Below are 72089 nucleotides of genomic sequence, written 5' to 3' on the forward strand. Positions count from 1 at the left end.
AATAAAATGGCAGCAGTAAGACACAAATCAACAACATAAGAGCCTCACCTACTAATGAGAAAAACTCCACCAAATAGAGTAGTCAAATATGCATTATCTTTGAAATAAGATACAATATTTCACACACATTCATTCTCATCTTTGCCTCCGACATGGCAACACCTATGTACATGTGAACAATCTCCTTATGCATCCACGTCCTTGTTCTTGAAAAGTAACTATACATTCAACAATTCTACACATTTTCTACATCCAAAAAGTTGTTTATACAAACATGACTAGAACTCTAAAACATCAAAAAAGGCATCCCAAGCACATTGTTTATTCCAATTGTCCCCAACTCTTGGATTGCCTCCATGAAATGTGAAGACACTAATTTTGGCTCCAATACTAAAAAATGGTAGAAATGCAACATATGCACTTTTCACCATCATATTTTGTCTCCACTTGTGTGTGCATGTGAATCTATACAAGTAAGCATAGCAAAGTAGAGAAAATAAATAGAAAAGCACAACTAGAAGGAGAATAGCTAGAGCAATGAGCTAAAGTCAACCTGTGAAGTATGCATAAACTTTAAGAATGATTAATAATAATATGTCCTCTCTTAATTTTGTGTGTGATCCTCAAGGTGTACATACAAACTAAAGAAGAGAAAAATTGGATAAAAACTAACCACGATAACATGGTAACACATAATAATGTCTATGTGATCTAGAGACAACGTGCTATTTTGGAAAATTTTGATTTGATCTGTTGCGATGCCACCTATTGTTGCCCTAAGGCTGACTGTTGTTGTCGTCCAGCCTCCTGTTCGATCGGCTGCTATTGTCGTCCAGCCTCCTCTTCACTGCTGCATCCCCCGGCGTGGCTGTTGTGTGTGCTACGAATGGGGCCTTTGCGGAGGTTTCTGTTTGTGCCTTGGCGAGGGGTCTAGGGGGTTCTTCGCCTCTCACCTCAGTTGCTCGAATACAATCTTTTGTGCGGGCATTACCCTCTTCGGGGGTGAGTGTTGGGTCTGCTCCGCCTCCTATGGGTACCCTTCCTAGTGTGAAGCTGAAGGTTGCTACTGTGGCTATTTCTTGCAGGCCCAAGATCGATCATGTACCTGTTGATAATATGGAGGACGGCGATCCGATGCATTCGACGCCCTCTGATATAGATCGGGTTGCTCGTGGCTTGGGGCCTGTGGCTGTTACCGTGTGCAAACCCTTGGCTTTCAGGGTGTCTGCTAATACTGAAAAGGAGATCATCCACAACTCCTCTGTGTTTGAATCTCATGGTCTGATTTGTAGGTTTCAAGGCTTTTGGCCAAGCCTTCCTCAACTGCACACTTGGATTTCCCAAAGGTGGGAATCGATCTTAAAAGGTTCAGTTAACATTTTTCCTTCAGCGAAGGGTTTTTTCATTGCTAAATTTGAATATGCAGAGGATAGATCAAAAAAATTATGTATTAATCCTTTCAGCTGGGAGGACAAACTTGTTTTGATGGTTAAACCCTAGTTCTCGGGTTTTAACCCATCTACTGATTCATTTAATGAGATTCCTATTTGGGTTAGGCACCCTAACCTTCCCCTTCATCTATGGATGGACTCTCTGCTAGAGGAAGTGGGGGAGGCTTTAGGCGAATTCCTAATGATTGATAAGGATTCTTACCAAATTTATCATTCTACTTATGCTCGAATTTTGGTTAACATTGATGTTTCTAAAGGGCTTCCAGCTGCCGCTCAACTTTGAGGGTATCCCCTTTAGATGTCGAAAGTGCTTCTAGATTGGACATGTTGTTGCACGGTGTGAAATAGATAAAAAGAAAAAAAGATTTGCTTCTTGGTAGAAGGGTGCCTCCTCTGAACACTATTTTGTTAAAAAGAAAAGCTTCTCCCAGGTGGTTGCGCAAGTTCCTCAGGCTAATGGTATTGCACCTCTGGTTGTTGCCTATGTTTCTGGTGTAGCTTTGCCTCAGAAGTGTGTGGATGCTTGCGATGGCATCCCGACTGATCGTTTGAAAAATACTGGATCTTCTTCTTCGGTGGATGGCCTTCCCGCTTCCCAGATTGTTGCTGGATCTTTGTCTGATTCTCCGATTTTTGTTGTCCCTGCCTCTCTGGATGTTGGCTTTGTTCCTCCTGGTGATGGGAGGTCCTCTATTCTGGACCCATCCTCTTGGCAAAAGGATGTTGCTAGGGTTGAGGAGGGGTGGATTATTGTTAAAAGTAAAAAATCTAAATTGTCCCAGTCCTCTTTTGATATGACCCTTCGATCCCACAAGGGTAGGTCAAATTCTTGATCCATCCTAGTTGGGTTGGGGTTGTTGGTCTTTTGCAGCCCATTGATTTTTGTTGGGGGTCCTTCTTGTGTTGTTCCCCATCTTTTGTTTGGTTGTGTCGAGTCTCATTTGTGTTCTGTTTCTTTGAGTGGACTTTCAAGTTTATCTTTTGGTTCGAGTTGCAGGTCCTTCTAAAACTTATCTTGTATAGGGTTTATGGTCTCTTAAAAACTTGTTTTCCTTAATAAAAAAACATGGTAACACATAAAATTGAATCAGATTTATGAGACAAAATGAGCATGTAGCATAAGTATGAGAAATTTGCATATGAAAAAAAAAAGATAAAATTAGCGAAAAAATAAATACATAAATGATTTACATACTTTTTATGTATAAATTATGAAAGATAGAAGATGTCCCCACTTGTTTTCTTCAATTGAGAATTTTTTAGTACATGTAACTTGAAAATTTTAATAACCTTTCCTCCTAGTGGCAAGACCAAGTGAAAATCATAGAACATAAAACAACATGTGGAAAACAAAAACAAAAACAAAAAGTGAAGAAATCTAATCTTAAAATGGGACAACATGATGTATCCCTTGAATTATTGCCCCAACTAAACCTTTTCTCGTAGCATCATAATATATAAATGAAATATACTACTAATTTTTTTATCGACAAAGGTATCGTGTAATGATGGAATATTCCAAGAAATCAAAACACGTGGAAAGAAAAAAAATGGAAAAAAAAAGCAATCTTAAAATGGAACCACAAGACATATCACTTGAATTATTGTCCCAACAAAACCTTTTCCCATAGCATCATAATATATAAATGAAATATACTACTAATCATTTTTTATCAACAAAGATGTCATGTAATGATGGAATATGCTAAGAACTCAAAACACGTGGAAAGAAGAAATAAATAAATAAAATTTTTAAAAAAAAATCTAATCTTAAAATGGATCCACAAGATTTATCACTTGAATTATTGCCCTAGTGGAACCTTTTTCCCATAGCATCATGATATATAAATGAAATATAGTTTACTAATTTTTTTTATGAACAAAGGTGTCATGTAATGGAATTTATTTCAAGAACTCACATTTTATTTTCCTATGATGTATCTTTTTTAACCTTTACGTCACTTGGATTCCCATGCTAAAAGTATACTAGACATATATTGTTCCATTGATGTGTATTTGGATGTAGTTTTTGTCTTTATCTTCATGAGGTGTGAGATGATGTGCTAGATGTGGATGTCTTGTCAGTAAATCTTTGGAAGAATCCTATCTATTATGATTAGGTGCGAAAGATAATTTTGCATCATGTCCAACTAACTTGATAAACCTTTTTTGTTAATTGAATCTTGAATTTTGTGTTTAAATGTCACACATTTACCCATAGTATTTTCATATGCTTGATAGGCACAAAAGTAACAGCTAGTTTACTTCTTTAGCATGGGTTAACATGGACTGATTACCTTAATGAGAGACAACTTGATAAGGATAAAGTCTTAGAATTGTGTCATACTTTTTATAAGGGAAATAGCCAACACATGCAAATTTCTAATTGGACCACCATAAAGTGACATTTATGTTTTAAATTTTGAAATAAGATAAACTAATGAAATGTAAAACTCTTAACCTAATTTATGTTTATAAGTTTAAAAAAATTAAAAAATTAATTGGATATATTATTATGAAATTATTTTAACTATTGAATTTTTTAAAACAAGTCTAATGTATCTTGTTAAAAGTATACCACCATATATTATTCCATTACTATGTATTTGTGTCATGCCTATAAAATTTCCACTAAGAAAATACATTTTTTAAATAGTTTATGAAACATTAACAACAAACATAAATTATCTTGCACACATCAAGCAATAGAATTCATTGTTTAAGAACAACTTAAATCATATCTAGATGTTGTACCTCGTTGGCTTATATGTGGAAATGATTTTAGGGGAGAGGCCATACCAGATGAATAGAAACTAACTCCATATTTCACATGTGATAAGGTTACACATATATATAAGTAAAAAAAAATTATGTTGTTGATTTGTGTTTCACATAAAAGCCATTAATAGTCATACTTGAGTTGAGAATAAAGAAAATAATTTAGTATGTGTTATTCTAAGACCATTTTCATACACATATGAATATAATTATTCACAACCTTTTGCATGGAATTGCAACTTCAATGTCGTCTTTAAGAGTCCAATGGGCAAAGGAAAATGCCAAAGAAATATGTTTGCTCTTTTATTTACATAATAAAATTGCCAAACTTTACAATATGAATAACCCTTATTTAACTGTTTCAAATGTCACCATAATATCCTTATTAGAGTTATATTAATGAGAAAGAGCACCCATGGGTTTTACTCTTACATACAAGTATAAAATCTACATAACCTTTCCTTAAACTATCTTTTTCAAAACATCATATGATTTTCATTAGAGGTAAAACAAAATTAAAAAAACAATTCAAGGCTTGCTCTCCACCCTACCATATCAACATCATGGAGCATCATTGGCTCTAGCCAAAATCCCAAGCAAGAAGATACATTATACACCATTGTGATTAATGGTGAGAACTTAGTTTCATAGCACACACACTTATTATACAATACATCACTCTAGTGTTTCTCTTAAACAATCCTAGTTGAGACTCAGTGGATAGAACAAGCAACCTTCATTGAAACCATACATAAGAAAGGGAAAATAAATGACTAATCTCTCTACAAGTTCCATTTTCGACCTCCATCTCCATGTGCAAGATCTCCTTTTTTTTTATCAATTTCCTCTTATTTCCTTCACTTCACAAGTTCCTCAAAAGGAGAAGTGGACAATGCTCAACTACTCATTGTTCATGAGATATATAGGGATTCAAAACCAACTCTTCCTCTCCCCCACAAATGTTCACAAATATGTGAGCCTTGTTGCCAAAGTCAAAGTTCGTTAATGAACCTTGGGAGTGGAAGTGTGGAAGTGACATGTCATTCAACCAAGGTTGGCATTAATAGTATTGAGAAATATACAAGCTCTAATACCAAGTATTGGGAAATTCAATCTCTATACAAAAAAGTCCTCAAGGGATGAACAGCTACAATGTGATATGAAATTAAGTAGTCTTAGTATGGAATTACAATGATTAGATCCTTCTTTATGATGCTAAAAATCATCTTTTATATCATGATCATTAACACTACCTTACCTGAACTTATAATATCAATAAATAACGAATGGCATCACCATTATATGGTAGCAATGAAATACAAATCAACAACATAAAAGCGTCACACACTTGCAAGAAAAAATCCACCAAAAAGAGAGGTCAAATATGCATTATCTTTGAAATAAGAACACACATTCAGTGTCATCTTTGGCTTCAACATGGCAGCACCTATGTACATGCGAACAACCTCCTTATGCACCCACGTCCTTGTTATTGAAAAGTAACTATACATTCAACTATTCCACACATTTTTTACATCCAAAAAGTTGTTTATATAAACAGGACTAGAACTCTAAAACATCAAAAAAGGCATCCAAAGGACACTCTTCGTTTCAAATGTCTCAACCCTTAGATTGCCTCCACAAAATGTGAAGACATTGATTTTGGCTCCAATACTTTCCCTCCAACTTGGGTGGCCAAACATGAAAGATAAGCATTGCCTCTTCCAAGTACCCACTTGAAGAGCCCAAAAATCACACATTTTTCATCTTCCCATATCATTAATTATGTCATTCTAGATGTCCACGTGTGAAAAACAATATTAAATAATTGTGTACACAATCCACCTTTACCACTACTAATGGAACCCATCACCCTTTATGAATATATACAAGCAATAGTAAGAATATTATTACAAAATATTTTTTTTATACACCCTAAGTGTTTTAGGAAACTCTCCAAAGATGTTGGAACCATAATATAGAACTTACAAGGCATACGATACCTTAATCCTAACAAATAGAAGGTTGCAGCAACATATTTTTGTCAACTCTTGTCCCATCATTCATATTATAGATCAACTGAACACACTTGAAGTGCAAGCTCAGATTCAAGAAGCAAACAAGTCCACAAAAAGCCCACTAAACTAGGGCTTATGCAACCTACACCTGCTATTTATTTCTAAATGTCTTAAGTTGGCCCAACCCTAAAAAGTTGTGCACCCTATTTTTTTGGGCATACAAGTCAATTTCAAATAAGGCTCTCATAAATTGCAATTTTATAATAAATAAAAAATATGTTAGTCATTCCACGTAAAGAATAAGAATGTCAAAGCACATCCAAAATGAAGGAGAGCAATGTATGGTTTCATATTTGTACAATTCATTTATATCATTTTATTTTTTTTGTTTGGGATTAAATGAAGTCACAAATACAATGGCAATAAGCATAGAGATTCCATCAAAGTGTTGTAATTCAATTGGTTCAACACAGTTGATGAGAATGTTAGTATGTTCCTTGATTACAACATTCACCAATATTCAAACCCCTGGAGGTATGATATAAAATATAAGATGTTCCTACTTAAGACCAAAATATATATAGACTCGTGCTCCAGAGACATCTTTGGGAGAAAGGATATCCCTATTGCCGATCAGAAAAGTATCAAAATAAACTCGTGCTCCCATATCATTTAACAAGAACGCTGGGGGGTTGTTGTCAGATGAGTAGCTGTTGAATCGCATCGCTTAACATTAAAAATAACGAAATTTTTAACCATCCTCTGGATGAGCATTAAACAAATGAGAAAAAAATGTTCCCTAAACAAGCCTACATGTGATCTCTGATGTGCAAAACTAAGCAACGTTTAAAGCCATGTGAAGCATTTGTGAGGAGAAATCTGCAATAAGAAACATGTAGTTAATATTTCCAACAGAAATGCTATATTGCACACAAGTCAAATCCCAGACATTAAAATTATCTTAGATGCCTTTCATACTTAATATAAAACATAATTGAACTGTAATTAATCCCACAGTAGCAAAACTCTAACGAGGATAATTTTATAAAGAAACCAAAACCCTTTATAAATAGGAAAGGACATTTCAGGGTAAAAAATCCATTGCAGTAAACTGCATGCAACATTATTCCCCTTTCTAATAAAATTTATTAAAGGATAACTTGTGTACAAAATCTCTTGCCTCATAATTTTCCCCCTTTCTAATAAATGCTTAAAGTTCCTGATTGGTGATTCAACTGATGCCCTAAAGGCCACCCACCGCAGATGGAGGTTAAGAAATGAATTTTTCTAACGTCTCTATACATGGTATTTTTGTTATAAGTTTCAGAAAATAATTATCTTTGATCGATTCGCATGAAAAGCATATGAAAATTCAAAACCATTATAGGTGATGCATGATAAGAATACATTTGTCATATTTATAGGGAAGCATTAGCAAGCTGAATGTCCATGGTGGCGTGTTTACTATTTTATTTAATTTGACATAATTTAGTCAACTTTTAAATTAGCCTCTATTATACACCAAAGAAAATGAACCACTCAATTCTGTTGAATGACAAACCATTTAAATGGTATATTCTATCTATAGCCTGATTCCAAAATCCAATTTGATATGCTACATAAATTAGCCTTCAAAATGTTTTTTTGACCACATTGTTTAACAAGCCAAAAGTTCATACCCCAATCCCATTTTAAAAGTAGGCACATGAATTGGTAAGAGATACAAGGACCTAAATATTAAGAGAGTTAAAACAGCTCAAACCAGCTTCGGTATGAGTGACCTTCAAGACTATCTCAACTGCGTCTCTTATGCACAGATATTTTAGTTTGTGGTACAAATATAACAATGAAGCATCATTGCCAAGGTCAAAATTATTCCATCCGTGTCACTCTTTAAATGAGATGTCCACTATGAGGCAGTGAATCTTTTGCTCCCAATGACCTGGCAATGAGTAGCCTTAACTCAAGTTCGCTTGGAAACTTATTCTCTCTCAGCTTAGAAAACACCTGCAAGGGAACAAGGGCAAAGACTATTATAAACAAATTTCATTTTTTTAAAAAAGCACAGTTAAATAGGAATTACTCAAAAAGCCAGCTGATGAAGAGTTACTTAAACTTAAAAACAAAATGTGTTATTTTACTCGTACAGAGAGGGATTTCATTTGTGTTGTTTTACTAGGCTGTAAACAATGAAAACAACTTGATAGCCAACTAGAACAAAATGTAGTATGGAACTTAATATTGCATCAAACAAAATCAACTTTAGGCAGTCTAGAAAACGTAATTAAGGCAATCTCCAAAACCATGTGGAAGCAATCCCTTTGCGTCATAGATTTCCCCCAATTCCTTAGAGTCATCATCGTGTGAATTTGATAAATTTTAGTTTGAATTAAAACATCTTTTTAACAAGCAGCTGGTTGAACCATTTTAAGGGCAAATCTTAGACATATTTTGCGGAAGTTCAAGGACAGAATAAGGCATTTTCGCGATTGCTGTGAAATAGCAACCAGTGCCAAGAAATTAAATTGGTCTTTCTGAGCTATATTCCAAACATTATATCTGAATTGAGAATAAACCGTTAAAACTTCAATTTCTGGGTTGATTTCATATTTATGCTAAATGTACGAACTATTATAATTGAGAACTAGAGTTTTTTATATTTCAAAATAAAAAATCAGGATATTACAAAAATTTTGGAGTTGTAAGCAGACATTTGGTAGTATAACCACAAAAGCAAGAGAGATTAGTTAGGGTGCTTCTTTGAAGCAAAATAAATAACAGATTAGTAAAAGCATACAAATCTCAATTCATTTATCAACCTAACCATAGGCTAATAAGTAATAACTGTACTAATTGATAATACATCAAATATGAGCAGCGTAATGAATTACACTATCACAAGAACAGATAAAAGATAATGCAGAAAAGATTTTACAAAACCATATTTTACAACAAATAATGCAGAGAAGATTAAAAAAAATTGCTATTACAAGAACTCTTTACAATAATATCATAAGAGAATCTTATCTTAAACCCAGTAAAATGCGTCTATGTTGAATGAATTTCATATTTGCTAATATAATAAACCTTTTATCAACATTTGCACTAATTACAAAATGCATGTAATGCAATTTGCACAAAGGCAAACATCAAGATTTCATGGAAACCATGCAATAACCCAGAATATATTAAGCCAAACTAATAACATATGTTACAATTTTTATCTAACAATCTAAGGTTTCGTGTAGAAATGGCCACACAAAGTTGTAAGAGAATACCTTCTTCCTTGTCACATTCAATCTGTGATCTTAAGTTTCAATAAGTTTTCAGCATTTGCAGCTTAAAAATGCCTCAATAAAGTTTTGCTGTAATCAAGGCCACAAACATGACACTAGTTTCTTCTGATCAAGCTACAAATTCAGCTAATAGGTCCTTCTAGGTATATTATTTTTCTTAAGTTAGTTCTTGTCCTTTTTCTATATATATTTATAGAGCTAGTCTATAAAGACACATGTAAATGATTTAGACCAGTCAGGTGCTCCTAGTCCTTGTTCTATGAGAATGAAATACATGTCTCATCATATGATGACCCCTGTTTTCATCCTAAAATATTTATGAATAATTAGGAATTTTGGCTACTCTATTTTTTTTTCAAATTTTATGTGCTTCTAGAAGAATTAAGGGCAAGGAGATGGGTAAAATCATTTCAAGTGGTCTTTAAAAATCCACTCTGTGGGCTCATGTTCAAATTTTTCAAAGTAAAAATTAATTATTTTGGAGTAGAAAGGCATTGCTAGTTTACTTCATATGTTCTCTAATAATTTTATCAATACATAATGTTTGTGCATTCATGAAACATTTTACACATAATTCTCCATTGAGCTTGTTTGTAAACGCTTCAAAGAATGGCCTCTAGAGAAAAACAGTCTTCATTATGGAAGTTTAAACTGAACTCTTACTTAAAAACACATTCATTTTTCATGAACTAAGAATAAACTTGTGAAAGAGCAAAATCCCGCACATCCATTGTAATTCTTAAATTGTTCTTTCCAGCTGAATGGCACGGAAATTTACTTACCAGTTCACCATTGCATTCTACTTCAAAAGCTCCAGTGTTTTGAAGAAACGACTGCAGTGCATTTCCAAGAAGCCAGGTGGTTGCAATTACTCCAAATCTTTTCTGTTTCAAAGTATAGTACCAAGGAGGTGGTACCATATATCCCAATCTTGGGAAAATATGATCCCCTGCAACAACAAACACAATACTACCAATTTGTAGCCCAGGCACTAACTTGCTGAGCATGCGTTTTGGTAGTGGTGGGGGATAATTTGAAAGTACCACATCAACACCAGGAAATGCAATCTCTAACATTTTCTTCATTGTTAAGGCTGTGCTCCTGCAAATGAAAAAAAATATAATAAGGAAAAATCCTGAAGAAAAGTGCACTGAAAAGTAACTGAAAATAAACAATCTCACTTAATGGAAAACATGAGGTAAGAAACTAAAAATATGTGCTAGTCAACTCAATATATTTTGGAACATATTCTAAGTTAGATGGACATGAGTACTGTTGAAAAACAAAAAACAATGAGAAGGTTCCGAGTAAGAAAATAAATCGTTACAATAAGTTGATAAATCCCCTAGTAAAAAGTAGCGCTATAAGAACTAGCTTATATTTTCTATTGTGTTGCCATACTGAGTAAAATGAAGGCATAACTCTATTTCCTGATATTCTCTTTTTTTACTGCAAGATTCTCCCATGACCATAGAAGGTTTAGGGTTATCTTAGTCTTTGTCAAGAGAGAACCCAAAAGATATTGGGATTCAACAAAGGTATTTTTAAAGGTAGTTCATGATAGTGATTATCTCCACAAAATCGTATTTAATAGCTGCTCACCACTGTGAGCAATCCAACTTGAGATCTGATAGCTAATTCTTTTCCAACCAAGGGACACAAATTCTGAGGCAAATTTGAATTATGGATTTATGCCATTGACGCATGACTGTTTTGAAGGTTTGGAACTTCGTTAAAAGCAATACATTATGAGAAATAGGCCGAGGCAGGTTAATCCTCCAACGACTTCAGATGAAATGGTGGAATGGGTGGTTCCCGAGCATGGTTGAATCAAGTTCAATTTTGAAGAAGCTTCGCAAGGGAACCCTGGTCCCTCTGAAGCTAGTTGTGTTGCTGGAGATTGAAAGGGTCGAACGTTAGCATGGAGTAAGCATAGGCTCGGCTTAGTTATGAACAATGTAGTGGAAGCAAAGGTGGCCCTTCTCGCAATTAACTTAGCGAAGAAACTTTCGGCCTCATGACCCCAATTGGAGGGGAATTCGCAGATTATAACTAATGCAATTATTAAGGGTGGCTCAGAAAATTGGAAAATTGACAAGGAGGTGAAAGCTGTTAGGGAGCATTTATTATCCTTTGGAGAGTTAAAATCTCACGTTCGGTGGTTGGGCAATATGGAGGCAACTGTCCTGTCGAAGCAGGTGGTGGAATTAAATTCTGAGATTGATGAGAAGATTTGGGAAGACTGTCAAAGAGGTGAAGAGGATGAAGGGGCGGCTTCATTGGACGGTACGTGGGGCGTACTATTAGCATTAAATGGCTCGTGGTGGATTGTCGCCGTTGTGCATTTAGGCAGTGTTTGTAGTCAACTCGTTTGAAGTAATTAAGCCGAGCATTTATTTGGCTTTCTGCTCAAGTTTGTTTTGCCTTGCATTTCAATTGTCAGGGAGTTGGGTTGCAGAGCCAAACATCGTTGAATAGAGATGCAAGCAAACTTCTCGTTGCAAATGCTGAAGCCCATGGTGGCATTTTGCGGAAAAATCTCAGTCGAACAGCTCAAGTGAGTCTTTAAGTTCAAGGATGATGAATTCATCCATAAGGTGTCTGTGGTTTCCAGAAAATCCTTCCTAAAGGCAGTGTACAGTTACAGAACAAACGCAGACATCACTTCTTTATTCATGGGTTGGTGTCTCGAGCTGTGCTCTAAGGAGGAGGCTTTTTGGATTGTCACACAATGCATTAGGGAGGAGTGGTGTTGGGGAATAGCGTTGTTCAGGGGGATTGCACGAACAAGAGAAGGCTTTGTGGTGCCAGGTGGAGATTGGTTGCATGTTAGTGAAGTTACTCCCCCTCTGCGCCCCTTCATTTGTGGTGCTGACCAAGATAAGGAAGTTAGTTGTGTTGCAGCCCAAATTGGGATGGGAGAAATTAAGAATTGGAGGCAGCTTCGCGGAGTGTGGAAGGGCAGCAGGAAGAGCCGAAGCGGAAGAGGGGATGTCCTCCAGGTTCAAAGAGTGCTAAGAGGTCAAGGATGTCAGAGGTGGCGGGCACTTCTTCCAGCTGTGGGAAAAGGGTGGTGGGCAATACTTCCTCAGTGCGGGTGGCATAAGTTTTCCTTTGGAAGTTTTATATGCATCGTGGTCCACAAGGGCAGTTGCAGCTCGTCATTTTTGTTGGGTATCCCAGCTTGTGCTTCTCTGTTGTAACTAGTTGTTTGAGTCTGGGTGGGCGAGTTACTGTTTGTAATCGTCTTTCTTGGTTGTGTTCTTGTGCAGCAGGGGTGGTACTGCTATGTCTTTCATTTTCACCTGCAGGTGGTAGTGATCTTTTGGGTCGGTGTTGTTTTATATTTTCGATGGACTTCTGTTGTACATTTGATGCTTATAATATTAATAATAAACTAAATCTTTTACCTATCAAAAACAAATATGAGAAATGGCATGCACCATGAAAGTTCACGTGGCCTCAAAGGGCTTAAGTTGAGCCAGGTGGGGGATTCACCCCTATACCCTGTTCTGTATCACAACAGGGAATGTGCAAGAAGAACTGCAGCCTTGTGGACCCCACAAGGGGCACTGTATTCCAGGCCCACTGGTGGCTGCCACCCCAAAGCCCCGGCCCTGATTTTAAAAGACAAACAATAAAACAGTGATTTGGACTGCACAGGTTAAGAAACCTGTATTTTTTATATCCAGAGTTTTTTCCAGCTAAATACCAGGTAGTTGAATTACGATCACAAGTAATTCGTTTGACAAGTTAATCACAATCTCGATGAATGCTAATATGGTTTATCATTTACCTCAACTTGGCTTGTCACATTTGTCCAAGTATTTTTTCCTGGTTTTTCCTCTATGTTCCATATTTTCACTTTGCCAGATTAATAAATGTATTATCTTTGAAAAGGTGAGATAGTTGTCAAGAAAAATGTCGACCAAGAGTATCAATTTAAGTGATTAATTTGGGATTTTGCAGACTTCTTGGGCCAATGGTTATCAGGCGTATGGTCCTTTGAAGAAACAAGAATCTTGGTAAGTTTGGTTGTAATTTGGCTAAGTTACCGGTTCCGGTTCGGATTCGGGTATGGATTCGCGGATTCAACAAAAAAAAATAAAAATTTGGGTACGGGTACGGGTTCGTCCGTATATATATATATATATATATATATATATATATATATATATATTTAATTTTTTTTAATATATATATATATGTTCAAACTTCAAACATCAAAATTATATATGTTCACAGTTCAAACATACAAATATGAAACATACAATGTAACTTTCCCATACAATGATACATAAATGATAACAGATAAATCATAAATCATAAATCCATAATTGCCAATGCCAATAAATATTCTGATATTGATATATCATAAATCATCAAAAATGCAAGTAGAATAGGTTGAATGCATGTTTTGATGCATGAAATGCATCATAGAGGGGCAGATTAGGGTTTAGATGTTAAAAAAAAATTAAAAAATAGTTTTTTAATTGTTTTTAATTGCTTTCTAACCCGTGGGCCCCGTTTTTGGGAACCCACGGGCTTGGGTTCACCCGGGTCCTCTTGGGTTCACCCGGGTCCTCCTGGGTTCGCCCTGGGTCCCACCCGGGTCCTACCCAGGCGGCTGGGTTCCCTGTGGGTCCTGTCACGCAGGACCCACAGGGAACCCAGCCGCCTGGGCAGGACTCGGGTGGGACCCAGGGTGAACTAGGCTGGGACCAAGACCGGGCAGGGACCGGGACCAGGACCCAGCCAGTTTAGGCAAGAACCAGTAACTGAGTAATTTGGAGGAATTGATTATGTGTTGCATTGATGTCTGTCATTGATGTCAACACTAGCTGTTTTGTTGTCTACCGGCTTCCAGTAGAGTGGTTGGATTATCATGTTGCGGTAGAGTGGTTGGATTATCATGTTGATCTGGAAATTTGTCTCTGGGTTTGGTCCGACTATTGGAATTGGTTTGGATTGGTTATTCATGTGTTCCTGATGTGTATCACATTCAGTTGGTTTGAGATTTGATGATCCAGATGCTATCATATGTTCTAGTAAGCCTTTTGGTTACCGGTAAGGGTTTTACCGGCAGCGCTTTGATGAAAATCTTTTGGTGAATCCGATAAGTGGTGTTGGTGCGGATTCTAGAAGGTTCTCACGTCCTGACGGTTATCATGTTCGTGTTCTAGTTGTTCATGGTGTTTCATTTGGCTTATGGCAACCTATTTTGGATCCAGTGTTATTCTGTTAGATTATGGACCGGTTTATGTAACGTGTTGGTTGATGCTCCCGATGCGTCACCAGTTGGATTTATTGTTTGGTTTATGTTGTTTCGATCTTAGGACGACTTGGTTTATCATTGGTTTGCGGGATTATGTAACGGATCTATTGTATTATCTTTTAGCTGGCCAACCTAATTGTTTAGGTCCCGAGTTGGTATAAATATGAAGTAAAATCTCTTTGTAGATCATGGTATGGTATGTGGTTATAGGATTAGCTATGTGGGAATAAAATTGTAATCATATGCAAAAGTTTTGGTCGATCATAGGTGATCGAATTGGGTTTGTAAGAGAGGTTTAAGACCTTCGGTATTGAGCTTAACCGGAATTGCACTCATGCAAGAACTACAACCTTGTGGACCCCACAAGGGGCACTGTATTCCAGGCCCACTGGTGACTGCCACCCCAAAGCCCCGGCCCTGGTCTTAAAAGATAAAAAATAAAACATTGATTTGGACTACACAGGTTAAGAAACCTGTATTTTATATATCCAGAGTTTTTTCCAGCTAAATACAAGTAATTGAATTACGATCACAAGTAATTTGTTTGCCAAGTTAATCACAATCTTGATGAATGCTAATATGGTTTATCATTTACCTCAACTTGGCTTGTCACGTTTGTTCAAGTATTTTTTCCTGGTTTTTCCTCTATGTTCCATATTCTCACTTTACCAGATTTATAAATGTATTTTATCTTTGTAAAGGTGAGATAGTTGTCAAGAAAAATGTTGACCAAGAGTATCAATTTAAGTGATTAATTTGGGATTTTGCAGACTTCTTGGGCCAATGGTTATCAGGCGTATAGTCCTTGAAGAAACAAGAGTCCTGGTAAGTTTGTTGGTAATTTGGAGGAATTGATTATGTGTTGCATTGATGTTTGTCATTGATGTCAACACTAGCTGTTTTGTTGTCTACTGGCTTCCGGTAGAGTGGTTGGATTATAACGTTGATCTGGAAATTTGTCTCCGAGTTTGGTCTGGCTATTGGAATTGGTTTCGATTGGTTATTCATGTGTTCCTGATGTGTATCACATTCAGTTGGTTTGGGATTTGATGATCCGGATGCTATCATATGTTATAGTAAGCCTTTTGGTTACCAGTAAGGGTTTTACCGGCAACGCTTTGATGAAGATCTTTTGGTGAATCCGATAGTGTTAGTGCAGCTTCTAGAAGGTTATCACGATGCTAATGGTTATCATGTTCGTGTTCCAGCTATTCGTGGTGTTTCATTTGGCTTATGGCGACCTATTTTGGGTCCGGTGTTATTTTGTTAGATTGTGGACCGGTTTTATAACGTGTTGGTTGATGCTCCTGATGCGTCACCGGTTGGATTTGTTATTTGGTTTATGTTGTTTTGGTCTTAGGCCGACTTGGTTTATCATTAGTTTGCGGGATTATGTAACGGATCTATTGTATTATCTTTTAGGTGGCCGACCTAATTGTTTTGGTTCTAGGTTGGTATAAATATGATGTAAAATTTCTTTGTAGATCATAGTATTGTATGTGGTTATAGGATTATCTGCGTACGAATAAAGTTGTAATCATATGCAGAGGTTTTGGTAGATCATAGGTGATCGAATTGGGTTTGTAAATGAGGTTTAAGACCTCTAGTATTGAGCTTAACTGGAACTGTACTCAGGCATAGGAGATGTTATTCTCGCAGTTCATTCATCTTTTCGAATTGTAGTCTAGATTTATTTTGTAGTCAGAGAGGCTCCTTTTGTGATGAGCAGTGCGCTCTAGGTTGTTGGTCTTCCTGCATGTGCAAGCCCCTTATATTGTAATCACATACTTGCTGCAAAAGTATTATCTGACTGTGGGTAGTGTTGATGTGTTTTTTACGCACATGTGAACACAAAATAAAATACCAAGGTATCTTATCCTCTCTTGAACAAAGTTATTTAAATGCTGAAGATTTGCCTACGGATCAATCGAAATAACTCCAACGTTCTGGTATGTAGGGTCTCTACGTGTGGATAAGCTTTGTTGGTATGATGTGATTATGCTGGATTCACAAAGGGACTTACGTTTGATTGCCTAAACGCTTAATTTGCTGGAACTTGAGTCCTATCTACTAGCTAGGAGATAAAGAAAAGGCAAAAGATACGGGGTTTAGAGAGTCTACTCTAAGACCTAGAATGTAAGAAAATAGATGAACGACTAGGTGGAGTTTTACTGGGCTAGGTCTCACTATCAGACTGAACAATTCGACACTAGCTCAGTTCAATCTTCTAAGGGACGTTTTGGATATGTTCAAATCATTTCCATCAAACACTAATCACCATCCAAGTTAATGCATCAACAATGGACGTATAACAATTTGAAATTAAGATCTTTAATGCCAATTGACCACGCAGGGCACACTTACAATCAGTAAGAGGCTAGTGGTATGGACTAAAGGATTCCCCACAAATGCATTCAACCAATTCCTCCATTCAATCTAATTATCTACCATCTAATATGAAGATCCAACAAGAAACCATGCATATTGCAAGAAACAACACATTTCACCATAACTTAATGAAAAATGAAGTTTATTTAAAATTTTGGGCAACAATCTCTTGCCTTCTCCTACTCTACTCTAATTGCTATTTTATTCAGTATTCTTCTGCTACTGACTATTAACTATTGACTATTAGCTATTAACCAACTATTAACCCTTTACAAAAGAAGAGTTTGAGCTTTTTATAGTGCTCTCAATACAATTCAACGACTCAGATCAATTTGAGATCAATGACCAGGATTTTACAATGAAAACCCTAATTAGGGTTTGTTACAACAAACTCTCCTTAGCCAATGAGAAAATTACATTCCATGAATGTGGACCAATAGATGTCAGGGGTAGGGTACATCAGAGTTTGTGCCATTCCTCGTGAGTCAAGTACATTGAATCAAGACATGCAGAGGTAGACCTTCCCTGATTGGTGAGTGGTGACTGGGATGAAGACTAGGACGCTGCATCAACTTGCACTTGTAGAGTTGACTTGTCACCATGAAGGGATGTTGAGAGATATCTCTTCATCCTCAACATTATCTAGCTCGCTTAAAGTAGTGGTGTTGGGAAGTATTGATGTAGCTAAGTCTTTATTCCATCCTAACTTGTGTTTCTTGGAGTGATTGTGTGTCTTCTCCTCAACGTTCCTTTGAACTCATCATGCCTCCAAGGTGTGGTGAGGATACTTGAGATTCTTCCATCCTAAATACCTTTGTGTTTGATGAAGCTTCCTCTTGATCTTACATAATGGTGATAGGAAGTGTTTGTCATGATCGAGTCATCCCTCCATCCTTGCTTGTGCCTCTTGCCTTAGGGTGGTTGCATGATCTTTCCTTCCATATCTGCAAAACAAAGCAAGTATAATATCAAACTCATATGATTTCTTAATTTTGACACAATCTCTGATTTTGAATAATTGCAATCAATAAGTTCATTGGGTAGTTTGAATATCCTAGAGCAAATCTACGCTCTCTAAAGATGAATTTGCTGGTTCATAGGCTTCTTAGCTGAGCAAATTCGCTTTTCCTCAATACTTAAATGATAAATTTGCTTTCTCAATACATCAGACTTGCATCCTCAATAATGAATTTCACCTATATGCTGGATGAAATTCACAAATATGCTGATGAAATTCGTAGTCCTGTTGGAATAATTCGTTGCATGTCCTTGCTAGGGACAAGACCTGTATGGGAAAGTTTGCTCACCGTCCTTGGTAAGGACAGGTCAAGTTGTGAAATTCGCTCTTTGTACTTTCTAAGGACGGGTCCTATGTCAACATTTTCACTTCAAAACCTTTACAAGGTACGCTCTTATTGACTTGTTTCAATTTACTTGGGGATCAAGACAAAGAGTTCGCTCTACGTACAATCTAAGGACAGGACCTAAGACAAATACTTCGCTCACCGACCTTCCCAAAGACAAGCTCAAATCATCTTATAGCCAGCCCAAGGACAAGCTTCAAATGAGGAACTCGCTCTATGTCCTTCGGAAGGACAAGCTTCAAAACATAGTGCACTCAATGTCCTTGATGAGGACAAGATCAAGATAGGCAAAATTCACTCTATGACCCCTCTACAAGGTACCTCCTCTCAATGAAATTCGCTCTGGACCCTCTGCAAGGTACGGGAGCGATTTTGGAGAAATAGACTTAAGCCTTGATAAGACCCTCACTTGCCTTCCTTGTTCATGTTATTTTAACTGCAAATCATCTTGAGAAAGCACCTTAAGGTAATTTAGCTTGAAATTGGAAGGAAAATAGATGTTTTTGAGAAAATCACTCCTGTCCCTTGGAGAGGTACAAGAGTGACATGCTTATTCTCCTTGTTCAATCCACTTATTACCTTCTCCTCATCGTTGTAGCCTTAGATTGGATTCTTCTCATGTGAAGGTATCATCATTTTGACCTCTAAAAAGACTCAAGGCTAATTTTGTTTGGGTACCTTAGCACGGTACATGGCCTCTAAGAAATTCGCTCCTATCCCTGGCCTCTAAGAAATTCGCTCCTGTCCCTTGGAGAGGAACAGGAGCGACTACTCAAATTTTTTATCCTTGTACGTCTTCAAAGGCATGAACAAGTTAATTTCTCCTCATACAAAACTTAGAGCAAGAATTCCCTCCAAAGGAGAGGCAAAATACAAGTCCTAGAGGAATTTGCTCCTATGCCTTGGCAAGGTACAAGAGAGAAAATCACATTTCACTTCAATCTTAATGCAAAGGACCTGAATCTAATGAAATTCGGTCAAGATTTGAAGCAAATGTCAATCTTCGATGAGAATTCACTCAAAAATGGGAGCACGGGTCAGTCTTTTGAAGGAGGCTTTGCCCTCAAAGATTAGGCGGATAATGAAGATATCTTTGCCACTTTAACGCCAGATCAGATTTTGAAGACCCCTTTGCCATGTTTGCATCAAGTTGGGATTTTTAAAGACCATTGCCATTATGATTGGTGTTTTGACTTCCCTTAGACATCAATTTGGATTTTGTCATGACCTTATTTTACTCTGCGCATGCAGATATGGGCTTAATTATACACAGTTTTCAATCTGAAAGTGTCTCCAAAATCCAAATGAGGATCTTCAAATCGACTCCTTATGAATATGCTTGATCAATGAAATGATCAAGACCTGCTGTTAAAATCGTGCTTTCAGGGATGAAAATCTGAATGTTGAACTTTAAATCGATTTCTTCCTTCTTGCAAGTGAGTGTTTGATCGATGAAATGATCACAATAGCCACTGTAGAGAGAATTCGCCCTTCCTGATTACTGAATCTGCACCTTACTGTGACTGAGCTTGTCTTAGAAGTGATTGAAATTCAGCCTATTGATAATTGATTGCCAAAGAATTCGCCTTGATTGCTAATTGAAACTCACTGATGTATGAAGAACTTGCTTTGATTTGATGATTAAATGATTGCTTTAAGCTTCCTTGTATAGGCATCAAATATTAAGGGTCTTATTACTCTATCCTTACCAAAGCGACACATCTGCACTCAAAGGCCAATTCCTTATCCTTTTATTGCCACACCTTGCCTCATAATTTAATGTGGATTAAAGGGGCTTAGGCATGTGCAGGGGATGGTGAGGTGGATGCCTTCAGAAACTTTTTCTTAACTCCAAAATTTTGGTGGGGCCATACAATGCCAAAGACCCGAATTTTTATTTTTTACATTTTCTGCTAATGGTTGGTCGGTCCCAGCAATGATGCGGCAAAGACATGTGAAAACTTTTCAATTTTCATCTCTGATTTTGTGGGGGCCACTAGGAGAGTCCTTAAAAGACTCACTCAATTCCCTATTTTCAGTTTAAAGTGGGGCCCGATATGTGATGTGGTAAGGAAGATTCAATTGCATTTGTTTTCCGGAGAGGAACCCCTAAGCTTGATTCGACAAATTACAGGGTATGGAAGATTCGGATGGAAACTCATTTGAGATGTATTGGGAAAGAGATTTAAGAGGTCATGGAGAAAGGCTATACTCCTCAATCCGGCATCTGGCAATCCTCCTCCGGCAACCTTGGATAAGGACATTGAGAATGATTGTAGAGCTTGAGAAGCACTCTTAAGTGCACTTTCTGATCAGCAAATTGTGAGATTAACTGATCAATCATTTGCGAGGGCTATATGGGATAAGTTGGAGGCTCTGAATGAAGGTGACCCTATTGTTAAAATTTCTAAACTTGATGGTTACCGGGTTGAGGTATGAGAATCTGAAGATGGAAGGATTACTGCTTTTATGGAAAGAGTTAATGAAATTGTTATTGGAATTCAGTGTTGTGGTGGATCTCTGAGCGAAGATGAGATTGTTTCTAAAGTATTGAGAGTTTTGCCACCGGCTTACAAGATGAAGGCTACTGCAATTAATGAGCTGAGAACAATGGCTAACACTTTTGTTAACAAGGATACTTTGGTTGGAAAATTATCTACTTTTGAGCTTGAAGAATTTGGTCCTCAAGGAGCTACAAAGACTGAATCTGCTTTTCACACATCTGCATCATCAACCAGCAAGAGTGATTAGAAAGCTTTATATGCAAAGGAATTGGAGGAAATGAAGAAAGAAGATGATGTTAGGATTCCCAAAAATAGTGAGAGGGGGGGTGAATCAGTATCTAACCGGTTAACAGATTTTCTAACCTTATTAAATATTTTGCATTCCAAAACAATGTACCAGTAAACAAGAATTAATGCAGTAAATATGAACAACAAACACAGCATAGAAAGCACACCATAACACAAGATGTTTAACCAGGAAACCCGGTGTGGGAAAAACCTCGGTGGGATTTGTGACCCACAATATTCACTCACTAGCCAATGAATGGATATTACTTACAATAGGGGTCTACACATGCAGAAAGGCCAACTACCTAAAGCTCAATGCTCAAATACAAAAGGAAGTCTCACTGACTTACAAAATGGATTATGAAAATCCAATATAGTGTACTGATACAAAACAGCATCTGCAATGTCAGATTCAGTATTGGTGTAAGCTCATACAATAACCATAAACCCTTCTACAAAATCTGCCTTAATATTCGCTCTACATATCCATCATATCTATCCTCTATGTTGTCGCACAAAATGATCTACAAGATCTCATACTTATATATGAGTCTTATTACAATATGCCATGTCGGCTTACAAAAAGATATTACAATTAAATACAAAATACAATAATCAAAATCATGTCGGCTAGGATGTCGGTAAACATTATTGTCGCTGCCGGTGAACTATCTGCCGCTGTAGAATCTGTCAGTGCCGATGCCATAAAATTGCAAGGTTGCCATCAATGACAATACCTTCAATCACCTACAATTCTCATTGGAGTGTGTAATGCCAACAGATGATGAGTTTGAACAACTTGAAGCCCTATTTGCTAGAAGAGTACCTAAAGGTCCGGCAAGAAGTAAGTATGAAGGAAAACCACCTTTTAAATGTTTTCCATGTAATAAGATAGGTCATTTCGCATCTAGATGTCCTGCAAGGAATTCAAGATTTGAAGAAAAAGTTAGAAGATCTTTTAGGCCTAACCATGATTATCAAAACAAGCATAAATACAGGAGAAACAAAGACAAATCGTGTTACTATGCAGATGAGGAAGGTGTGACTAATTCTGATGATGAACTGGCACAAGATTCGGCTAGTGGATCCGGCAGTGAAAAGGAATGGGTATTTTTAACTATCAAGGAAGATGCTCCGGCACCTATTGTTCAAAATGAGGAAAAGGCCTTTGCTGCTAAAATTAAAGACAAGGATGAATGGGTGATAAACAGTGGATGTTCACATCATATGACTAGAGATAAAAGGAAGTTTTTATCTTTGTAAGAATTTGATGGTGGACTGGTTAGATTTGGAGATGACAAAACATGTGTGATCAGAGGAAGAGGAACTATATCATTGGATGGTAAGCATAACACTGATAATGTTTATTATGTTGAAGGCTTAAGGCATAATCTTTTGAGTGTAGGACAGTTGGTGGACAAGAGATTTCAATTACAGTGCAAGGATGGAAAATGCAAAATCATTAACAGATCTGGATTGGAGATTGCAACCAGTACACAGACTAAAGGTAACATCTTTCATTTGAACTCCGGTGAGAAGACATGTTTGATTGCACAAGTTGATGAGAGTTGGTTATGGCATAAGAGGTTGTGTCATGTGAATTTTGATTGCATTGTAAATATCAGTTCAACTAAGGCTGTAAGAGATATACCTAAGATTGTGAAGCCCTATAATCCGGTATGTAAGGAATGTCAAATGGGAAAGCAAATCAGAACTTCTTTTAAGAGTATACAAGACAAATCTAATGGTGTTCTTGATCTTATTCATACTAATTTGTGTGGTCCTACTAGAATAAAGAGTTTTCAGGGTGATAGATATTTCATGCTAATCATTGATGACTATTCTAGAATGATGTGGGTTACTTTTCTAAGGGAGAAATCTAAAGATTTAGATAAGTTTAAGATCTTTAAAGCTAAAGTTGAGACAGAGACAGGGTTGAAGATTAAATGCTTAAGGTCAGATCAGGGTGGTGAATTCACATCCAATGAATTTAACAGTTATTGTGAGAAGCATGGGATAAGGAGACAGTTGTCTGCTCCTCGGACACCTCAGCAGAATGGTGTTGTGGAAAGAAAGAACAAAACTATCTTGGATGCGGTTAGAACTATGATGATGGAAGCTAATTTGTCTCATATCTATTGGGGAGAAGTTGTGAGCACGACAGTATACACATTTAACAGCATTCATATCAAAGGAGACACTAGTAAGACACCTTATGAGTTATGGTTTGGTCATACACCTACAGTTAAGTAATTCAGAATCTTCGGTAGTAAATGTTATATTAAAAGAGATGATTCCATTGGAAAGTTTAATCCTAGATGTGATGAAGGGATATTTCTTGGTTATTCTAATGAAAGCAAAGCATATAGATGTCATAAAAAAAGATTGCAGAGAATTGTGGAAAGTGCTAATGTCAAGGTGGATGAGTTGTACAAAAATCAAATTAGATCTTATGAGAGAGAACCGGAAGTGGAGATGATCATAACTAAACTGGTAGCACCTGTACGAAATTGAATGTTGAACCAGTTACCCCGACAGTATCAAAAAATTCATCAGTAACTGAAGATCAGAGCAGAGGAACAGAAAGTCAGAAGACTCCTAGGTATGTAAGGTTAAATCATTCAGAAGATTAGATCAATGGAGACAAGAACAAAAGAGTAATGACAAGAAGAAGGTTGGCAGCTGATGAGGTATGTTTAATTTCTCAAGTTGAACCGGCATCAATTATTGAAACTTGTAAAGACGAATGCTGGATGAAAGCTATGGAAGAGAAATTAGATCAAATTGAAAAGAACAACACATGGACTTTAGTTCCCCAGCCTAAAAATAAAAATGTTATTGGAACTAAATGGGTTTTTAGGAATAAATTGAATGAGGATGGACAAGTTGTAAGGAATAAGGCTAGATTGGTATGTAAAGGATATTTTCAGAATGAAGGAATTGATTATGTTAAGACTTTTGCTTCGGTAGCTAGGATTGAAGCTGTGAGATTATTTTTTGCTTATGCTGCCCATAAGAAATACAAGGTTTATCGGATGGATGTTAAGTGTGCATTTTTTAATGGAGATCTTGAAGAGGAAGTTTACATTAAGCAACCTGACGGATTTTCACTTTCAAATGACAAAAACATGGTTTGCAGGTTAAGGAAAGCTTTATATGGATTGAAACAAGCCCCTAGAGCTTGGTATGCTAGATTGAACAAATATATTTTGAAGCTTGGTTTCACTAAAGGTAATGCTGACAATAACTTATATTATAAGATTACTGATGATGACATATTGATTGTTGAAGTCTTTATTGATGATATCATATTTGGAGGTGAGGATAAGTTATGTATGGAGTTCTCTGAAAAATATGAAGAATGAATTTGAGATGTCTATGATTGGGGAGATAAAAAATTTCTTAGGTTTGCAGATTACTCAGAATAATAAAGGTATTTTCATCTGTCAAACTAAGTATGCTAGAGAGTTGTTGAAGAAATTTGGTATGAAAAATTCCAAACCGGTTGGTACCCCTATGGTTACAAGTGAGAAATTGACAAAAAATGATGCATCAACTCTGATAAATCCTACAAGGTATAAATCTATGATTGGAGGTTTGTTATATTTGACTCAGACTAGACCGGATATAATGAATGCAGTTTGTATTGTATCAAGATATCAAAGTGATCCTAGAGAGAATCATGAGAATGCAGTAAAAAGGATTTTCAAGTATTTGCAAGGAACAACTGAGTATGGTTTGTGGTATCCTAATAATGATGACTTTACACTATGTGCATATACAGATGCTGATTGGGCTGCTGATGTTGATGACCGAAAGAGCACATCCAGTGGAGCTTCCTTTCTTGGAAAGAAACTTGTTTCATGGATCAACAAGAAACGGTCATGTACTTCTTTATCTACTGCTGAAGCTAAGTATGTTGTTGTTGCTACTAACTGTACACAAGTTATATGGATGAAGCAAATGTTGAAGGATATAAAGGTGGATTGTAATGAATAGGTAGTTATTCACTGTGATAACTCTGCTGCTATTGACATGTCAAACAATCCGGTATTTCATTATAAGACTAAGCACATTTCTATCAAGTATAATTTTCTGAAGGAGAAGGTGGAAGCAAATGAAGTCAGACAGGTTTATGAGAACACTAAAGAACAGAATGCAAGTATCTTCACTAAACCTTTGGCTAAGGAATCATTTGAGTACTTCAGAGATAGATTGGGAGTTTCTAACTCTCCAGTAGAGACTTGAGTGATGTTGATTGGCATCAGTCCGGCATGCATTTTCAAAACTATTATTCATTTCCAAATTGATGTTGTGGTGCTACTACTCAGGGGGAGTAGTCAGTTGTGTGGTTCAGAGGTTTTATGACTTTTCTTTGATGTTTATGTCAAACTTTTGGCATTGATGTCACAGGGGAAGTTTGGTCTGTTGGTTCAAAACTTCATTGTCATATCATTTTGGGGAGATTGTTGGATGTCTTCCTTTGGGAGAGACTTGTTTGGCACTTCTTGGCACTTGGATGTTTTTCACATTAAGTGTTGCCATCAATGCCAAAGGGGTAGATTGTTGGCAATTTGGAGGAATTGATTATGTGTTGCATTGATGTTTGTCATTGATGTCAACATTAGCTGTTTTGCTGACTACCGGCTTCCAGTAGAGTGGTCGGATTATCATGTAAGTCTGGAGATTTGTCTCCAACTTTGGTCCGGCTATTGGAATTGGTTTGGATTGGTTATTCATCTTTTCTTAATGTGTATCACATTGTTGTGACCATTTCACACATCGCCCCACTCCAAATGGGGACCCTTGCTTTTTTGCTTTTTAGGGTTTGTTTTTTTTGGTCTTTTAGGGTTTTGTTAGTTAGCCTTTGCATTTTGAGTGTCGCCCAGGGGATCACATGGATAAGCAAGTCCGGCTTGAGTGAGGTCTTGATCCTGAAATTTGGCTAAGTCTGGAATGTCCTGATCCTGAAATTTGACTAAGTCTGGAAACTGAAAAACCTCAAAAAAACTAGATTTTGCAATATAACTCCTGGAGGTCTGAAACCACTCTCAAACATCCTGAAAGTATATATGGAATATAACTTAAAGTATAAGAAAGAAGAAAGATAGAAGGAAATGTCACTTATACTTAAGTTATCCTGATAGAGAGTTCGAAAAGTCAAATTTCGCTCCTGTCCTTCACTGAGGATCCAGAGCGAATTTCGCTCCTGTCCCTCCCAGGAGGACCAAGGCGAAGCGCTCCTGTCCCTCACCAAGGGACCAGGGCGATAATACTTATTTGAGCCATTCCTGACCTTGTTTGGACGAATTGAGACATCAAAGGCATGGTGAAGGGCAAAATGAGCATGATAGAGCATCCAGACTTGATCAAAAGCAATGAAATGATGAAGTTTTTGCCTAGAAGGTCAAATTCGCTCCTGTCCCTAACTGAAGGACTAGAGCGATTTTCTTTATATGCACAATTTTAGACTTTGTTTTGGACATTAACTTTTATTCATAGCATGAAGCAGGATGATATCTTCCCTAGCAAAGACATTTCATGGTGAAAAGTGAAGCATTTGGGCCTGGAGGACAAAAATCGCTCCTGTCCCTCACTGAAGGACCGGAGCTTGAAATCCAAAATTGCCTTGTCCTTGAAAGATTTGAACGATTTCGCGAATTGAGAAGATCAAAGGAGATACATTTTTTCAATTGAATGTAACTTGAAAGCGCAATCATGAGGAAAATTGACCCTAGAAGCAAAATCGCTCCTGTCCCTCTGCCAGGGACCAGGGCGAATTTAAGTGATAGCTCTCGTCCCTCTCTCAGGGACCAGAGCGATTTTCCTTATAAGACAGGTTTTGGGCGAAGATCAAGTAAGTGTTAAGTTTGAGGCAAGCAAAGGGGGCGTAACGAGTCCGTTGAAGATAATTTGAAGATTGTAGAAACGCCAAGTGAAGCCCATATTGTCCTAGGCGCTCCTGTCCCTCTCCCAGGGACCATAGCGATTTCTTCCTTAGACAAATCTCTCGCCAAGATGAAGCAAATTACATGTCAAGGATGAGTGAAGGGGAGCATAGCGGATCCATTGAAGATGGTTTTAAAAGTTAGCAAAGCATGATTGAGCCTACAAGTGAAAGTTCGCTCCTGTCCCTCAGCCAGGGACCAGGGCAAACTCAAGGTTATTTAATATTCCCTCCAAGTTTAAATCACTCCAAGCTAAGATACAAAGGGGCAATGATGTTTGGAACGCCTCGGAGAGAAAGTAAAGTATCAAAGACCGCAAAGGTGATGGAAATGCCCAAGTTCGCTCCTGTCCCTCTCCCAGGGACCAGAGCGAAATGTTCAAGTGTGTCCAAATTTAAGTTGCCACTCACATTTCAAGTGTTCAAAAGGGAGTAAGGAACATCATTTTACACCGTGAAGACAGTTGCAAGTTGATATAAACAAGGATGAGCACAAGGAACAAAGGTTCGCTCCTGTCCCTCACCAAGGGACCAGGGCGATATTCACTCAAATATCAAATTTGCATTGTAAGGGACGAGTAAAGTATGCATGGAATGAATGGATAACATTGTTACTTGCCTTGCGATATAAATTGGTGATTAAAGAGACAAAGACCCAAGGAAAAAAGGCAAGTTCGCTCCTGTCCCTCACCAAGGGACCAAGGCGAAAGTACTTTAAAGCACACTCCTTCCACAAAAGGGACGAATTAAGCTCAAGATTCCCAATTAAAATGCTATTTTGGACGTCTAAGACAAGACTCTGAACGTGAAAAACATGAAAAACAAGGCCAAAATGAAGGAGCGCTCCTGTCCCTCTCCCAGGGACCAGAGCGATGTGGTTAGTGTCCCTTATTCCTCCCATGCTTAGACGCTAATATTTTCGAATTACATTAAAATGCCAAATTCGCTAAAAAAGTGAAATATTTAATTAAATTGGTATTTAAAAATAGCGCATGGACATTCAATAATTAATTTAAAGCCTTTAGAAAATCGAAGTTTTTAATTACAAAGGCATTTAATTAATTATTATTAAATTAAATTTTAAAAAAGGGGGGCGCTTGGGGTATTATTTTGCAAGGTCGGCCCCCTCTTTTATTAAATTTTATTTGTTTTTTGGGCCTATTTTCCAAGTCGGCCTAGGGGCAATTATCAAGATGAGCGCCTATATAGGAGGGGTGTGTTGAGCATGTTAATCCATCTTTCAATCATTTGTCCAAGTGCGATTTTGAAGGAGCAATAAAGGAGTGCGAAATCTGGTCCAAGAAGGAGTGCGAGTTGAAGGCTAGAGGTGGAGCGAATTTTCCTCAAGACGTTGAAGGCTAGAAGTGGTGAAGTTGATAGAAGAAGCACATTTTGAAGACTTCGATCCACATTTTGCCTAACAAACTTGCTTAATTTTGCATCTTTTCTTAGAGTTAATTCCCAACTGGAGGTATGGCGAGATTCCTAGTCTCAATTTTGAATTTTCAATTTTCAATCTCAAGTGGCTTAGTTAAATTTAGGAAATGATAATTCAAAGATTTATCATGAGGTTTCCTAATTTAAAACTTAAATCCTCTTTCTAGTTTATATTTCCACGTTGCAAAACATGTTACTAATTTTGAAATGTTGTGTAGGTATCAAGATGGCGACTCCCAAGCTCAAAGGATTTACAAGTAGAAAGGCTCTCATCAAAAAAAATCAAGCCAGATCAAGGACGGTCTCCTCAAGGACGATCAAGTAAGGACAAGGGCGACCTCCTCCAGCCTAGCATCGACAAGGACGGCCTTCTTTGGACTAACGTCATCAAGGGCGACCTTCTCCAATTCAGTATTACAAGGCGAGGTACATCATCATCCTACAAATCAAGGACACAAGAAGTCAGAGCAAGGGTTCGTTGAAGAAGCAGATAGTTCCAGAAGAATTAATTAAAGATAGCTTCTCAACAACATCAAGTTGAATATTTACCAAGTTACAAGTGTCGGACGAGGTGGCATCCTAGTCATCACTTCTCCAGTCAGTGTGGTCCACCTCAGCATGTCCAGATTCAATGTACCTAACTCATGGAAGGTGGCACAAACTCCGATGTACCTACCCCGGCTATCCATTGGTCGATTTTTCTAGAGAGGACATGTGTCCAAGCAATACAATTTTATCATTGGTCAAGCATTAAATGTTATGTAATGGTTGTAACAAACCCTAATTAGGGTTTTCATTGTAAAATCTTGGCCATTGATCTCGAATTGATCTAAGCCATCGAATTGTATTGTGGGCACTATATAAGCCCTGGCATTTCATTTTGTGAAGGCAGTTAGAGATAATTAGAAAATAGTTGGAAGCAGTTAGTAGATAGAGAGTAGATAGAAGTTGATAGAATAGCAATTAGAGTAGAGTAGAGAGAGAGAAGGCAAAGATTGTTGCCAAGATGTTGTTGTAAAAGACTTGTAACTTCATTGAAGAAATGGTGAAATTTATGGGTCGATTCGACAATTTGCATGGTCTTTATACTTCTCATATTTGATTTCATGTTATTAGATGAGTGGAAGAAATATGCTTGATTGATGGTGAAATTCGCATATCCATACTACTAGCAGTTTGTTGATTGCAGACTTGCCTCGTGTAGTCAACTGGAATCGTTCAGCTTAAGCTTAACTTCAATTGTCGCTTCTTCATTGATATGCATCAACCTGATGGTGTCTATGCCTGCAGTGATGATTTGAACATCATAAAGCTTCCCTTCGAAGATCGCACTAGCCTTGTGGAGATGGTCCTGCGATGTCAAAACAAGACCTAGTTAGAGTTTCATCAAAGATCAATCATTGCTCCTACATTCTTAGTATTAGGATTAGATCCTCTCTTCGCCCTCATCCTTTTTCCATTTTTTCAAATCTAAGCTAGTAAGAGCCTGTGTTACAGCAAAGCAGATCAGAAGTTCAATCATCAAATGTAAGTCCCCTTGTGATTCCAGCAAATCACATCATACCACTGGAGCTTATCCACACGTAGAGACCCTACATCAAAGAACCTTGGAGTCATCCTGATTGATCCTTTTTCGCGATATCTTCAGCAATCAGAGGCTTTATTCAAGAGAGGATAAGATGTCTTTGGGTATTTTATTCTGTGTATGATTGTGTACAAAATACACGTCAACACACATTCATTTGGTTTAAGATTTGATGATCTGAATGCTATCGTATGTTCTAGTAAGCCTTTTGGTTACTGGTAAGGGTTTTACAGGCAACACTTTGATGAAGATCTTTTGGTGAATACGATAAATGGTGTTGATGAGGCTTCTAGAAGGTTATAAAGATGCTAATGGTTATCATGTTCATGTTCCAATTGTTCATGGTGTCTCATTTGGCTTATGGCGACCTATTTTGGGTCCGGTGTTATTCTGTTAGGTTATGGATTGGTTTATATAATGTGTTGGTTGATGCTCTCGATGCGTCACTGGTTGGATTTATTGTTTGGTTTATGTTGTTTCAGTCTTAGGCCGACTTGGTTTATCATTGGTTTGCGGGATTATGTAATGGATCTATTGTATTATCTTTTAGGTGACCGACCTAATTGTTTAGGTCTCGGGTTGGTATAAATATGATGTAAGATCTCTTTGTAGATCATAGTATGGTATGTGGTTATAGGATTATCTGCATGCAAATAAAGTTGTAATCATATGCAGAGGTTTTGGTCGATCATAGGTGATCGAATTGGGTTTGTAAAAGAGGTTTAAGACCTCTGGTACTGAGCTTAACCAAAACTGTATTCAAGCATAGGAGATGTTATTCCTGCAGTTCATTCATCTTTCCGGATTGTAGTCTGGATTTATTTTGTAGTCAGTGAGGCTCTTTTTGTGATGAGCAGTGCACTCTAGGTTGTTGGTCCTCCTTCATGTGCAAACCCCTTTTATTGTAATCACATACTTGCTGCAGAAGTATTATCTGACTGTGGGTAGGCTTCCCACCGTGGTTTTTCCCTTTACTGTGTTTTCCACGTACAAATCATGGTGTTATGTGTTATGGCTGGTTGGTAATTGTTCTATGATTTATGTTTATGCTCAATTGTTATATCTGCTATTCCGATATTTGGTTTATGCATTCCGGTATTTGCTTTTGTGTGCTTAAATTTTTATAATCTGTTGACAACTGATTCACACCCCCCCCCCTCTTGTCCACCGGTTATCCTAACAAAGTTGTCTACCCGGTGCTATGCAATCTCCACTATTAGGAGTTTATATTTAGTAGGATTTTTTCCTTATTGGTATCATGGAATGGCAGCAATTTTATTGCATACCTTGCAATACTGACACTGAGAATCAGAAAGGTATGCAATGAATTTACTACCATTCTATGACACCAGGTTTGCCTAGAACTTGACCAAATCTGAATCAGTCTGGGATGCGAATAATCCTGGTTTGAATCTGGCCAGGGTTCACCCAGGGTCTTGCTCCAAGCCAAACAATGAACATTACTACCATACTATGATACCAGGTTCACCCAGAAACCTAGCCAAACCTAGATCAATCCAGGCTGGCTTTGATCCTGGTCTGGGTTAAATATGGATTCACCCAAGGTTCCGTCCTGGGCCTTTTCCAGAGTAGGGCCCTGGGCAAACCCCTGGAGAAACTACAAGTCCCCCCAAGAAAAGTGAGTTTTTAATTAAAAAGCAAAAAATAAAAAATAGTACGCCTAAAAAAGTCATTTTCCATGTACTGTTGCACTAATAAAATTATAAATCATCTTGATTTAACTTTAACATTTGAAAATTGACATTGAATTATCTATTATCAACTTCTCAGTTCTGTATTTTACTATTTAGTTTTGTACATTCTAAATATATATAACTCCACTCACCCTGCTTGCTGCCTTCTGTGACAAATAACCAACTAAATAGATGCAAAACAATAACAAAAAAATGGACCAAGCACCTTATCAACACACTTCATCCAGCCAGAAAACGAATAAATGTGAATACCATTATTAAAAAAAATCTCCCCATTTCAATTAATGGCTGTAATTGTTTAAAACAATAAATTTATAAAAAAGTTAAAAACACATTCTTCAAATGCAATATGTTCCTTCCAATAAGATTCATGATTAGCTACAATGTGCTGAAAAAATATGCTTCTCTTTCTAACAAGTCAATATTTCTCAAAATCCCTAAGTAATTCGATATATATGTAATTCCTTAAGCAGGGTATGGCTCTTTGGTATAGTCATCTTTGTGTCTACTTAGAACCGTATCTATGGTCTTCAAGAATTATATAATACTAATGTACCAGCTTCCTTCCAACCAAAGAATCAGCATGAGTTTTTAGTTTTTAACTTACTGTATATGAAATTTTTATACATCAGTGTTTTGTTTACACTAGGAAAACAGAACTATCTTTTTTGCAAATTCTAAAGCATAAGTTTAACATTCTTAAAATAAACTTTCCTAGAAACTACAAAGGCACTAGCTTTAAAAGAAAGCTTTATAATTAATACACATTTCTCCCTTTGTGGATTTTAAAGAAGTTTGGAAAAAAAAGTAATTTTCTAAATGATTACAGGCTTGCAGCCAATATAATGCACCTGTATGAACAAGATGAGCAGAATGATATATGAACTGTGGTACCAGCTCCAGGTTCATCCACTGTTTCAAGTTCCTAGAAGAAAAAATAAAACTGTCAGTAATCTGTTTTTCCAATGATGAAAATTCTAATTTCCAGAAGTAGTATCAAAAACATATACTGATCATAAGTCGTCACAATGCTGATGCAACTAGGACTCTTATCAAAATCCTGCCAGAATATACCATCAATCTAAGAAACCCATTCGTGATGCAATGAAGGTATTCAAATATAGCTATAAGCCTATAAGGTCTTTTTCCATCCATTTATCACTATAAGGTCAACTCACAACATGATGGAATTTTTCTTGTAATTACATAGATATTCTATCTTGAGATTCACATCAAAGTTCATCAATACCACAAGATAAAGGCAAAATATCTAAATGTAGCATTACATACTTGAGAATGGAAAGTTGATCACAGAGGATTCATTGTACATGATAGAAAAATAATCGAGATGAAGTACTCACCACAAATGTAAGACTGACTTATACTGGTAATTTCCACCAAAAGTGCACATAAAGAAAAAATAAAGATCATAAAGAACAAGTGCAGAATAGCAAATAAACTCTAAGTCTGCCTGCAAGAACATTACATGTTCAAACTTCAAAACAAAAGGTAATTGCAAATAAGATCATGACTGAGCATTTATATCAATATCCATGTTACTAGGTTTGCCTGTTTCCGTGAAATAACCTATGTTACTGGGTTTTGCCATTTCTGTGAATGAACCCATACCAAACCAGGCTTCGTAAGGGTTCTGGGTCTGGTCCTTACTGGGTATGCTCAGGGTTTGCACCTGGGACTCTAAATTTTTTCTAGGTACATTTGAATCTATCTTGAAATTGACACCACCATTCATCAATACCACATCATATGGAACAAAAAGCTAAATGTAGAATTGCATACTTGAGAATGAAAAGTTGATCACAGAGAATTCACTGTAACTATGTATATAATAGAAAAGTAATCATGATGAAGCACTCACCACAAATGCAAGTAAGAGTTAGATCCTGGTAACGTAAACCAAAAATGTATATAATGAAAAATATTAATAGTAAAGATTAAATTAAAATATTTGAGGATGAATGCAGAACAGCAATTATACTCTGTCTCCCTTAAAAACCACTATGTGTTCAGAACAAATGACAATTGCAAATAAGGGAATGACTGAGCATTAACACCAATAACATATGTTAACGGGTTTACCCATTTCTGGGGACGTACTCATACCTGACACCAAACAAGACTGGGTACAGTCCTGGGACTGATCCCTCCGGGGTTCACCCAAGGTTTATACCTGGGAATGCAGGTTTGTCCCAAGTACATCAGGTGAACCTAACTACTTTTTATTTCAAAAAAAAAAGTTAGGACCAACTAATTGCAATTAAGCTCTGTCAGTTTTCTTCTCATAATATTTATTTTCAATTGCAGTTAAGGTCTGTAAATTTTCTTCTCATAAATCATAAATGTCCATGAGAAAGTTTTGTCTATGCATGAACTTGTCTTCAACATATGAATTCTGAGCAATATCTATGACATTTTCCACCATACACTCTGAAACTCTACCTCTACATACTGCTTGAATTGATCCTTAATACTTTGTGCATTAGGCTCCAAATCCTACTAGTCATTCAATAACGATGCCACTTGATATGCAATGTTAGAGGACATAAAGATTTGACAATATACTTGAAATGCATCTATAATTAGGCCTCTATGCAAGAAATACAGCAGAAAAAATAACTAATACAGCTCTACATATGATTCTTTAGCTATTCCTTGATACTATTTATTATGGGTGGATCACATATCCATCTGTATTATTTTAAACCCTTTGTAATCTCAGTATATGTAGCAGTCTTTGTTCATCAAATGTCATATTTAACCTCTGAAGGCTGCAATTTTGTAATAAAATTTCCGTTCAATATATATATATATTGCCAGGAGACTAGTACTCGTACAGGAGACAGGTACATGCACTGGTACCAGTGCATCATTTTTCCTAAAAGTAGGAGACAGGTACCTGTTAACACCAATTATATTTATGCTGAAATAAAAATCAAAAAAAGTGATATATCTATATGTGTGCGTGTGTGTATAGAGAGAGAGAGAGAGAGCATGGCCAAACGAAGCAATATCAAACCCAAACCCAAACTGACAACATAGCCTATGATCCATAGCAGTTGAAATAGTAGGCGATCCAACCCTCTGATGCTGTGTCAGTAGCACGAAATGCATACAAGTAATTAGCTGTCCTTAAGTTAGAACCTGGACCATACATATCATATCTAAGCTCATTTATTGGTTTAAATGTTAATCCAATCATGGGGGCATACCTACTCACTACATGAATGTACTCTCAAGACTACCCTTACACTGATCATGCGAGCATGTCCATAAACATACTAACTCACAAAAAAGCTTTGGCTGGCCCTGAACTTTTCCAATATGACTGTTTCTAATATTCGACCATGACATAACAAGGGACCAAGAAGACTTGCAAGATGAGGATTCTAATGTACACTATTTTGAAAGATGCAGAACATCCATGATTTAATTTCTACTGGGGACAATTAGGGCTGATATTCATCCCCTGGTGACTTTGACAAAATGGATTCCTCCCTGCCATGTTGATGAAGCAAAACAAATAGAGAATGTTTACTTACAAAAAACAGACACAGAACATAAGAAGCTACCTCTTCAGATTATTTGAATTATTTGTGCATCCTTTTTCAAAAGTAATGTATGAATATGAAGTATAAAGGTGATACATAAAAAGATCTAGTTTTGATCAAGACTTCATGGCAGATTGATCATGGCTAAGAGGACACTTGTTTTGCATGTCCAAAAACAGTTCTTAGATAGTACCAAAATCTGAATATTATTGCACATTTGGATTCCTCTTAAAAATTAAGCAATTAAAAAAAAACAGTACCTCATTTTGGGTCCATAAGCAGAAGTTATGGTTTTCAGAAAAATAAGGGCAACAACTGATTAAAAAAAAGAGGCACTTTGAAACTGCCCCTACTGAAAAGAAGCAGTTTCACTCTGCAACAAATAAACACCCCATTTCATTCAAATTTCTTCTTTATTTCAACGTCTGGAGACTTTTGGACTTCTGTTTGAGCTTGTGAGACTGCATATGTCATTGTAAATGCATTGTAAACATCAATTTGAGAGAATTGAAAAGCTCTTGAAGAGAAATTAGGTGGAAATCTACAGGATTTCATAGGTTCTAGTAAACAGATTGCCACTGCAAGTTAATTTAACTTGTAAGAGAGCTGTGTTAAAGGTCTTAGGAACTGAAATCACTACGATTCAGGACAGTTATGTGCCCCAGTAGCCAAGGACTGTGTTTGTATTCAAGTGTGGATAGCTCACATTTTGCTGGAGTTTTCTCCAACGCATGCGTTTCTCTAAGATGTATCCTGTTTCTTCTCAATTGTGCATGGTGTTTGATCTCATTAGTATTTATTTTATTCAGTTTACAAATTGGCAAGTTTACAACGCTTCATTTCTTTCATAAATACACTGTTGATGAACTAAAATATGGAATATCCACTCAGTTTTTGAATCAAAAAATTAAGATGTTCAGTAACCATCTTGAATCAATTCAATGCCAGAAAAATGCTCATATCAGGGGACACCCGTCCTTCAAAATGCATTTTAGAGATGGTATTCCTCCATACAAGAGCTATGGGACTTTCCATACCTAAGCCTGTGTTTTTTAGGTGCAAGGAGTTTGTCATTGAGCAGGGTACTCATGGGATGATCCTTAAGATTGTACTCATCCCAGTCACCCAGCAAACCATGGCAAACAGTAAACTGAATTTAAGAGATTTTAAGGTAAGAAAGGCATTTTATGAAGAGCCCAAGTCAGTCACACATTGCCTTGAGTTGTGCCAAATTAGCAAAAGACAATAAAACTATTAAAACAGATTTACATCTTAAATTTTAAATAAAAGTAAAGATTAGTAAATAATACTCTATATACTTGCTCAAAACTTGGGGACAGAATCAACAAGAACCTTAAACATCCAATTGACTGTTGACATCATTAAGACTTGTAAGCAGCAATTACTAGCTAGATAGTAGCTTTGCAACTAATTTGTATATGTATAGATATACGGCTGTAATTTTTGCCCATGCTCAACATGTGCATGTACTCATTTTTTTATAATCACCTTGCTATACAATAAGTGATAATTTGCTCAAGAGTCAAAAGTACTGCGACATCTTATCATGCAAGATTCTTGTTACAGATTTTCCGACCAAATTCCTCCACACAAAAGCAAAATACAAGAGAACAACTTTGTCTAAGCTAGGAAAAGCACATGAACAGCAGCAATAAACCACATGAGGCTGGGAATCAAAACCGTGTTGTGCCAAGTCTCGGGGATGAGAATTAGGTGTAATGGGACATGTGTATCAGCTATAGCGAGAGGATAGCCCTATATTGCAGTAAGGAACAGAAGGGAGTGATAAGGGCAATTTCTATAGAATCTCTAATTTTGTTTAGGCTTCTAATTATATTTTAGGTTCTTTCTTTGCAGTCTCCTTAATGAATAATCTGTAGTAACAACCATAATTTCTAGCTAACCCCTTAGATTGGATGTGGAATAAGGCTATAGTTAGATAATCTTACCCCATAAAGTTAGATATTCTTACCTCTTCACGTGTCAAGGATATGATCCTTTGCATGCAATATGACAACAGTGTCATACATCAACTTAATCTGAGGATTGCAAAGGGAAGATTGGCAAACTTTCACAAGCACAACTTAAACACAATTGAATCCCAATAAACAGTTCACTAACTATGTAGGGTCTAAAATTACTGTAAACATGGATGCAAAGAACATAAACACAAACAATGTTACAAATATAAACATCGTCCATTAGCAGAACTTTAATTGAAACACTGCATCAGCCTTTGGATGGCATACTTAAGAACGTTTAATGTCAACATGAACTTGTACATACAAGTTAGTTTTACTTCCCTCTCTAACTGGAATATAAGTTAAAGGAGTTATAATCATGAATACAACTGTCATGCTCCACCTTATGCAGATAGCTCCTCATGTAGATGACAAACAATCTGAAAATGCCACTCCCATATATACACTTGTGTTTCACAATATTGACAATAACAGACGACAAAGTCAATTGTACAAAAAAGGATTTTTTAACTTTTTTTCTTTTATTTACCCTCTCCTAAACATGATTAAAGTTTACTATCCAGTTGTCATAATCAACAAAGAAGACCTCTTCTCTGTGGCCTCTCTGAAACTGAATAGAGATCACTTGATTTGATTTGGTCCTTTCCTAGTCAGCAATGATCGAAGAGTTTAGACGCAGTTGTGATTACATGACACTGGTGACAGATTGCCTGGGGCAGCTTTATTTTCCATATAAACAAAAACCTGGTTAATAAAATTAGAAAATAAGTCAAAAGTTCCATTACAACAGCAAGCCTAACACGAGATGCTGGAGGGAGTTGAATCATTTCTCATCTTATGCAGGTCCATACGCCAATTTTCTGTCACAGCTCATTATAACTGACAAGAGCCACAGCATTCAATTTTGTAAACCCTGGCCCACTCCCAAATATCCAGACATCGCCAAATGGTAGAGACAAGTTAGCCTCCTAGCCAATTGTCATATCCAGCTTTTCAAAAGCACTAATACTATTTCTAACAAATCAGTTTTAAGAAATAAAGATATATTAATATTCATGAGTAACCAGAAAAGGTCAATGGGACTCAGAAAACAATATAGACCTGAAGATGTGAGCTCACACTTAGTAGCATAGGAGGTTGCCATTTTAATCCAGCTCTGTGCATAAATGAAAAAGGGTATGGCAATGTTAAATATAAATATAGTTGCCGATGTATGTGGGTACATGTCCTCATCCCTGTAATGGAGTTTCCTGGTAGGAAACAAGGTTTATCCCTTAGTTGCTTCTGGCTTTGACCGTGTGTATTTATTAGTATCGATATTTTGGATCCGAAACTCAATGCTAAAAAATACACACAATCAAAGCGACAAGCAACTAAGGGATAAACTAATGGATTGTGGAAATCTGATAAAATTAATTAGGAGACCAGGTTACCATTCAAATCATGATATATGGGTAACTGAATAAGGGCAACGCTACATTAAATATGAAATGAATATGGTCCCCAAAAGAGGTGGGTTGGAGGTCCTCGTCCCTCTATTGGAGTTTCTTGTTGCATGTCAACGCCAGACAAAGCAGCGCTAATGAGTAAATGAATAAGGAAATGGTTATTTTATATATGCATATAATCACCGGAAACGTGTGTACAAGATCCCTGTACCTATACTGGAGTTTCATGGTGACTTAGGAAAACAACCAAGAGAAAGACATTTGTAGGGGTTAAAAGTACCCTTACGCAAAGTGAACTGAATCAATTCACAGTCACACAATAAATCTTTTTTTAAAGGCTTTTCTAGAATCACTGTACTTCACATTAATATGTAGAAGTGTTTCTATAAGCTATTGCGGGTTTCAATTCACAAATGAGCATCACAAATTTAAAACACAGTTGCACAAACCCTAAGCCTAAAGTCGAAGAAGCCAAGACCACCGTCCCCTTGATGATTTCAAACTCTCGTTTATAAAAACAAAAACAGAAATTGAATTTAAGTACTTTGAGAATGTATAGGAAAAAAATTGAGCTCTTCGTTGGCAAGAAAGCAAAGAAAAAATAAATAATGTTGTGAATGATTACCGGAATGGCAGCGGATTGGAGAACTTTCTTAGGTACAGGAATCGAATCCCGTCGATGATGTCCATCATGATGGTCGTGAGGATGTGGCTTAGAAGGCGGGGGTGTGAATGCATTCCATAAGTCAGAAGCCACCAGAAACGCGCAAACCCCCAAGATCATCATCTGAGTTCTGTCCATTTCCACCATGAAACGAAATTCACAGACCCAATTCTGGTTAAGGAGCTATTTTTCTCTTGCCCTTTCTTCGAGGAGACTTTGATATTCTCACTCCGGGGAAGAAGAAGCAGAAATGGTCTATTTTAAGAAGAACAAAATGATCTATTTTAACGCTATAATAATTACCAGCGATGCTCACAGATGCTTTAAAATACCTTCCATTGCCCTAAAGACTTGAGGAGAGGTACATAAGCGTCTAATTTAATATTTTTCCATATGGGGAAGGAGTTTGCTTGCATAAATATTTAGCTTGATTAAATAAATGAAATTAATTAGTATTGATGTGCAATTGTGGTTGTACTATAATAATAATAAGAGTTATTAGTCCGCACGTTCAATAGAGCTGGTTTGAATCATGGGTTTGCTCTCCATTGGTCTTGAGCTCAACTCTAAGGGAAAGGTTAACCTGGTATTGTTGGTTGCGGGCTCCGACTACACCCTCAAAGGATTAGTCTCGCCTCAACTCGCTCCTTCCTAAACCCCAACTCAACATATAATACCAAGGTAAAGGCGGGTTGGGTGTTGTAGTGGGTTGCAGGGATACCTCTTGCGTAACGAAAAAAAAAGAGTTATTGTTTACTTTATAGATGAGTTATAATATAATAAGACAAGGACATGAATTGGTTTGTTTTTTTTGTGTGCTTTATTTTTTTTTCGACGTTACGTATTACACTTTGTGGTCCTTCATTTTTCTCCTCTTCCTAACAAAGTGTGATTTGAAATGTCAAGAAAAGAATAGAGCACATACAATTTTATATCCTAAAAGCTTGTATAAAAAATGCAAGGACAAATATAACAAGTTTGTGTTGTTGTGAGGTTCCTATTAGGTGATGATCTTTGATATGTAAATAAATGGAGATTGGCACAAATTCTAATAGGTTAGTGGTGATCTTTGATATTTAAACAAATGGAGAGCACCACAAATGTTGATAAGTTGGTGGTGATCTTTGATATGTAAACAAATGGAGAGCGTGATTAGTTCAATCAAATTGAGGTGAGGCATGGAATGTTTGACCATTATAGTAATTTGTTATGAAGTTGTTATAGCTATGCATTTGCAATATTTTTATGAATTAGAAAAGATAATTCTTAATTCAATTGGGTATTTGAGTTGTTTATTATTCATTGTAACACAATACTAGCAATCGCACTATGGTGTGCAATAGGTACACCGAAAAGATGTGGTAGGTCAATTAGAGAAAAAAAATCTATTTTTCATGAATTTGTGTACTACATGAGGTTAATTGGTATGTCATTTAGAAAAATGATGTTGTTTGTACAACAAAGGTCAGTGTCAAATCAACTGTGCATCCACTTATTTATTGTAACACAATACTAGCAATTGCACCGTGGTGTGCAATAGGTACGCTAAAAAGATGTGGTAGGTCAATTAGAGAAAAAAAAAACTATTTTTTTCATGTTTGTGTACTGCATGAGGTTAATTGTTAGGTCATTTAGAAAATGCAACAAAGGTCAATGGAGTAGTGATAGTGTCAAATCAACTATGCATCCACTTGTAGGGATCCAAACACAGTTGGAGAGAGAGAGAGAGAGAGAGAGAGAGAGAGAGAGAGAGAGAGATGTGATCTAGAGAAATATAGAGGGATATAAAAAATATAAAGAGGTAGATGGAGAGATGGGGAGGTAGAGATAGAGAAAGATATGGATAAAAAATTATAGAGAGAGGAGAGAGAGAGAGAGAGAGAGAGAGAGAGAGAGAGAGAGATGGGGGGAGAGATGGAGTGAATATGAGAGAGAGGGGGGGGAGGCAAAGATAGGAAGATAGAGATAGATGAGGCAACGGTAAGAGATAAAGAAGGTGATAAATAAAACTAATAGCTATACAAAGAAAGAGAGAGATGGAAAGGGGATAGATAGAGAGATAGAGATAAAGACAGGGAGGGAGAAATATGAACTGTGTGTCTATATGAGTGAGATGGAGATAGAGAGAGAGGGGGGAAGAGGGAGAGAAATAGGGAGGAAAGTAGAGAGATAGAAAGAGGAAGTGATCGAGAGAGAGGAAGAGATAAAGAGAGATAGGGATAGAAAGAAGAGATGAAGAGAAAAATATAGCTTGGAAAATAAAGAGTGGGTAAGGAGAAACAATGAGAGAGGAGATGGAGAGGTAGAAAGATAAAGATAAAATAAGTGATATATAGAGAGAGGTATAGAGGGATATATAAAGGGAGTGAGATAGAGATAGGGAGGGAGAAATGTGGAGTGTGACAGTGAGAGAGAGTCAGAGAGAGATTTAGAGTTGGAGATAAGGAGGGAGGAACATGGAGTGTGTGTGTTTGTGTCTTAGTCAAAGATGTATGGAGTAAAAGATAGAGAAGGAAAGAAATAGAGAAATGATAAAGGTGGAGTAGAGAAAACTAGAAAAAGGGAGTGATGGGGAGAGGTGGGAGAGGGAGTGATGGAGAGAGAGAGAGAGAGAGAGAGAGAGAGAGAGAGAGAGATAAATATAATGAGAAATATAGAGGGAAAAGAGACGGATATAGGGACAGATGAGGAGATAAAGATAGGGGAAAATGATAGAGACAAAGATAGAGATGGAGATGGAGATGGAGATGGAGATGGAACAAAATCATTTGATAAATGGCATACCAATTGAGCTCGTGTATTATGCAAATGTATGCAAAAAAATAGATCATTTTTTTCTAATTGATAAATTGTAGTTATATGATTATATATAAAATAAAATAACTATAATTACTATATATATTATTTTATATTTTATAATATTAATACTATAGTTATATATTTATAAGATCTAATATTAATATACTTATCATGAATAATATGTAATTTTAATTTTTTTAATTATGCTATGTAGTTTTATGATATATAAATAATGAATATATTTATAATATTATATATTATAAACTAAATAATAATCATATATAATATTATTAATAAGTTTTATATATATTATATAATAATAGTATGATAATATTAAAAAAGATATATTATAATAAATTAATTATTATATGTTAAGATATAACAATAACTATATATGAATATTATATAAAATATTATAATATTAAATATATTATTGCATTATAATTATTTATTAATAATAATAACTAAATTATTTATATTTATGCTATATAATTGTAGTGTTGTATATATTACCTATACATGATAATATTTCTACTCCTCAATTTCTTTAGTTTAAAAATATATGATATATCCACTATATATTCTTTATTAAAGATTTAATATAATTTAATAATTAATAATTAAAAGAAATTTAAACATTCCATGAATTTATAAATTTGAGAAATTAAAGTGTTTAATTTGCTTGACAAAGAAAAGTGACTATAATTCTATGATTGCATTCAAATTTAATCTTTTCATGATAAGTTATAATATTGGTATAAAAAAATTATTTATTAATTTGAAATGTGATGCGATGAATTTGTTACCCTCTCTAAAAGTGGAAACGATGGAATAAGTCTATTGTTTATTATTTTTTGTGAGAATAAAATTGGAAAAAAAGGGCAAACAAACTAAGAAATACGTAAATGAGGAAAATAGAAATACATCAAACTGTAAAAAGGCAAAATACGACAAACAAAAAATACAAATTGAATGGTTAGGATCATCTCAATCATCTTGCACACTTGTGAGATGCTACAAACCGTAGATCTTGCAAGTTAGATGATTAACTTCATATAAGGAACGCCTTTGATGTAATAATAATAAACTAATATTTTTCAATAATATAGCATTAAATGTTTAATAACATAAAATAAAATGTTATATGTTATTATAATACAAAATTAAACATATAAGAAAATCACAAGAAAAAATGGCTCACAGTCGAAACTAGGGAGAAGGCAATAGCAAAGGTAACCAAAAGATTGTCTTTTGCAAATATTTGGGAGGAGGATATTGGCAAAAGGGATACAAATGTCCCTTCATTCATGATGAGTGCAAAGGTGATTCCCCTAGGAAGGAGAAACAATAGTTTTGGATTTCGTTTTCCTAACCATGCACCCTAGTTTTTGAATAAGACTTTTGATCAAAATTGGCATGGAGGAAGAAGGTATCAATGGTTGGCTCATCCTACAACAAAGGAGATCAAGAAGGAGATCAAGAGAAACTTCCACAAATTCCCTGAGAGCAAGGCCTACATCATCTAGTCAAAAAAATTAGATTGAGTGGTGGATTGGCTAAGAGAGTGAGCCCTTTTTATCAAATGGTGTGGGAATCATCTTCCCAACAAAGGATGGTGGAATGGTGGACCAATCGCCTATGGGAAGTTGTAAGGATCAAATCCCTTGCAAATGATTTCCTACTATATGTGCAATTTTGTAGCATTAAAGAGCAAGATCCTTCATGCGGCTCCTCTATTCTTTAAGGGTTTTGACTTCCATAGGATAGATTGGGAACCGAACTTTGATCCTCAAACTCATCAAAACATTAGGGTTCCAATCTGGGTTAGTCTAACAAATATCCCTTCGGAGCAATGGAATATGGATTCACTCAAAAAGATTGGATGAATTAGGATTTTTTATTAGTATTGATGAAGTCTTTTTTCATAGTGATAATGAACCAAGAGTGGGGATTTATGAGGAAATCAATCAAATTGTCGAGTATTGGGAGGAATTAGAATTTATGATGGTCTATGGCAAATGAAAGCAATAGATTGTAGTGGATCAATCTGTGCAGGAAGCTAGGGTTTTTGGTATGTAGAGGATGTCTCCATTTCAAGGCTTGAGTCTTAGCCTTGAACAATTAGAGAAGGGGAGGTTTTTGGGGTTAATCCATTGGAAACAAGAGGAACTATCCCTTCCCAATATCCAAGAGTAGTGGTGGCGATTCCAAAGAATAAAGAAGTATTGGGACCTCCTTTAGTCTTTGCAGCACAAGGGCAAGGGGTGAATTCTCCCTCTGATGAGAAGACCAACATGGCTCCTCCATTAGCAGTAGTTGAAGAGTTTTTTGTGGTCCCTCTAATATCCAAAGCTTGTACACAACCATTCCACATTTCTTATGCATTCATGGAAACTCCTCCATTTAGATAAGGATGCATCTTCTATTCCCCCCTCAAATGCTTCAATCATCAAGTGGCCTGTAATCTATTTCAAAAATTTAATAGTATTTATGATGGGTCCAGGGATAGGCTTGCAAATGTAAGTCGGATTGTCCTTCCAACTGGTGATTTCTAGAAGGAATTGTTAGAGGAAAGGTAGCGACTACAGAAATATCATCTCTTATTTTTTTGATGAATCAGTAGATCCAGAGTCAAATAAGATACTAGTAGAGAACATTGGCAAGTTGGGTATTAGTCAATAGTCCACAAAGAAGATTTCTCTAGACTGTAGAAAATGAAAATCAAAAGGAATGAAAACTAATCAAGAGAAGATAACTATGGATGGGGATGTTGAGGGGTAGCTCAAAATCACTAAGATGCTAAGATCGGGAAAGGGTGCACCCCTTCCTATAGAGCCACGAGGCTCTTGTTGTGGAATGTTAGGGGCTTAAACACCCCTAACAAACAACATTTGGTCAAGTGCATGATGGATCTCTCAAAAGTAGATTTTTTTATATCCAGAACCCAAATTGACTGACGTTGATTTACAACAATTTATGAGAAAGTTGAGATCTTGGCAAGTAATGGTTATTCAAGTTGTTGGGGCCTCAAGGGATCTAGCTAACTTTTAGAAGCCATTGTTTGTTTGTTTGTATAGGCTAATTGAGGGAAGCAATTGGGTTGGTTGTAAGGTCGGAAGCATATCCCCAAACCTATAATTCATTCTATTGAATGTTTATGACCTAATTCATGTAAAGAGAGATATTTGGGCAAAACTAGAGCTATTCCTTGGTGCTTATCCTAATTTGTGCCATGTTATTAGGGGAGATTTCAATACCATCCTCCATAATAGTGAGAAAAGAGGATTCGAAAGGGAGAACCAGTCTTGAAAGAATTTGAAGGATTGCGTGGATAGGAACCATTTGATGAAAATAAATTTGACAAATGGAGTTTACACCTTGACTAATGGGAGACTAGGTTTCAGCCATATTGCAAAAAAGCTTGATAGAATTCTTTTCTCTAGGGATCTTGGACCTTTTCCTTTTGGTTTTGAAGATTCAATCCTTCCATGCTCTGGGTCGGATTATTATTTGATTTGACTAAAGATTTTTGGGGACAAGAGGTAGGCTAGAAGCTACTTCAAATTTTAAAATATATGGATGAAAGACCCTCAATTTTTTAACCTTGTCGAAGGTTGGTGGAACAAGGAACATCTTGTTGGCTCTAAAATATTTTATTTTATCACCAAACTAAATTATATTGAAGCAAGAGATTAAGGAATAGAATCTTGTTCATTCCAAGAATGTTTTTGAAATTTAGAGGTCAATTGAAGAATGTATGCAACTGATGGGTGAAGAGGTTGTTAAAAATGGTATGGAATAGGTTAGTTATTATAGAGAGAAAGTTTTGATGTTAGATTACGAAGAGGTTCTTTCCAAAGATGAAATATCGTGGAGACAAAAATCACAAGAACACATGGATTAATGAAGGAGATGGTAGGTGGATCAATGAAATTGGTAGATTGTTCTGCACTTGAAGATCTATTGTCAAGGAAATTGTTGCCTTCTTAGACAATTCCTTAATAACTTTGAGGGTTTTATCTTTTCTGCTCAAGAAAATATGATTCAAAGTATCCCTTCCCTAGTTAAAGAGGATAAGAATTGTAGTGTCGTAAATTGTACACCTTTATCAGTGCATCCAATTTCACACTCTCCTAGCATCTTTTTTAGTATTTCCCTTTCCTTTATGCATTACAAGACCTTTTATTTTAATTAATTAATATTATGGGTCTTATTCCACTTTATTACATCATCACACTCTTATTTGGGCTCTTCATTCTAGGTGTGCACTTTAGCACTTTATCTCGATTTATCCTTAATCCTACCCCAATTTCAACTTCCAAGACACATTTTGCACACATTATAGTTTGAGCTTGTCATCTATACGTTATAGTTTGAACCACCGAGCTAAAATCAGCATCAAAACCTTGTTATCTTGCATTCCTCGAAAGTCAGAAAAATGTTACCAAGACCAGGGCGACCTACCACCTTGGTCCTGAACTTTTTTCCTCAAATTTTGGGAGGATAATTTGGCAATCTTATTTAAATCAAATCCCACTCCTTGTGAAAAATATACCAAATCTAAGTTTTCCTAAAGGTAATTTTAATTATGAAATCTGTATATAAGGCATCCCTCTCAATTCATTTTGATCATCTTAGCTTATGCTAACATTATCATCTGATTCAATAGCATTTTTTCTTCCTTAAGAGTAGATCCAATTCAAGGAGCAACAAACTACATCAAGCCATCTTACATTTATGTTTTATCTATGATTTCATGTTGAATTTTATGTGATTTATCATGTTATTGCATCAACACATGGAGTACTTGTCCTAAGAACATTGCATCACCTATTGAAGGTATAATCATCTACATTCAAGCATTTCAATTCCTTGCCCTCAAAAGGCAAGTTATCCAATTCAATTCAAGTTTAATTTTTATTTCAATTAGGGTTAATTCCAAGCTTTGGGTTTAACCCAAGGCAAACCCATATCCACAAACCCTTTCTTTCCTCTTGTGTGCAACTACAAGTACCCGATGGAGCCGAAAGACCTCAGATAGCATCAGGAGCCCAATACAAACCCAATCCTAGAATTTGGACCTAGCTTTCAAGGACTAAGGCACTAGAGACCTTGGTCCTCGACATTTTTCATCAAATTTCACAAGTGGCTTCCAAACTTCTCTAGGTTGCAAATTCCCTGACAATAGCTCAATCTCAAAAGACCAAGGCATTCTAGCACCCTAGTCCTGCCAAATCAACATCAAATTTCAATCGTAGGTGCACAGTAAAATTTCCTATTGATTTATATATGTATTATAGCATTTTTTATTGTCTCCCAATCATTTACAACAACTTAAGTGTTTATTGTCTTCATACCTCAGCCATAGTTTTGCATTACTTCAACATATCTCCATAGTTCATTCACTTTCCATAGCAACAAACCCTAGAAGTGTCATTTGACTCTCTTTTACAAGAGTTAGTCAAATATGATCACTCCTCTAGGTGATTCTGTATTCCAATGTTGGTATGAAAGTGGACCATGGTCTTAAATGTCCTACTCGGTTCCATTCTCATACTATACAAGAATAAAATGTTAAATACCACTTTCTTTGCTACAAAGATTAAAAAAAAAAAAAAAGGCCTTATTTTAGTTGCATCCTAACAAAACTTATGGATCATATGGCTTCCTACTGAGCTTCTTTCAAAAATGTTGGAACACTGTGGGTTAGGAATCAGTAGAGGCTATTGTTGCCTCTTGAAATTTGGGTAGCCTACTCAAGGCAATCAACACTACATTCATAGCTCTTATTTTGGAAAAAGAAATAGCCAACTCTTTGGATGGTTTTTGCCCAATTTTCCTTTGCAATGCCATTTACAAGATCATGGGTGGAGTGATGGAAAATAGGTTGAAGAAAATTTATCCAACATTATCTCAGATGAAGAGACTTGGTTTGTCCTAGGTAAATCCATCCTTGATGGGGTCGTTAGTGCTCAAGTTAACACAAAAAACCAAAAGGCAATGCACGGTGTTCAAATTGTACATAAAAAATGCTTATGACAGAGTGGATTGGTGGTTACTCTTAAAGGTGATGGAAGATTTTGGATTTAACAAAAGATGACTTAATTGAGTTTTCAACTGCATTTCATCCCCTCGGTACTCAATCCTCCTCACTGGGTCCCCTGAAGGATTCTTGGAGGTCTCTAGGGGTCTTTGTCAAGGGGATCCTCTATCCCCTTTCTTATTTATCATTGTGACAAAAGCTATGGGTAGGTCCTTTAGGAAACCATTTTTTATGGGGAACATTGAAGGTGTTGAAATCACTAGTATAGTCTCAACCATCTCCAACCAATAGTTTGGAAATGACACTATGCTATTTGGAGCTGCTAAAAGGAAGGAATATTTTCACCTAAAGTCCATTATGAGCTTTTACTCTAGAGCCTCGGGTCAAGAAGTTAGTAAAGGTTAATAAAAAAATATTTTTTCATACCCCTATTCGGAAGGAACAAGAAATCATTAGGATTCATGATTTCAAAAAAGGGCAGTTGCTTTCCACATATTTGGTCTTCAATTGGGAAAACTTTGGAATCCTCTTAATGTGAAGGTGAGATCAAAACTAACTTCTTGGAATGGTAGGTGGTTATCTTGGGCAAGAAGAATTACCATGTTGAAGGTAGGCATCTCTACAATCCTCATCTATCTATTGTCTTGTCTCACGGTATCAATTGGGGTTAGCCATAGCTTAACTCATAAAATGAGAAAGTTCTTTTGGCAGGGGAATGGTCATAAGTATAAGATTGCATTAATCTCATGGAACAAAAAATTTAAGTCAAAGGAGGAGGGCAATGTGTGTATCAAAAATCAGTTGCTACATAATAAGGCTCCTAGAGCCAATCTTGTTTGGTGCATGTTCAATGTGATGTCCCCTTATGGCCGAAATTAGGAAATTGGGACAATTATCTATCAATGTTGAATTGCAAGAGACTTCTTTCCTCAATAACCTCAAATAGTGCTTAAGATAATAACAATAGAAGTTGATACTAGTTTACAAATGATGCTTTATACAAAATATAATGGACATTACTTATATTTTAATATTATAAGATAAATGAAAACCAATATTATTTCTATCTCTAATATGGCTCTAAAGCCTATGCAAATTGATTTGGTCTCCTTAATATAACAATGATAGATTGTCTTGCTATCTCAGATATAAAAGTTTGTTAAATATGCAAAGAAATCTTCATTGTTTCACAATAAATGTGCGAAGAAATCTTCATTGTACTCTCCCGATGTGAATTTGCAATGTCTTGTGTCTAATTTGGTTCCTTAAATTCATGCAAATCTCTCTTAATATCAATATGAAGGTCTAATGTCTCTTATATGCTTTTATGAATATGCAACTGTGTATGCTAATATCACTTATAATGTTATGTTGAATTGTCCTCGATCTGAAGTTATGTTCTTGCAATAATAAGTAACGGTGTTGTTTCTGATAAACTATAGAAGCTTGCAAATGTGGTGCTCTCTTTGATTTCTATGTTCTGTGTGCAATTGATTTATGCCAATGGCAATGCTCAACTCGAGCAATCCAACATAGATAAGAAATAAGATAATAAACTAATTTGATGATGTTGTGAGAATGGATTTGATATCCATTGTACATCTTGGTCTAAGCATCGAATGGGTGTCTCTTTATTGCAACCTTAGTATGAGTCTCTTTAGCACATCCTTTGACTTATGATTAACTAGCACTTGCACCTAGGTAAGGTGAATTGTGTAACATCAATAGTAATTTGTATTATTTGTAGTGTGAGATTAAGATGTACAAATTCAAATCATTTAAAAAAAACATGTGCCAGAGGTGTGTGTAGCGTAATGAATAACGACATACTTTCTGATTGTTGCGCTTGCTTCTGAGTTCTCTGTGTGATCGCTTAATGTCAAGGCATATGATGTGGAAGTCATATTATGATGTCGGAGATGGGAAATTGTTTTGAAAGCCATATCAAGGCGTTGAAGATGGGTGGTTACCCTAATCATCCTCTCCCTCAAATGGGCGAATTATTTGGCCCTCAGTTGCCTAGAACTTAATCACGAACCTTGCCTCATCATTATAAATCAACTTAATTGACCCCAATTTTAGTTTTTTTATCACTCTATGAAGTTGAGTAATTTAATCTATAGAATCAATACAACCAATAGTAGAAAATTGAAGCTAAACACAAGCACATTGAACTTAATGAATTCAAACTAACAGATTATGGGTAGACATCTCTCCATTTCTTTTGTATGAAAGAAGATAAGGTGAACCGAAATTCTATTATCAAGTTAGATAAGTTTTTTTCTACTCATTATTTTGTTGTCTTCCAAAGGGGGAATCATAAAAACTTTAATTTAAATGATGAGATAAATGTCATTCTAAAGTCTTCTACTTTGAAAATTTTAGCGGAGTTTGCTCTAACTTTTGTATTGGGATGCAAATGGGGTCTATTTGTTGCGGGATTCCTTATGGCTTTTCCCCAGTTGTGTTTGCCCACCCTGATACACTCAAGGAAGTAAAATATTTAGAAAAAGTAATTGAATTTGAGGAATAAGACAACATAAACTTTTGGAGGCATTTTAGGCCATATAAACTTCCTGATCCATGGACACACAATCTTGTCTTGCATTCTGTTATGTTGGTTAATAGATTTATCACCTAACTCTATATCCCACAAAGGTGACAAATGTAACCATAGTTGAACCACTCTGACCAAACTATCTACTAACTGATTCTCTGCTTATTTTACAAGGTGGCAGCTACCTTCGGATGATATTCAATGAATACAAATTAATTGAAATGTTTTTAACTAGAAAGGAAAGGAAAGAGATTTTAACAAGAAAGCTTTGAAAAGGCATGCATAAAATACAAACATTTTTTAGATTTTTCAAGATTTTGAATCAATTAGATCGCTACAAAATACCATTCACAGATAATATTTTAGCAGTAGCGGAAAACTGAAACCAATCATCATCTCAAATATAAATTCATTCACTGATAACCATTCAAAACAATGGAAAGCATCCATGCATCATAATTCGAAGATTATGAATATCTGAAGCCACCAACAAATTTTCTATATTCAAAACAGTAAATAGAAATATACTTAAAGAAGTTTTTGTTCTTAAGAGTAAAACAAAGTTTGCCCAAAAGGTCCTAAAATGAAAATAAGTCCAACTATTTAAAACATTTAAAGAAAAGGTTTCTTGAAGACAATTGTTATTTTAAAATAAATCTTTTAGGCTTCCAAGCCAATAATCAAGAAAAGTAATAAAACAGTAAAATAATGAAACTGCCCCCCACCTATTCAGCTTTCGGTTCATTATCGCCAACGATCTCCACCTCCTGATCAACACGTGCCACCTCCTGGGCCTTAATCTTTTGTTTGTACTCACGGTACTTGTTTATGATCGGCTCCAAGTTCGGGTCCTTTGGTACTATTGTGATGTGCAGTCGTCTTCTCCATTTTTAAGTCAACCTATCAATAGTGGCAATGTTTTGGTGCATTTCATCCATCTTAGTCTCAAAGGCATTTGTATGCATCTGCAAGTGACACAATCCCTTAAAGGATTCCAAAGAAATATTTTGAGGATCTCTGATGTTCTTCTGATAATTCCCCTTGAACTGGCCCATCATTTCACCAAGTTCTCATACATTCTCCTCAAAGATATCCATAAGGTCAACATCTAGAGCATAGAGATTATTCTTTATTTTCAGCATATCATTCAAATAGCATTTTAGGGCGTCATCAATGTCACTGATATAATCACAGTAGATACTTTCTTTCCATTCCAAGGCTTCTCGTCAGGTAGTATCAACTTCCTTAGGATGTTCTACCAACTTTTCAATCATCAGAATGACAGGGTATGTTGTGAGCGCTGTAACCTCCTTTGAAAGCACAAATATGCTCCCATGTTCTTTCCTAACTAGTTGCAATTCAACTAACAATTCCTTTCTTTTATTCCAAATATTCACATACAACACTTTGAACTTAGTAATACAACTAACATCAGTTTTATATATTTCTTCTATCCATTCAGTGACAACTTTAGAATATCCTAAATTTTATTTGATCTTTTTCACAATATCTAGATCAAGTCCCTGAACATGTGAACTTGAAGCCTCCCCAATTGCAGGATTTATAATAGATGAAATGAAATCCTTCAATGACTGCACTTCAAACTGTAACTCTAGATTCTTTTTCTTCTATTCTTGATCCCTCTTAATCAATGCATGGACTGAAAAGTCAACATGGTAGATGTTCCCTTCTACAGTAGAAGGTCCCATATCCACATGACTGATCTTATAATCCATTTATATTATGTCACTTGTGTTCACATCTTTAATAGGATCGACAATCTCTAGGAGCTAGTGACCAGATATAGGATCATATATTATTTGAGACATTCGCTTAGCCTTTTTAGGCTTGCAAGAACTTTGAAGCAAGAGGGCAACTATATCAATCTCACTGGAAACAGGGGTGGACACTTTTCTTTACTTTTCTACCTCTGTCTCCAACCATGCTAGAGAGGTTGTTTCAAGTCTTGACTCTTTATTAACAGTGTTGGGGGTATTTTGCAAAGGATAGGAGATAGTTTCAAGCAAATCAGAGAAAGAATGATCATCAATTATTTGTTGATAAATACTTTCATAATCAACAAGGGGAGATTTCCCTATGGGTGGCACGATTTTGTCATCCTTCTCACAGGTTGATTTTAGTCTGGCAGTGGTTTCTTTAGGTTTCTCCCCATCACCACCTGATTGAGAACCTCGGGTTGGTAACCTATCTGTAGACTTGGTTGTTGATGTTGGAACAGGTGAAGAGGAAATTACTCCTTGCTCTCTATGAGATGATGACCTTTGGCTTTGTGAGGAGCTGACATGTTGTTTCCACTTGCCATTTAACCAGTTGGATATTCTTCTTAATACTGGAGCAGTGCGAACCATTAGGTCTGAGGCCTCCTCTTTGGACCAATTAACTTCAGTGGGGGGTGCATTGGCAAGAGTATGATACTCTAGGTCCAAAATGACCTCATCTTCAATCACATCATCATGAACATTAAAAGAAACACCAAGAGTGTGAATTTGCTACAAAGAAAGTCTCATGAAACTTCCTTTAAACACTTCAACATCATCTAAATAATCCTCCCAAAAATCCTCGAGCTCAGGCCGATGCATATAACCTTTGGATCCATACAAATTGTGTTTCAAATATCCCTTGCTATCAAAACTATTTCTAGACGACAAAGATTAAAAATGAAACTTCTCTAGAATTGTTCCCACGACCTTAGCGGAACTATTTATTTTGCAAGAGAAATGAGGTGTGGACAACGGGAACGAGTATCCTTTCTTTCCCATGTTTAGATATTTAACATTTACCATAGCCATTTGGCATCAAACTTCCAGGAAAACAATATAATCAGATGGGAATTGAGGCAATTTCAGCAGGGCCTTCTCAAAACCCCCAATTCTAAGGTATGTGAACCTGTCGAATTGGGTGTAGAAACTTCCAAATTTCATCACAAAGGTAGCAGAGTCATGGAAAATTTGTAGACTAGGGTTTCCTTCTAATTTTCTAACCATACCCATCAAGAATGCATCATTGGCATGGGAAAAAACTTGCATACCCTTATGCATGGTGAGCTGGGGAAATTTTCGGTAGACGAGTGCAAATGTAGGGAGAGGATGTTACAGTTCCAACCTCAGCCAAGCATACTCTTGACTAGCTAGTATGAAAATCAGATATGAACCCATATGAAAGGCAAGGGACTGATGAAAATTCTGTAATTGTTCATGCAAATGATAGCTAATGATAGAAGCCCAATCAATAAAACTCCCACGAGCACAAATTACCAGAATAAAATGACACATCCAAAACTCAAAAGAATCAGTGCAAGCATTCCCTACAACACGATGTAGGAGGACTATAATCTCTGCAACTTCATCCTTAAAGTGCATTCTTTTCAATTTGGCGGGCAATTGAGATTTACCTCCTTTTTCAGACTTTAACCAATTTCTGGCAATGCAGTTCATATACGAATCTCCATGCGTTCTAAAATACTCTTCACCAACTAGAATGGAAATGTCTTCATAAGCTTTTCTCTCAGGAAGGCACAAAGCACGAGAGATGCTTTCAGCATTAATCCGTGCTACAACCCTATCTTCGTCTGCTCAGATTTCTTGTGTCTCTAGGTTGTATCTTTCAAGGCATGCAATGATTAAATTTGTACAAGGCACGACAACCAAAAAACCAACTGCGAAAGCCAAGCCATATTGACAAATTCTTTCCCACAATGGAGCTCTCTCCCCTCCTTCAAGCTTTTGTAGGAAAGTCTCTAGGTTCAATTGTTCTACTTCTGTGTCTCGCACCCCTACCCAATGGTTTTGTATCACACTTTGCATGGACGCAGGCTAGATAACGCACTTTGTGAAAACTAAAAAATGAGAGTTGGTTCAAAAATCATCTGCCACCTCGTCTGTGTTCTCGAGTGTGACATGCCTTAAATGTTGCATTTACTTCACCTTTTAAAACGATCCTTTAATTCGGCTTGTTCATGTTGACAAGGCAAACAATGTTAGTTCGTACAACAACTTGACACAAAGGCGACACCTCAAGACCTAGGTGAGACTGACAAGTCGCTCAGTTGGGAAAAATATGAACTTATGAACCTATGGTCGGGACTTACAAACTTTCCACAACCCTCGCTAGAGCAACCAAAGCACAAGACAATGGAAGATCGGGTGATCAGATACTTTCAAAACTTCCTAACCCCACGACAAGCTTAGACCAGAGATACATCACACGACAAGACTTTGAAAACTCATAAAATCCGCAACAAGGAGCTTGAAATATGGAGCGATAAGGAAACGCTTAGAAAATTTTTGGATGATGATTCCAAAATTTAAAAAGGGGGGCAACATGTTATAGTTAGATAAGCCCCCAAAGTCTTGTCTGTAAAGTCTGGAATGATGACACTGTTGTGAGCTCAATTATTTTATGGATTCCACCGCTACATCATTTCAAAATAAAAAGTTGAAAACAAATTAAACAAATTTTAAGATAAAGAAATTGATAGATTTTTATAACATAACGCGTTTATGGAAAATCACTATTACGGAATTGATGTTAAGTTGTTAACCCATCATCACAATGATAGCATTTGAATTTAAATCAAATTATCGGTGCAACGAGTGAATAAGATTAGGGTTGTGTTTGAAGGAGGAAAAAATAATGACACTGCCACCAAAATCAGTCCAAGAATTCATATACTTGGCTACATCATTCGGCAGAGTCAGCAAGGAGATAACGGTAGCTGAACTAGCTTTAACATATTTCTTCTGCATATCATAGAAGAGTTCCAAGGCCTCGTTAGTATGTTCCTAGAATTCATTACCTGCAATCATAACATTCCATGACATCACATTTCTTTCAAACATTTTGTCAAACAATTGTCGTGCTACCTCTAAACTCCCGCATTTAGCATACATATCTACAAGGGTTGTTCCCAAATAAATATCAGAACCAAACCCACTTCTAACTATATGACCATGAATCTCTTTACCCTTTAATAGTGCAGACAAACCAACGCATGCCTTGAGCACATAAGGAAAAGTAAAATTGTTAGGTTGCTCTCCTTCCCACTGCATTGGGTAAAGATCGGTGTTTCCTCAAGGTACCTATTGCAAGCATAGCCTCTCACCATAGCATTCCACAACCTCACATTTCATTTGGAAATTTTCTCAAACACTTAGCGTGCATCCTCCATACTTCCACAACTTGTATACATATTTACATCTGGCAATTGCATTTGCTCAAAAGTTGCTAAAGCTTTTGACAAATCCTTTTTTTTTTGCATATCCCGCTATCATTGCAATCTGTTAGACCATGTTTTTGTGAGGCATTCTGTCAAACTGTTAACGTGCCTAACCAGACAATGCTACACCTTCTATCTCTGGACATAAACTAAAATAACCCAAACCTTATCAAAGGAAAAGTATAGGGTTGGATAAAAAATCAACTGAGAGGAAACAAGAAAAAAAAACAATGTGTTAAGAGTAAAATCCCATAAATACACACAAATTCTTCACACCGAAAACCCACCGTTTGTCTCCTAATATTTATCTAGGTAGTGGATGCCCAAAACATTGCAATCCCTTCCATTATATAAATGGGATGAGGGCTATGCTTAGACTCGTGTTTGGCACTGCTAAACTTACAGACAGGCATTATAATTGAATGGCAGGAAGGGCAACTGTTTGGCACTGCTAAACTTACAGACAGGCATTCTTCTTTTGCACCTGTTGGAGACTTAACCGCTAGACACTCCATCGCTGCAAAATAATATGAACCACACCTCTTAATTAGCAAGGACGGGTCATTGCTAAGTGTGTCTTTATTTAGAAAAATTGCCACAGATGTAATAAACTTAAATCTACATACTTCTTGGAAACCGTTGCTTTAGAACAGTAAACTTACTGGCTATAACGCTTAATAACGAATCGTTGTTTATTAAACTTTATCTTAATGACACGCTATTTAAAGAGTAGTCTCTAATCAAAATTGCTCTTCTTTGCTTAAGGATTTTCATCTTGTACCACTTCAAATGAATCACAATTCATAAATTTGCTCTCCATATTAAATAAGAAGGTCATGTCCTTAACATAAACATATTAACCATAGAATAATGCTTATTATATTAACTTACTCGATCATAATAACTTATTGATGTTTTGATCACTCTTTTTTCTGTCATGTAATCACTCTTGATAACATGTGAGCTCAATGTCTGGATCATACTTTGGTGCTATGATAATGAAGGTAATTGATACATGTCATCCCGATTATGTCACTTGATCTTGATGTTAGAATCAGGGATCACTGAGAGGGGGGAGGTGAATCAGTGCTATGTTGGAAATGAAATTCATAAACTTATTCTTTATCCATCGGTTAGCAATGTATAATAGTAAAAAACATAAACAAGCAATAAATAAACCACAAATCCACAACACCATAATTTTTATGTGGAAACTTAGAAAGGGAAAAACCACGGTGAGGCTGGAACCCACAATATTCATATACTATGGCTGGGAGTACATAAATATTACATAGATGGGGAATGCAGTTGCATTTAGGCTCACTGCCTAGAGCTCGCTGCTTAATTATAATAACCCAGAAGGCTTCAACCTTCAGGGAAGTCTCACTGACTTACGATTTAATTATAATGAGGAAATACAATTAAAAGAACTCTGAAATAGCATCTGATAATGCAAGAAAGAGTTTTGGTTATATGGATGAATTTAGGGGTATACATTTTTCTCCTCTTTGATATAGCATCATGAATTGATGTTATGTCAAAGAGGAATAAAATACAGTGGATAGAAAGGGATAAGGACTAGTATCATGATACCCCAATCATTGGTGAGTTGAGGAAGGATGGTGAGGAGGTAGTGGTATGCCCCCTTGAAAGGACATGTAAGTTCTAAGAACATGGGTGTGCTCTCAAAACGGATGATGACTATAGGATTAAGGATGTATGAAAAGGATATGGAGAGATGGATGGAAAGTGGATAGGGATTATGGATATACAGATAGAGAGGAGATGGATGAGAATCATGTTGCAGTGGTATGAGTAGCCTAGGTTTGTATTGTACTTGACATTATGCACCAAGGTATGAGGAACCAAGAATGGTTTTGTGGCAAGTACATGATCAAAAAGGTCAAATGCAAACATATGCCTTATGACACCATGATATGGAAGACCATGACGACCTTGTGGCAATAGGATGCAAAGACCATGATAAATGCAAGCAATGATAACACACAAAAGCAACAAGCAAGCATGCACAACAAACCAAAAGAAAACCAAAACTTTTCCCCTAGGCAAGCTAAAAAGCAATGGATTGATTGATTGTAGCATTGTTAATGGTAAAAACAATGCATGCCCCAATGATTAGGAATGATACATCCCATGATGATGAATGGATGAAAGGTTGATCAATAGATTATTAGCTTATTTGGATCGAGATGATGGGCTAGATTTCAAGATTGGATTGTATGGGTTAGGATTGATTGCATTTAAATGGAGTGATTTGGGATTTGTGAATTGGAGGGATGAAGGTATTGGATAATATGGGAGAAGGAGAAATGGATTGGATAGGATGGGATTGAATGGATAATAAAGGAGGATAAAGGGATTGGATATGATGGGATTGCATGGAGGATATGATGGTTAAGATAGAAGAATGAATCAAAACCAATGACAAGGGAGAACTAAGGCTTGGTAAAATGATTAATGGATGGATAGATTGCTTAGATAGGAGATGGAGGGGTTGAGGGGATGGATAGTGATAGGATATGGAGGGTCAAAGGATGGAGGATAAGTGGATGAATGTTTAAGGACTATGTTGCAAAGGAGTGAAATGATCCACTAAAGAATTAATGATGGAAGGATTGTGGATAAAGGTGTATGGGATGGAACGATAGTACATAATGGACATGGATGGAGGAGGAATTAAGGCTTGTATTGTCCAAAGCATGCGTGTATATATTTATTTTAGCTTTTGACCGAGATTAAAGATAGGAAGAAAGGATGTGTTTAAATGGGACGAGGGATACGAGTGATGGTATGATGAAAGAATAAGTATCCGGTCAACTACTGAGAGGGAGGGGTGAATTAGTGGATAGAAAAACTGATACAAACTTCACCAATCTAAAAAATCAATCTCTCAAAGTAAACTTATAACTAACAATGTAATACCTCTATCAAGATAAAAACTCATAAGATAAATCGGTTGACTGTTACAACAAATTAATAGTAAACAACTTCTTCATTTCTCAATGCTTCCGGTTATCATGACTTATCAAAATAGTTAAGTAAATCAACCATGAAAACATAACCACAAAAACATTCACCAGTTGACACAAATATTTTTGACGTGGAAACCAAAATAGGTAAAAACCACAGTGAGATGAGGCTCACAAGATAACTATCTAAACTCTTCTGAAGTTCGCCCTGTTAGGAGCCTAGCCTATTAAAGCTTTACAAAAGGTCTTGTTAAGAACTGATCCTATTAGGAATCACCCGGTTAAGGGATTGACTACAAATGCCTTGTTAGAAGAAATAACCTGTAAGGAGTAACCTCGGTAGAGGATTTGAAAATCCAATCTAATGGATCACCTTGTTAGAGGATTTGAATAACACCGAGCTTGTTAGAGCTTACTCGGTTAGGGGTTTCAATTTTGTTGTAATTGTTAGAAAACAATAGGAGTTTGCTGATTTGTCTGAATAGCACTACACTTGCTTGATCAGATCCATTTCATGCTCCTATCTGCCTTTACTCAAACTGCAGATACATCATCTGGTTCGATAACCTCACACTCAACTGATCTGTGCTCACTCTTTTCCAACTCATTAAACTAAACAACTTCATCGACCTTATAAACAAATCAATCAGGTCGGTAACACAACAAAAACCTAATTCTCATAGAAATTACAAACAAATTGGTTCAAGTATGACCGTTGGATTACATAGCAATCTCTGCAAATCAATCAAGAAAACCTTGATCGCTCCTTGATCACCGCTTCATCAAACTTAGTAACTCATCACGCGCTTTGCATTAGATGCAATACATTTGCTCATTCCCTAGACAAAAAACTGTTCCAACAACTCACCAAAATCTCTTGGAATTGTCTTCATACAATAATCATACGTGTCATAATCATTATTGCTCATCATTAGATCATAAACCAATATAACCAATTCACCAAACTTAATCGATTAGGTTTTATCAAAAACAACAGGTAGGGTTTACCAGTTACATCAATAGATAAGGTTTACACCAGTTACTAGTTCACTCAACAAATTCTTCCTACTGGTTACCGTAACAATATTACAACAATATCAATAATATTATTACCGGTTAATTGACATCAATGACAACATAACATATCATTCATGCAATCTTCATGCAAATGCCAACAATCTCCCCCTTTGGAATTGATGACAATACAAATATCAATACCATTGATTGTTGCGTGATTGTGAATAGGAATCCTAGTTTACATTACCAAGTATTCATCATGCTCTCCATGTCTTCAGCTTGTCGTTGGTTCTCCTTCCCATAATCACATAGTTCTTCTCCCCCTTTGACAACAATGCCAAATTGAAAGTAAAACATATAATGTCAAATTTCATTGTGCATCATCAACATTCTGCAACTTGATGCTCCCCCTATGGAATAAATCCACTTCTACACCAATCCTTTTGTAAAATTCTGCAAGTAGCTCCAGGACTGATGTAATCTACATCATACTTAACCGACTTCATGAAGAGGGACAACCCCTAACTGACTTTTAAGATACTCAAAAGTAGTCTTAGGCAGAGGTTTAGTAACAATATCTGCAAGCTGCTCCTTGGTAGAAACATGCTCCAAGATCACATCCTTCCTCTGTACTTTTTCCCTCAAGAAATGATACTTCAATTCAATATGCTTGCTTCGTGCGTGCAAAACAGGGTTCTTGGAAATATTTATGGCACTTGTATTATCACATAAAATCTTTATAGGTTCTGAAATCTTCATCTTAAAACCTTCCAAAATGTGCCTCATCCACATAGCCTATATACAATTCATGTAAGCTGCAACATACTCAGCTTCAGCAGTAGATTGTGAAGTACAACTGCTTCTTACTACTCCATGAAACAAGTCTTCCTCCAAGAAAAAATGTTCCACAGATTGTGCTTTTCTGGTCATCAACATTTCTTGCCCAATCTGCATCTGTGTACACTTTCAAGTCAAAATTTCCTCCATATGGATACCATAACCCATAATCAACAGTACCTTTCAGATATTTAAAAATTCTTTTGGTTGCTATCAGATGTGTTTCCTTAGGATTCTTCTGGAATCTAGCAACTATGTCAATTGCATGAGCTATGTTCGGTCTACTATGAACAACATAATGCAATTTCCCAATCATTGAACTATATTCCTTCTCATCAACATATTTGAACTCATCTTCCTTAGACAACTTACAACCTCTAACCATAGGTGTCCCAACTGGTTTACAGTCACTCATGCCAAATGTCTTCAAGACCTTTTTCACATACTTAGACTGTGTGACAAAAATACCATTCTCCATTTGTTGTATTTGCAAGCCTATGAAATTTTTTATATCTCCCACTAAAGACATTTCAAACTCATTTTTCAGTTCATCTGCAAAACTGTTGCTCATGTCATCATTGCCTCCAAATATGATATCATCAATAAATATTTTATCTCCTTCAGATTTGAGATAAATGTTACTATCATCACTGGTTCTCAGAAATCCTATCTTCATCAGATGTGTATGAAGCCTTTCATACCATGCTCTCGGTGCCTTCTTTAATCCATATGAAGCTTTGTGAAATTTTCATACCATGTCTTTCTTATCAGTCAGAGCATAACCATCTGGCTGCTCAATGTATACTTCTTCTAGTATCCCATTCAAAAATGCAGACTTAACATCCATCTAGTATACCTTGAATTTCTTGTATGCTACAAATGCAAGTAAAGTTATGACACCTTTCAGTCTTGCCACTGGTGCAAAAGTCTCACCATAGTCTTCTCCTTCCTCTTGTGCATAACCTTTGCAAACCAACCTAGCTTTGTTGCGAACTACAACACCATCTTCATTCAACTTGTTCCTGAGTACCCACTTAGTACCTATCACATTTTTATTTACTGGTCAGGGTACTAGGGTCCATGTGTTGTTCTTCTCAATTTGATCTAATTCCTCCTCCATAGCTTTAACCCAATGATCATCACCAAATGCTTCCTTAGTAGTTCTTGGTTCAATAGTGGAGATCATGCAAGAATTCTCTCTGACTCTTCTTCTGGTTAGTACTCCAACATCCTTATCTCCAATAATTTGTTTAGGATTGTGATTCAGTCTCACATATCTTGGAACAATATGATCATTATCTTCAGGTTTAGCTTCTTCATTATCATCATCTTCTTCTGAATTTATCTGTTTCGGTTGAACTGGTACATTAATATTTGCTTTGTTGGTTTTAGATTTCACAGTTTCTGGTTCCAAAAACAAAATGCAAGGATCTTCATCATTTTTCTTTGAACTGGTTTCCTTTGAGACTTTTGGATTTTCACCCACTCGAACATCAGTACTCTCAATAATTCTCTATGTTCAGTTGTTAAAACACTCGTAGGCCTTACTCTTGTTGGAATAGCCAATAAATATACCTTCATCACTTTTAGCCTCAAATTTGATAATATAATCACGTCTCTTAATAAAACATTTGCTTCCAAATATTCTAAAATAACTAACATTAGGTGATCTACCATACCAATATTTATAAAGAGTCTTGTCCTTACCTCTCTTTACCAGAATCCGGTTCATAGTGTAGACAGTTGTGCTGACAGCTTCTCTCCATAAAGTTTTCGCTACACCTCCTTGTATCAACATTGTCCTAGTAGCTTCAACAACTGACCTATTGTTTCTCTCTGTGATACCATTCTGTTGTGGTGTCCTTGGTGCAGAAAGATGTCGTTTGATACCATTTTCTTCACAATACCTAGTGAATTCCTCAAAAGTAAATTCACTGCCTTGATCTATCCTCAGACACTTTATCTTCTTATTTCTCTCCTTCTCAGCTAAGGCCTTGAATGCCTTGAACTTACCAAAAGATTCAATCTTATCCTTCAAGAATGTGACCCACATCATCCTTGAGCAATCATCAGTGAAGATCATAAAATATCTGTCACCTTGAATAATTTTTATTCTTATTGGTCCACAAAGATCCGTATGAACCAAATCTAACAAATGTTCCGCTGAAAAAGATTTGCTCTTGAAAGTTGAGGATGTCATCTTTCCCAATTGACATTCTTTGCATAGAGCATTAATCGGTTTGTCTAACTGAGGCAAACCTCTCACTGTCTTGGACTTACTTACTTTAACAATGTTATCAAAGTTTATATGACAAAATCTCCTATTCCAAAGCCAACTATCATCTATCTTTGCAATTAAATAGTTGTTGACTTTAGGATTGAGGTGAAACAAGTTACCTTTAGTTTGCTTCCCGGTTGCAATTAGTTCACCTTTATTGCCATAGATTTTTCAGATACCATTTTTAAACTCCAATGGGTATCCTTTGTCATTGAGTTGTGCCACACTCAAAAGATTGTGCTTTAGACCTTCAACCCAGTAGAAATCATCTGCACTACTCTTTCCATTAAGAGAAATAGTTCCCTTACCTTTAATCATGCAGGGTGATTCATTACCAAATCTTACAACTTCGCCATCAAATTTCTTCAAAGAAATAAATTTGCTCTGATCACCGATCATGTGATGTGAACAACCACTATCAATGATCCAATCATCAGAGTTATCCATCCTGGATACTAATACCTTCTGGTCTGACATCTCTTCTTTAATGGCTACAAACACAATGTCTTCATTAGCATCACCATCAGATTCCTCATCAGTGATACCACCATCAACAACAATAAGACAATCTCTTTTGCCTTTACCCTTATACTTCTTGAATTTCTCTCGTTTGTGCTCATTATCACCATTAGAACAGTTAGTAGCAATGTGTCCAATCAAAACATTTCAAAGGTAATTTACCTCTATATTTACTTGTACCAATAGGAAATTGCTTGGCCAACAATACTTCAAGCTCAACTAATCTATCTTCATCATCAACTTCTCTGCTGGATCTGGATTCATAACTGTGAATAGCATCTCTACTTTTCCTCATAGATGGGTTAGAAACAAAAGCTCTAAATGCAGACTCAGATTTTTGTACACTACCATCATAACCATTTAATTCAAAAGTAGTAAGCTTGCCAATGATGGAGTCAAGAGTTACCTTAGTTTTGTCAATGGACTTTAGCTTCTGAATAGCAGCTACTCGGATAGCATAGACTAGTAGAAGGGTTCTTAGTACCTTACTGATCACTATGGAATCTTCCACTTTGCCTCTTGCACTCTTCATTTCATCGACTATCTCTTTTATCCTTTGACCATACTACTGGATATTTTCACCTTCAGCCATCCGCATGTCATCAAGCTTCCCTCTTAGACTCTCTTCTTTAGCAATCTTAACATGTTCATCACCACTATAAATATCTTCAATTTTTTCCATACCTCATATGTAGTTTCAAGACCATGAACATTTATATACTCTGCATTAGACAAAGAATTGATAATAGCCTCCAGTGCTTGATGATTTTCTTGTTTCTCTTTCTTCTAATCATCAGTCAACATCCTAGTAGGTGCAACATACTTAGTATCGACATGTTCCCAATAGAGACTTCCCAGACTCTTGATATAAATTTGTATTTTGTCACTCCATATCCTGTAGTTCTCTCTATTAAACTTCGGACCTTCCTTCTTCATCATGATTTGCAAGATCTTTACCTCAAGCTATTAGGCTAAGACCTTAGAGGACCTGATATGCTCTGATACCAATTGAAGGTATGATGAAAGAATAAGTATCCAGTCAACTAATGAGAGGGGGGGGGAGAGTGAATCAGTAGATAGAAAAACTAATCCTATTAGGAATCACCCGATTAGGGGATTGACTACAAATGCCTTGTTAGAAGAAATACCCTGTAAGGAGTAACCTCGGTAGAGGATTTGAAAATCCAATATAATGGATCACCTTGTTAGAGGATTTGAATAACACCAAGCTTGTCAGAGCTTACTCGGTTAGGGGTTTCAATTTTGTTGTAATTGTTAGAAAACAATAGGAGTTTGCTGATTTGTCTGAATAGCACCACACTTGCTTGATCAGATCCATTTCATGCTCCTATCTGCCTTTACTCAAACTGCAGATACATCATCTGGTTCGGTAACCTCACACTCAACTAATCTGTGCTCACTCTTTCCCAACTCATTAAACTAAACAACTTCATCGACCTTATAAACAAATCAATCAGGTCGGTAACACAACAAAAACCTAATTCTAATAGAGATTACAAACAAATTGGTTAAAGTATGACCATTGGATTACATAGCAATCTCTACACATCAATCAAGAAAACCTTGATCACTCTTTGATCACTGCTTCATCGAACTTAGTAACTCATCACGCACTTTGCATTAGATGCAATACATTTGCTCATTCCCTAGACAAAAAGCCGTTACAACAACTCGCCAAAATCTCTTGGAATTGTCTTCATACAATAATCATGTGTCATAATCATTACCGCTCATCATCAGATCATAAACCAATATAACCAATTCACCAAACTTAATCGGTTAGGGTTTATCAAAAACAACAGGTAAGGTTTACCGGTTACATCAATAAATAAGGTTTACCCCGGTTACTGGTTCACTCAACAAATTATTCCTACTAGTTAAGGTAACAATATTAAAAGGAGCGAAAAGGAGAGGGAATCCCAAATTTCAAATTGGGAAATGGCGGAATTCCTGGGGATGGCGGATTTCCTGGAAACTGTTGTTCCCCTGGGATCGAATCTGGCTCGTAGGCAGGAGGTCAGACATCTCAAGGGTCAAAAGATGACAAGGAAAAAGCAAAACCAGGAGAAGAAAAAGATTCGATCCTCAGGGACCCACATGACAGAGGAAAATGGAAAAAATGGTCTTCACTCTTTGGAGTGAAGCCACTGGTTAAATCTGGGCTTCTGGAAGTAACGAACATTTCAGACCCCGCCTCTGGTCTAGTCGCTATTTCCGTTCCAGACAAAGTGGTCGATATGACTATAGTTGGCCTGTCTATGACCTTAGTGGGATGATTCTCTGGCTTTAGGCCTAACATTGATGATGTTAGGAATTTCATAAGGAGAAAATGGATGGTTAAAGGACAAGTGGAAGTGGCGGCGCTGCCTAGAGGGTTTTTTACCTTCGCTTTCAACTCTGAAGAAGACATGAACAAAGCTCTCTATGAAGGCCCTTGGATGTTTGGCAAGTCTTCCCTGGCTCTCCAGAAATGGGCCCCGAACCTCGTCCTGGATGAATCCTTCTTCATTTCTGCGCCAGTCTGGACATGCCTCCCAGGTCTCCCGCTCGAATACTGGAATGAGGAAGTTTTCAAGGACATTGCGAAATCTTTTGGAGAACTAGTATCGATTGACCCAATGATGGCGGTTAGTCTTTGCCTGCATTTGCGTAAATGTTAACCAAATGATATATATGCCATAATCCATAGATATCATATCTAAAGTAGGAAAATGGTCCCAAGCTATTGAATATGAATCTCTACCATTTGCCTATTTCCACTGCAAAAAATCGGGGCATTGGGCAAAATCTTGTCCGCTCAAGAAAGGCAAGGAACTCAAGATTGATAGTAACTCTAAGAACAAAAAGATTTGGCAAATGACAAACAAAAAAGTAGATTCATCAATATCCGAGAGTAATAAAAAAAAGGATGCAATAGAACTTATGATTGAAGTCAAGAGGACTGGGAGTACTAGCAATGATAAACAGGATTGTGCTTGTTCCAATGACCCACCAGAGAGCTCTAAAGAAGCAGAGCCAGGAATTGAGTTGATCAATAAAGAAAACCCAGAAGCTCAGGAGAATGAAACTGTTAGTCAGGAGAAGGATGAAACTATTCTAGACCAGAAGGATGGATCGACTAGCCAGGAGAAGGAAGAATCCTATCCAGCCTCTTCACTCTCTAAATTGGCCGACTCAAACTTTAATGACTTTAATGAAGCCCAAGACCCATATGATTCTGAGCCCTTATTGCTTTTAACTAATGGAAGCCCAAAGCCTCTCCTTTGTAAAACCCCTACCCAAAGTGTGCATATGCTGGATGAAATCCTTCGGATACCCGGGTCGAGAGAAGGAAAATTGAACAAGGAGGAACTTAAGGAAGGAATCTCAACTAGAAGCAAGAATAAGAAAAAAACAGATGTTGGAAAACAAAATAAAAAGCAGGGAAGGCCATCCCTAAAACATCAAAGGGAATAGGAAAGCTGGAAGAACCGTGCTGATGGAACATAGTGTTCCATCGAGTCAACCCTATCCCCAGTTAAAATATGAAGATTATATCTTGAAATATCAGAAGGCTAAATGCCCCCCATAAACAGGATGTGTTATGGAATGTCATCAGAGATCATAAACCAGATGTGGTCCTTGTTCAAGAAACCAAGATGTCCAAAGAAAAAGTTGAAAGGATCAGAATTTTCAGAGAAAACAGAGTCATAGGAACTAACTCGGAGGGTGCTTCTAGAGGAATTGTGATCTTTTGGAACAAAAATACTATAATAGGAAAGGAAATCATCTCTGCCTTTAATAGGAACTCAGTTTTGCTCGAGCATATTAAGGACAACTTTGTTTGGGTGTTATCTAATGTCTACGCTCCTAACACTAAATCCGAGAGAGCTAAATTCTGGAAAAGCCTTGTGACTGATAGACTCCAGTTTGCTGATCAAAGTTGGATTATTATGGGAGACTTCAATACCCCGCTCAAAGATGAAGATAAGATGGGAGGAATCCCCTTACATCTTGATGGAAAACAAGACCTTATGGATTTCATTAATGACCAAGCTCTCATTGATGTTGATCTCCAGGGCATCAATTACACCTGGACCAATAGAAGAACTAGAGCTGATTTGATTCAAGTTAGGCTTGACAGATCTTTAATTTCTCCTGACTGGCTTTCTAAGTATAGCTGTTCCCTTGGTTCTGTTATCAAAATCGGTTCAGACCATTTCCCCATCTCATTTTCTGCCAACTCTTTTTAGGCTAAGAGAAACTTCCCTTTCAGATTTGAAAAAGCTTGGCTCTCCCATCCTTCTCTGGAAGCCTGCATTACTGAATGGTGGAACTCTGAAGTGGAGGGTAAGGCTCTTTTTAGAATTGCTAAAAAGCTCAACTTCATAAAACCTAAAATTAAAACCTGGAACAAAGAGATTTTTGGGGACATATTCAAGAACAAAACTCAAGTCAAAGCTGAATTAAAGATTGTTCAGGATAGAATCCAAGAGGTGGGGTTGACCGAAGATCTTAGGATGACTGAAAATGATCGGTTATCTAAATACCACTCCATCATTTCTAATGAAGAGACTTTCTGGAGACAAAGATCTAGAGCTTTGTTCCTGAAGGAAGGTGATGAAAACACCCGCTTCTTCCACTTAACTGCCCTTAAGCATAGGGTAGCCAACAGAATATCCAGACTAACTTGCAATAAAGGTGTCCTAACAGAGGATTGCGACATTAGGAAGGAAGCTCTCGAGCATTTTAGTACCTTGTTGGGCAAAGTGGACAACCTGGATTACAGTAAGCAAAATACACTTTTACAAGCTATCCCTTCTATCCTATCAGAAGCTAACAATCGCCTCTTATCCCATATTCCCACTAATCCTGAAATCAGAAAGGTGGTGTTTTCCTTTCAGGGTGATAAATCCCCTACACTGGACGACTTTCCCATGTTTTTCTTCCAAAAATTCTGGCACATTGTGGAAGCGGACATTTGCAATGGTGTTAAGGAATTCTTTGGCTCCAGAAGACTTCTTAAGGAACTGAATGCCACTTTCATTGTCCTTATCCCAAAGATCCCTAGAGCTGATTCTCTTAACAAGTTTAGACCCATCAGCTTGTGTAACTCTGCCTACAAGATCCTTTCCAAGATTTTGACTTCCAGGTTGCTAGATGTTCTCCCAAGGATTATCTCTGTCCAACATAATGGCTTTGTCCCCGGAAGACAGATTTTGGACTCTATTATCTCTGTTCATGAAAATATCCACTCCCTGAAAGTGGCGAGTAAACAGGGATTCTTCCTTAAGTTAGACATGGCTGAAGCTTTTGATAGAGTGAACTGGCAGTTTCTCCTCAGGATCATGAAATCGTTTGGTTTTGGTGACAAAGTTATCCAGCTTTGTTCTCAACTCATGGGAACTTCCTCCTCTGCTGTTATTGTTAATGTCTCCCTATCTAATTTCTTTGAAAGCTCCAGAGGTCTCAGACAGGGAGACCCCATCTCCCCTATCCTGTTCACCATTCTTGTTGAATGCCTAGGTAGATTCATCCTTAAAAATGTGGAAGAAGGCAATCTTAAGGGTCTGAAACCCTCTTCATCCAATGTTGTTTGCTCTCATGAACAATTCATTGATGATTCTATCACCATGGGGGAAGCCAGCATCTTGGAAGCCAAAAACATGAAGATCATTATAAATACCTATGAATCTGCCTCTGGTCAAAAAATCAACTGGGATAAAAGCTCTTTGTTTTTCATCAACATCCCGACCCAAAGGCAAATTAGGATTGGTAGGATTCTCAGTTGTAACATATCTGAGTTTCCTTCTACCTATTTGGGGCTTCCTCTTTGTCTCAAGCATGAGGATTCCTTCTAGAATAAGTTAATTGACAGACTCAACCTGAAACTCACTGGCTGGAAAGGGGTTGTTCTTAGTCAAGCTGGTAAAGTCACTCTGCTCAAAGCCACTCTCCAAAATCTTCCTGTGTATGCTCTTAGCTTGTTCAAAATCCCCTCAAAGTTTGCAGAAGTTGTTGAAAGAATCCAAAAAAAGTTCCTTTGGTCAGGTGTGGAAGTTAAAAACAAAATCCCCCTTATAGCCTGGAATAACATCTGTACCCCTAAGGCCTTAGGTGGGCCGGGCTTAAGGAACATTATTTCTATGAATAAAGCTTTATTAGCCAAACAAATTTGGAGATTCAAAGGGGAGGAAAGAGAATGGAACTCTATTTGGAAAAACAAATATCTCTATATGCAACCTTCTAAGGAAGAATTTTTTGACAACTCTTTCTTTGTTGATGGATCTACCATTTGGAATGCAATGCAATCTGCTAAAGGCTGGGCTGCTGCTGGTAGAACCTGGAACCTTGGGGATGGGAGGAAAATAAGATTTTGGGAAGATAGATGGATCCTGGATAAACCTCTGGAGGAAATCCCTATCATCAAAGATTGGAAAGACAACTTGAAATGCAGGTATGGTGAAATGGTAAGAGATTACTGGATAAATGGGGACTAGATTGACTTTAGCCAGCAGTGCCCAGATCTCAAGTTCCTTCAGATTGTTCTTTCTGCTAAAATCCCTAGAGACAAAAAAGATGACATTCTGATATGGGGGAAAACTCTGGATGGGAAATACTCTGTTTCCTCTATTGTGGCTATTCATAATGTCCCAGTGGAAGCTACTCCCATTTGGGCTAAAGTTTGGAATAAGAACTTAGTTCCCAAAGTCAACATCTTCTTTTGGATTTTCATCCAAAATAAGATTTTAACCCTGGATAATCTTCATAAAAGAGGCATCATTTTTCCTAACATGTGTTCTCTTTGTTGTAGGGAAGAAGAGACAACTTGCCATATTCTCAATCAATGCTCTTTTGGCCAGGACATCTGGAAAATCATCCTGTCCAAGTGGAACCTGAGCTAGGTCTTCCCGAACTCTCTTGGTGACACTTGGCTTCAATGGCATTGTCCTAACTCTAATCCTAAAATTGTGGAGACTTGGAGACTTACTCTGCCGATTGTTATCTAAAATATATAGAAAGAGCGCAATAACAGGATTTTCAGAGATAAAAGGGCTATTCCTGAAGTGGTTGCAGACAAAATCTTTAGGAGTATTTTTGAATGCCTCTATGGTACTGATTAGGGACTTGCTGCTAAAGAGGATTTCAAAGACAAATGGAATCTTTCTACCACCACTACTAGCAAGGAGAAAGGTAGAGAAGGTCTTGTTTGGTGTTTCCCCCCGCAGGGATGGATTAAGGCTAACTTCGATGGGGCTTCTAATGGAAATCCGGGTAAAGCTGGATATGGGGGCATTATCAGGAATTTTGCTGGAAGTTGCCTTAAGGCGGTGGCTGGTCCTCTGGGGAATCAAACTAGCCATTTTGCTGAAGCCTCTGCTGCCTTGCATACTTTAATTATAGCCAAAAATCTCAATTATGATAAAATATGGCTTGAGGGGGATTCACTTAATATTAGTAAGTGCTTAAAAGGGGAATCAGAGCCTTCTTGGTCTATTGAGAACATCATCATGAAAGCTAGAGAGATTATCGCTAGTTTCAAAGAAATTATTATACAACATGCCTTTAGAGAGAAAAATAGTGTTGCTGACTGTTTAGCGAATACTGGAGTTAATTTTGATGTTCAAATGATTTGGCACAAGGATGATCTCAATTTAAATATTAAAGAGATACTCAGAAAGGACCATTATACAGGGAGAGAAGGACAATTAAATCATGACAAGTAAAAAGCATCACTTATGCCTCGCTGGAAAGGCCATCATTACCTGGCACTGCGGTAGATCTCCTACTATCTCCAAAAAATTGCCGCACACTTTGTGGGTTACTCAGAGCAATAATTTGAGTTGCATCGGGAAAGAAGTTCTCAATTTGCAGAGAAATAGAGTCGATATCCTGCATTCGAAAATGGGAGGAGATCTAAGACGCGAAGAACCTAACAACACATCGACCTGGAAAGCAATGCCTAAAGTTTGGGCAAAGCTGGAGAAGGGCTCTCTCACCAGCTTCATGGAAAAGCTTGAGGACTATGACAAAGGTAGGGTCAACTTAGTCGTTTCTAAGATTTCTGAAAACTAGTCTAATG

At 36.8% G+C, this 72089-nt stretch overlaps 1 protein-coding gene across 1 annotated transcript; it reads right to left on the reverse strand.

Annotated features, from left to right (window-relative positions):
- Positions 1-7800: 7800 nt before the first annotated feature.
- On the reverse strand, positions 7801-40079 carry LOC131067705 (selT-like protein). The gene is made up of 4 exons (XM_058002825.2): positions 39692-40079; positions 32898-32971; positions 10326-10644; positions 7801-8254 (listed from the first exon to the last, which is right to left on the reverse strand). Exons 1-4 carry the CDS (start codon positions 39875-39877, stop codon positions 8141-8143), a joined length of 693 nt encoding a protein of 230 aa, XP_057858808.2. The 5' UTR covers positions 39878-40079; the 3' UTR covers positions 7801-8140.
- Positions 40080-72089: the final 32010 nt, after the last annotated feature.

Source organism: Cryptomeria japonica, chromosome 2, assembly GCF_030272615.1.
Source record: "Cryptomeria japonica chromosome 2, Sugi_1.0, whole genome shotgun sequence".
Lineage (NCBI taxonomy): Eukaryota > Viridiplantae > Streptophyta > Pinopsida > Cupressales > Cupressaceae > Cryptomeria > Cryptomeria japonica.

Bases quoted from the DNA above. Each gene is read 5' to 3' on its own strand.
- LOC131067705 (XM_058002825.2), bottom strand. From the start codon at position 39,877: ATGGTGGAAATGGACAGAACTCAGATGATGATCTTGGGGGTTTGCGCG. The intron at 32,972-39,691 runs GTAATCATTCAC...TTTTTCTTCTAG, and splicing joins TCCAATCCGCTGCCATTCCG to GAACTTGAAACAGTGGATGA. The intron at 8,255-10,325 runs GTAAGTAAATTT...GTTCCCTTGCAG, and splicing joins TAGAATGCAATGGTGAACTG to GTGTTTTCTAAGCTGAGAGA.